The following is a 72,089-nucleotide window of genomic DNA, read 5'->3' as shown; positions in this document are numbered from 1 at the left end:
TAAATGAATAAATCATGAAACCCTAGAAGATGAATTAGAAATGCAAGGATGACAATTAGGCCTTGACAAAAGATAATTGATGCCGATTTGATTTGATCACGACTAACAAAGGACCAATGCTGATAAATGATTTGATTGATAAATGCACCAATTGATGAGGAACGATGACTATTTGCTCCAAATTTACATGATTGAGAAGGACAACGATTGATGACAAATCAATCGCAAGACGATAAGATTGATAAGGACAACGATTGATGACAAATCGATCACAAAATTGACAAGATTGAAAAGAGGACAAAACCCTAATTCTATCATCGATTAGGATTGACGATGTCCAAAATGATGACAAATGAACATGCACATTGATGCGACAGGATAAGATCGACCAAAATCATGACTGAAGATTGTTATCGACAAGACCAAATTCGAAAGTGAGACAAATGAAGAATGCAGAAGAAGGACTCGATGCTCGCAAATGATAAAGACCAAGTGCGCAACATAGAAGAAATGTTAATGCGATGCAAAAACCTAAAATAAGGCAATGCGCCAATGTTAAAATACGACTCCGCAAGCGTTGACCAGTTTAGACGTCTACATTTTGCCCCTCTTTGAGACAATGCGATATTAAGTGTTGTTTCAAAGAACAATAATGAAATTGCCCCAGATAATGACAATGATATATGCATGCCCCCTTGAGGAATTGGCCGGAAACATCCAGAAAAGAGGCCAATTGATCGATAAGAATGATAGAAAATGATAGGATCAAATAGACTGACAATCGGAGATCGGATGCACAAATGACTAGCAATTAAAGGCACAAAAGACCATGACTAGCATGAGATGGATAGAGTGCATGTCCATCTATGCACTGACAAAGATCTATAAATGAGACAAAGAGAGTGAAAAGAGCTCATTTGCACTAGCCAAAGAGGAGAATTTGTTGCTCTGGACAAGGACACTTGCAGAGAGATGGTGAACATGCCAATGGCAGATCACCTCGGAGAACGTGTACGCACCTATAGATGGCCGGACGATGCAGGAGCAGCGGTATGTATCTCAAAAACCCATATTGTCAATTTCATGAATTTGGCTTGCTTGCGGGACATTGCGGGGCCCACAGAGAATGCAAAAAGTGACTTTTGCGCCTGTGTGAGTGCATCTTGCACTTGTGTAGGGTATCCTACACTTGTGTAGGGTACACAGGCACAAGTTGATGCAACACAGGTGCAGGATACAACACACAGGCGCAGTTGTGCATTGGGAGCTCAAATTTGGTCAAAAACATCATGCGAAGGGTCCAAAAAGGGGGATAAGGGTAGGATAGATCAAAATAGATTAGAAACACCCTGATTTGGACATGAAACAAGAAATGCAGCCCGTAGGAGCAAACCCTAAAACTGACAAAATGTGCCCCAATTGTGATGCAAAGTCGACAGTATCCACTGATTATGCGGGAGAATCGACCTGGCTGCTTCATGTTATGACATAGACTCAGAAGCACAGATAGAGATACATTAGCAGGACTTGGAATATACTATACCACATTCATGCTCAAGATTAGGGCAAACACAGGACTACTTACCGCATTGGCAGAGCGATGGCATTCAGAGACTTCCTCATTCCATCTGGCGACTAGAGAGGCGACTGTGACACTAGAGGATGTATGGCATATCCTCCACATTCCAATTCATGGGGAGATGATAGAGTATGAACCAGTGATAGGGAGAGATGCTTTGTGCAGATTATTTGAGTGTGACACAGATGATCTAGATATCGTAGAGAGGGAGATTAGCTAGAAGACCATGGCATCAAAGTATGATCGACGATATGTGGTGATAGCAATGGTGATAGCATGCCTACTAGCAGGGGACAGACGAGGACATGGATTCCCTATTGGATGGGGAAGAGTGCTAGAGTGGATGGCGACAGAGGGGACGGTGTACGCATGGGGACCATGTGTGCTTGCCATGCTATATTTTCAATTGCATCAGATAGCATATCAGGGAGTGCAGACTTTGAGCTATGGGGTCACGCTATTATAGGTATGGGAATTTGAGCACATAGCCATATGTCATCTGATTGCAGAGAGATAGGTATTACCACACTAACCATATGTGTACTACTATGGGGGAGCACTGAGACAGGGTCCTTTCAGATACATATTGTATTGGCGACATGAGCTAGACAGATTGAGAGAGTTCACATGGAGGCCATATCTTGATTGCCCTGGATGGTCAGATGATAGTGATGAGCTACCATATTGTAGATAGGAGAGATACCTGATTGGGTGACCAGTGAATTGCTAGAGAGTGATTGAGATGTACCTGCCAGACAGAGTCAGATGACAGTTCGGAGAGAGGCAAGACGTACCCAGAGGGACTGCACACTTTGCTCAATCTCACAGAGAAATGAGTCAGTGGGGGAGGATGATTCAGCCACACATAGCATATGTTGACTTCACACAGCTACAATAGAGATAGTGGGATTGGAGATCAGATGTGGTGGACGCTAGGACAATAGAGGAGTATGAGTGATGGTTTGCACGATGACGACCAGTGCCATTGACAGATCCTGACATTCCAGTACCGAGGAGACAGGAGGACTTCCCACTTGTAGGAGAGGAGGAGGGAGATGATGAGGATGAGGAGGATGAGGGCGATGATGAGGATGAGGGGGATGATGAGGAGGAAGATGAGGATGAGGAGTATGAGCTAGATTCAGCCGATCAGGAGTCATTGCAGGATATACCCATAGAGCCGGAGACAGCTAGCATAGAGGAGATGGAGATATGTAGGGCCACCATAGCGAGTCAACATGATCACATTGCAACATTAGAGAGATAGAATGCTATCTTGAGGACAGAGTAGGATCAGTTTAGAGCGGAGATAGCCAGACTTACAGTGGTTCGAGATACAGCAATAGCCCAGGCACAATAAGAAGGGCAGAGAGTCACTGAGTATATTGGGTCGATTAGGGATGCCAGTGCACGTGAGATGGCACAGATGTTGGTAGAGAACAGAGAGGAGATACGCCATTGGAGGACACTATATGAGAATGCAGTTCCACCAAAGTAGAGAGCAGCGTCATATCGGGTACGATCGAGGACAGAGAGCAGGACACGTTCTCGGAGGTCAGTGAGCAGCATGGGGGTGAGTGGACCTATGAGACCACCACAGCTAGGACCAGGGACAGGAGGGACATCATCCTTGAGACATGGTAGGGATGAGGAGGACAGAGGGAGCACCCAGTGACAGAGGCATGTGCTCCTTACGACAGACAGTTGACATTATGTAGTCAGCCTGCAGGCCATACTGAGGACAGACAGTCCAATTTTGTACTCCGATATTATTTTGATATATGATATGACATGCATCGATATGATGGGATGCAATGTGGTATGACTTATAGTTGTTTTCCATGTATGGATGACTTATGCACTGTTGATGTACCATTGTGGAACATGTTTGGATATATTTTTTTATGTGTTTTTGATGCATTTATAATATGAAATGGATAAAATGCTTGAATTAATGCAAATGCACTAACCAATGGATGCAGGATGTAGCTTATGTTTTTGGGGAAATCGGAGCACTAGACCGAACTGACTGCTCAACTGATGGAAGAAATGTTAGTAAGAAGAAATGAGACAAAGGACAGTTAGAGACGAAGAAAAAATTGCTTTCACTAATGCACTTTGTAGGTGAGAACCTTTATTTAATGTAGCAAAACGGATGCATATCATTGAAGGCCAGAGCTGAAACGCAACCCTTTTTGCAAAAGACAAACACATCACACACAAGGAATGAGTGAGGCATCCTAGGGTGCATACATCAAGGGTCGAGGTATGTGCGGCATTCACAAAGCAAACGTACTTATCACAGACACCCAATGATATAGTTGCCTCAGTTTGTGACAAACATTCCACAAATAGCAATCGCAACAAAAAAGAAAGGGACCATGAACCATCCCGGTCACTCTAAATCACTCAGTGACATCATTGAGCAACATAGGAACATGATCGAAAATAAATCAATAAATGATAAGATTGGCTAATTCCAACAAGTCAAACAAACATCTTGATCTTCATTGTCAAAAGTTGAAAGTGTTGATAGGACGATCATGTTGTCTGGTTTCAGGACATGCGATACCCCGTCTAAGATAGGACACAGTCTGGTTTCGAGTATACCACACCCTGTATAAGACCCATGACAGTGTGCCAAGGATGAATGATATTGATGTTGATTGATATGACAATTTTGATCAGTTTGAATGTCTGGTTTGATTGAAAAAGTTCATCTGTTAACGCATGATTCTATTAAAGCACAATGTGTGATTGTGTGTCGTTGGAGGAATGCTCAGTGATCTGTCTTATGCACAAAGGGGATATTTTTGTTTTGTTTTTCGAGTTTTACAAGTTTTTTGTTCATTTTTTTCAGGACATTATTTGACTTTTTAGGGGTTTATTTCAGGACATTTTTTTATTTTTAGGGATTATTTCAGGACATTTTTTGAAATTTTTTTGTTTTTTTTCAAGACATTAATTGATTTTTAGAGATTTTTTCAGGACATTTAATGATTTTTAGGGATTTTTTCAGGACATTTTTCAATTTTTTGGATTATTTCAGGACATTTTTCAATTTTTTTGGATTATTTCAGGACACTTTTCAATTTTTTTATGTTTTTTTTCAAGACATTAATTGATTTTTAGAGATTTTTTCAGGACATTTTATGATTTTTAGGGATTATTTCAGGACATTTTATGATTTTTAGGGATTTTTTAAGGACATTTTTCAATTTTTTGGATTATTTCAGGACATTTTTCAATTTTTTTGGTATTGCCCCCAGTGTCTAGCAAGGTAAGGAATATGACAAGTGAATAAATAAGCTTGCTAAAATGATGGTGGATAGAGGGAAGACAAAGGCCTTTTATCATGGAGACAATACAGATGCAATTTTCAAGGGCTATTACGTGATGGGACAACAGACTGGATATGACAATGTAAAGCAGTGACATGGCATGAGGGACATGTCAAGAGGTTTTTGAAACCATGTTTAAATTTTGCGTCCTTATGTCAGATAAAGATCAAGGAATGAAAAAGAGTGTATGGATAGTGATAAGATATGGATAGGATAAGCAAGACCAAGAATGGATAAGGGACATGGACTGAAGATCGGGATTGGCTAAGGGATAGTGGCAGAAAGTTGCAATAAGCTAGGGAATATGGATGAAAGGTTTTAATAAGCAAATGGATAAAGACCAAAAGCTATGATGGACTAAAAGTTGCAAACAAGATGCATGATGCTCATGATGATCCTCAACCTTGTCAAGATCAAAGGTGGAAAGGGAAACTGGACATGAGGGACAATAGGATATGAAGGGTAATGACATGGTATGATAGGATAATGAAGGGTAATAGGATATGAAGGAGGAAACCTACCCCCAAGTGTGGTGTGCAAGAAGTTCATAGATTACACATGACGCATGTTTGCCAGGTTTTCATCACGGTACTTGCCCAAGGCGCCTGTTTGCCAGGTTTTCACCAGTGGATGAATTATTTTTGCTTTATTTTTTTCTTTTCTTTTCTTTTTTTTTTGTATTTTGACTTTTTCAATAGAAGATGGACACATGATAGGGGATGGAAGAAGGACTCAAGCTTCTTTTTGTTTGGATAGTAGCCTTGAAAAAAATGCACCATGACCTTAAAAGTATGCTCAAAGACGTTGGTAGGATAAGGACATGGAAAATAAGATGAAACTAAGGTGACGATTTATGCAAAGGATTGGATTAAAGGGATCGAAGGATGAAAAATATGCATTGGATATTGGATAGGGTATTGGAAGAATTGGGCTTCAGTGGATGGAAATGTAGGCAAGATCAACATTGGCACACACCTTGAGGGGTGATGGACTGATGGAGGAAAAATGTATTTTGGATATTGAGATTTTGATGAAAGAAAGGCTATGGATTTTGGGACATAGGGCCCAAAACGGATGAAGAAGGTGGTGGAGGAATAGACTTGGAAGGTTTGGATGGAGGAATAGCAATTTTGGATGCCAAGTTGGATGTTTCTTTAGGCTTTTGTGCTTCAAGGAGCCGCTTAGGGATCCACATGGTTTTTGATTTTTCATGCTTTTGTGGTTCCTTGGAGTGCATTGCTTGCACAAGGGATTTAGGAACCCATATATATTTTGACTTTGCTTTATTTTGCTTAGTGGGCCTTTGTGGCCTTTTGGATATTTCTTTTTCTTTATAGATCATATTGTTCTTTTTTCTAACATGTTGATTATATTGGACATGTTGATCCTTGAATACATGTGGATTTTTAGACTTATGACGTTTACACTTGGCATCCAAATTGCTTGGAGGGGGAAAGGAATGCATGGATGGATATGAATGAAATGGAGTTCTTTTGGATGGATGAAATTTACTCAAGGATGTGTGCCTTTGCTGACCTTGCATAGAGGACAAAGGGATATAAGGACCTAAGATGGATGGAAGGTATGATGGGGAAGGTGTATGTTTTGATTTTGATGGAGGGATACCAACGTCTTGAGAGTGAGTTGTGTAGACATGACCCTTAACATTTTCTTTCATGTGGAGAGACTCTTGCTTATGGAGATCTACTCCTTTGCCTTTATGAATATCTTGACTTGTAGGATACTCTTTTCTTTGGGAAGAAGACACGAGTCCATTATGAGGTGGATATGATATGAGAGAAATAATGAGATCTTGAAGTGGATCGGATTGCACCAAAGTGGAAGAACCCGTTATGCATGTCGAGGGTTCATGAACATCTTGCACTGACACATTAGAATCATGAGGGGGATTAGGATCATGAGGGGGACTAGGATTGTGTAGTGGATATGGTTCAATGACAGGCTCTTCAAGAGATGGAATGGGAGAAATAATGGGATCATCAAAAGAAATACGATCTTGGAGTGGATATGCTGGATTAAGATAAGGAGATGGAGGAACAAAAGGATCTTGTGGAGGATTTAAAGGAATAATTTGATCTTGACAAGGAGGAAGATCATTGGAATCCTCTTTAAAGGCTCTTTGATCTTGAATTTTAATGGGATCATCAGAAAGGATGGAAGGGATATCTTGATCTTTCTTAGGAAGTGGAATGTCAATGCGATTTGAAAGGACATTTTTTTCATTAAATGGAAGGGGATCGTTTGGGATTGGATGGACTGGGATATCTTGATCTTGCTCAGGGAATGGAGTGTCAATAGGACTTTGGATAAGATGGACAAGAATAGGGGAATCATCATGAGTGTTTGGGAAGATGGGGTCCTGGTCAACAATTGGATGGGATGATAAGGTTTCAGGATCTTGATCTTGATTTTCTTTAGGACTCATTTCTTCATGCTCTAAATTATCCTCTTGACATGGGGTTGGACTTTGGATATGCATGGGGGATTCTAACAAGGGATCAATGTTTTGGCATGAAGGAAATGCACTTTAAACATTTGTGATGGATTCTGGCAGGGAATCAATGCTTGAACATGAGGAAGAGGGCCTTCAAATGGGGTCCTCTTAAATAAGTAATGGCAATAAAGTGCATGGTGGCATTGGGTCTTGTATTTCTGAAACATGACAAGGATGTGCATCATGAATTGGATTATCTTGGCAATCAATGATGGATATACCTTGGATAATTTCATCCTTGGGTGTATTGTTTGATGAGGACAATATGGAAGGTTCTTGTGAAACTTCTAAAGGTGTAGGGATAGATGCCACTGGAGAGTCAATTTGCTTGTGGGGGTATGAGGCATTGCTAGACATAAGTGTATTATCTTGATCTTCCTCAAAGAACTCACTTGGTAATTTCCTGAAGAGCATTGCAATAAAGCCACCTTTCTTTCAAGGTTTTGACATGGTTGTATCTAGAAATTGAATTGTTTTTGGTTTGATGTCATGTTTTAATATTGGAATTGGTTCAATTGTTCCGACATGTTTGAAACTTGGCTTGGTGTGGGCTGCAACCTTTGTTTTTGAATGTTTGGTTGTAGTTGTTGACATTGATATTCCACCATTGGTTGAACTATTTGTGGACATTGTATAGTTGGTTGGACATATTGTTGAAATTGGACGATTGGTTGTGTTGGTTGTATATGTTGGACCATTGGTTGTGTCTGTTGGAAATGTTCAAACTATTGAACAATTGGTTGTGATGGTTGAAAATCTGATTGATAGTAAACACCTTCTTGTTCTTTTTGTCGAGGCACATAATGTTGAAATTGATGTTGTCTCTTTTCTTGAAATTGTTTCATCATCTCTATTTGTGAGAGGAGAGCTAGTATGTCTGATCGTTCAAGAAGATATCTTACATCAATTGGCTCAATCTGTGGATTTTGACCTGGAAATTTTTGAAACATTTTGGACATTTGTGATCTATTCTTCTCAATGTTTTTCACTCTTTGTTCCAAAATCTCATTTTCTTGAGCTAGTTTCTCCTCTAGTTTTTGTATTTGGAGACTTGTTTCATCATAAAAAGTTTGATCCAAGTTCTGAGACATGTAGAGATTGGATTGACATGATTGATTTCTCAATTGTGATGACATGGCTTCGTAAGAAGGTTGAGACCTCATTTCAACAAACATGTCACTATGCAAATGAAATATTTTTGGAATTTTTCAAGGATAATATATGATATGCAACTAAATGCAAATTGAATAGATGAGAATGCAATCTATGGCAAGAATCCAACCTATGTTTTTGTTGTTTTTTCAAGATTTTGACAAACTTTTTGGAATGCAAATCTAAAAAGAGACCCTTAGGAAATTGAAATGATGTCTAGACCTCAAAGGACAAAATGACAATGTCTCCCCTATATGCTTGGATACTAAGCTAGGTTTGACCAAATGACATTGATGACAAAAAGACAAAAGTTTGATAAGGTCTAGACTTCCTAACAATGACTTTAGGGTTTATCAAAGATTTGCAATTACTCAAGTATGACAAAACCTAGTTTTGACACTATATGAAAAGGGACAATTACTATGCAAATGACCCTAATATGATATGATAATGACCTAAGCTTAATGAAGAGACCTAGGGTATGCAAATGTGACCTTAATGTTATGAGGACAAATATGCAAATGCAAATGTATGACAATGTCAACCTAAGGCAAAACCTAAGGTTGAATTATGAAATGGTATTACTCTAATGCAAGAAGGCACATGCAAATGGATGACCCTTATTGATATGCAAAGGAGTATGACCTAGGTGAAACTTAACCTTAGTAATTGACAATGAATTTGCAAAATGCAAACCTAGGATGAACCTAAATCTAAGTGACATGAATGTTGAGACAAGATTTTGAAAAATGTTTGACAACCATGTTTGAAGGTGTTTTGAACTTTGTTGAATGAAATACTCTTGTGTTTAACCTTGTTTTTGAATCAATTTGTCTTGTTTTTGAAATGAGACACAACTGACAAGCAAAGAAGACAAGATATTTTAGCTTAGACTCAGGACAATCATGCTCATTCACACATTTCTTATGGTAGGTAAGGACAGTAGGTACTTGAGAGGTAGACTCGTTATGAGATTCAAGGAGAATACATAGATGCTTGACCCCACGGGATCCCCTCCATGACACTCACTTCTCAGGGCAGCCAAACATCAGTCCCCATGGAAATCTCTCCATGGCGAACTTAGTATCTCTTCCAAGTATTTGAACTTGTCCTTCTCAAGCAACTAGAAGGATTTTTGGCCTCTAAATACAAGTTGTTTAGTAAGGATTTCTGTTAAGCGTTACTCCTTTTGGTCACGCAAGCGTGATTGAGACATTAAGCCCACCAAGATACCAAACAAATGTAGTCGCGCAAGCATGATTTAGACCGTGAGGCCCTACTTAGATGTTGATATGAGAAAGAGTTCAAGGGTCATCACTTCCCAAGTAACTACAATTCCCACGTAACCCTTCCTTCAAAGCTTTCGCCCATCAGGTATTTATTTATAGTGAGTTAGAATGCCAAGGTACTCTGGCTGTGCTCACTTTGGGTTGTTCCCTTCTCATGATTGTCACTTGCTTGTAAAAGAAAGCAAATGGTCGAGAAGGCAGGCCCTCTAAAGGTAACAAACAATCCGAGCCATGAGAATGGTATCGAAGATCAAGTTTTCTGATCACCCTAAGAAGGATGAGAGCATACTCTCCTACTCTAATGTCAAACTCAACAATCAAAGCAAACACACATTCATTCCATCCTACTTAGCAATCATACTAGGTGCCTAATTATGAATCACAAACACAAAAGTTCAGTTGAAATACAAGGCAACCTGCAAAATCACCAAGTTAGAAGTTTGATTTGTTTGGTCTTTGACTAGCGAACCTACATAAAATTTGTTAGTAGTTTCATTTTTGTCTTTTCCATGTGTAATGTCAAGGTGCTGCACAAAGAATCAGTACTAAAGAAAAACCAAAATGCAGAAACAAAATGCAAAACAAAGTAATCTGCAAGTAAAAACACTGCTTTTTACCTCTGTTTCTGGCCTTACACAGGCACAAAATGTCTTACACAGGCGTAGAATGCAGTAACACGGGTGGAGAATGCATTAGCATAGGCACAGATCCCTTTGACATAGGCACAAAATGCAGTAACACAGGCACAAATCCCTTGACACAGGCACAGATCTCTCCTACACAGGCGCAGAAGTGCCCAGAAAGCCCTGAATTACCCTGTTTATTGGGTTTTTCACCTGTAAATCAAATCAAAAGGACTCAAAAGCATGGTTAGGGGGTTAGTTCATGTCGAGTTCACCAATTAATGTAGATAGGAATATGGAAATCATCAAAGCAAATAACAAATTAAGCTAGCTCAATCACGAAAACTAAAATGCAGTGACAAATCCTAATTACATTCAATGAAAACATGACGACAAGACATTCAAAATGAAATCTAAGAAAGCCAAATGCAGATGTCTCCTTCATGTAGCTCCATTGTCCTTCTTTCTCCTTCAAATTGCTTTGTTTGTGGATCTCACCTACAAGTGCATAAGCATGAGATGAAAGCAAGATTGACTAATCAACATAAAGATACTAGAAGCGTGATTGATTCGACCTATTGATTGAAGAAATTCATCCAATTTATAGATAAATCAGAGAAAAGACAAGATTAGCATGAGGAGATTTGAAAGGAAATTTCAAATCAAGAATGACAATTATGACAAATTATGACAAATTGACACTTTCTATGCAAGATTGATTGATTGATAATTATGACAAATTGCTATGTCAAAAATTGATTGATTGTCAATTATGACAAATTATGACAAATTGCTATGTCATTCCCATGAAATTAGGGGAAATATAGGAGAAAATTGAAAATTAGATGAATTAGAAATTAGGAAATTAGAAAATTGATGAAAATTAGAAAATTAGGAATTAGGAGAAATTAGTAAATTGGAAAATTAGGTAAATTAATTAATAATTTTTCATTCATTAATTAATTCACAAAGAGGGAGGAATTAGTTAGCCAATTAAATAAACATTTAATTGTGACAAGATGACCTAGGATAAATAAACTATTTAACCTAGAGGGAGAAATGACAAACAAGGTTAAATGAATAAATCATGAAACCCTAGAAGATGAATTAGAAATGCAAGGATGACAATTAGGCCTTGACAAAAGATAATTGATGCTGATTCAATGATCACGACTAACAAAGGACCAATGCTGATAAATGATTTGATTGATAAATGCGCCAATTGATGAGGAACGATGACTATTTGCTCCAAATTGACATGATTGAGAAGGACAACGATTGATGACAAATCGATCGCAAGACGATAAGATTGATAAGGACAATGATCGATGACAAATCGATCACAAAATTGACAAGATTGAAAAGAGGACAAAACCCTAATTCTATCATCGATTAGGATTGACGATGTCCAAAATGATGACAAATGAACATGCACATTGATGCGACAGGAGAAGATCGACCAAAATCATGACTGAAGATTGTTATCGACAAGACCAAATTTGAAAGCGAGACAAATGAAGAATGCAAAAGAAGGACTTGATGCTTGCAAATGATAAAGACTAGGTGCGCAACATAGAAGAAATGTTAATGCGATGCAAAAACCTAAAATAAGGCAATGCACCAATGTTAAAATATGACTCCGCAAGCATTGACCAGTTTTAGACGTCTACGGTATCTTTATCACTCAGTCCAAGTATGTCAAAGAGGTTTTGAAAACCTTTGGCATGGAAGACAACAATCTAGTTGGTACACCGATGATGACCGGTTGTAAATTTTCAAAAGAAGATGATTCCGCATTGGTGAATGAGAAGGAATACCGGTCAATGATTGGTAAGTTGCACTATGTAGTACACAACAGACCGGATATTGCACATGTAGTGGGCATTGCTACACATTTTCAGAAAAGTCCAAGAGAATCCCACTTGGTAGCAGTCAATTGGATTCTTAGATATCTAAAGGGAACTATATATTATGGATTGTGGTATCCATACAATAATGATTTCAATCTCAAAGTGCTTACCAATGTCGATTGGGCTGGTAATGTGGATGACTGGAAAAGAACAACCGGTGGTGCATTCTTTCTTAGTGGTAGACTAGTCTCATGGATGAGCAAGAAGCAGAGTTGTATCTCCCAGTCCATAGCAGAAGGAGAATATGTAGCAGCATTTATGAACTGTACTTAGGCAATTTGGATGAAGCATGTATTAAGTGGTTTCAAAGTCCCTGTATATGAAACAATGAGTATATTTTGTGATAACACAAGTGCAATTAATATTTCCAAGAATCTAGTATTGCATGCTAGAACCAAGCACTTTGAGCTCAAGTATCATTTCTTGAGGGAGAAAGTTCAGAACAAAGAGGTTGTATTGGAACATGTTTCCAGTAAGGAGCATTTAGCAGATATATTCACCAAGCCTCTACTGAAGGCTACATTTACCTATTTAAGAGGTGAATTAGGGGTGCTGCCCCTTCAAGAGGTGAACTAAAGGTATGTGCTCCACATCAGTCAGGTATTGCATTGCCAAATCTTTTTAGGATTGATGTGTTGAAGGATGCTACTCCATAGGGGGAGCAACATAGTGGAACATGGAAGTTTGTGCCTCCACTTTGGCATTGTTGTCAAAGGGGGAGAAGATGTGAAGCAGAGAAGATATCTGCAGTATTGAAGACATATAATATGAAAGAAGATGAAGAGATATCTTTGTGTATTGCCATCAATGCCAAAGGGGTAGATTGTTGGCATATGTGCAAAGTTTGATGACATGATAATGATGTATATTTTCATTGATGTCAATATACTGAAGTGTGAACCGATATGTTGAAGTAAGTAAACTGGAAAGTGAAATGGTATGATGAAGTGTGAACCAGTATGTTGAAGTAAGTAAACCGGAAAGTGAACCGGTATATGCAAAGTTTGTATCGGGGTTTCACTTGATATGACTATCGGTTGGTAATCTTAGCTTCAGGGTTTCCGGCTGATGCATTCCAAGTTTGTGCGTTTCGACCGAGGAAATCTTATGATGAGTTAGCATTGAAATGGAGATTAGATTGTGTTGCCATGTCAGCCTTGTGTGCGTGAAGAATTTCCTTGAGGATCTTGCATAAGAAGATTGATTCTATCTACCTCGGGAATGTGCAAAGTCTTAGTAAACGATGGAGAGCACGTGATGGGTTATCAACTTCCAAAAGCAGTGAAGGACGGATAATGTAGAATGTCTTGACATTTGTTCAAGATTGTTTTACCCTATGTAATGTGTTTAAATGACCAGGATTGGAACGACTGTATTGTTAACCTAGATGCTTAGGGTTTTAGGTTTTGGCCACCGACCTAATTGTTGTCTATAAGGTCGATGATGATTTTCATTTGAAGTTGTTGGAAAATGAATGTATGTGAGGTGATTCTTGCTAGACCAGAGAAGTGAGTAGATATCTGTAGAGTGTGATTGTAGATGTAAAGGAATTGAAGTGGATCTACCTTGGCATTGAGTGCTGTTATTAGATCAGTGTATTACCTGTTGACTTCTAACCATTTCAGCAGTTGGAAAATCCCTTTACCGGGTAGCTTTAATAGGATTTTTGTAAATCCTTTAATAGGGTGACGCAAAATCATTGACTTCTTCAAATCCTCTTGCAAGGTAACCTTTAACAGAGTTTTTAACCTCTAACCGAGTATTTAGCCATCCCTTAACCAGGTGATCCCTAGCAGGATCGGTTCCTAGCAGAACCTGTTGTAAAGTCTTTAACTGGACTAGGCTCCTAACAGAGCGAACTGTAGAAGAGTTCAAGAACAACTTGTGGGTATTTATCCCCACCATGGTTTTTCCTAGTTGGGTTTCCACGTGAAAAATCAATGTGTTATGTGTGATGCTTTTTCATGTGATGATTTAGTGTTTTCTGTCAAGCGGTAAAGCATGCTGATCTAATGGTCATTGTATTTCTCATGTATTACCTGCTTAAGCATATGGGTGAAGTTGAGATGAGATATTAGGTTTTGAGAAGCTCTAAGTGTTACCAGTTTATGTCTTTTATAGTCTTATTGTGTTTTACCGGTATTGTCCCGATTTAGGTTGATGATGCTATTTGCCAGTCAGTGCAGTCTTTGTAGTTTAAGTTGTTAGAGAAATTTTTGTCTGTACTGATTCACCCCCCCCTCTTAGTACCTATTGCATATTTACTGTTCATCATTATTCATCAGAGGATGAACCGACATGAGACTCTACTAGTGGATCCGATAGTGGAAAAGAATGGGTGTTCTATGCTTTAAAGGAAGATGAACTGGAATTAGTCATCAAGAATGAAGAAAAGGCCCTGACAGCAAAAGTTGAAGACAAGGATGAATGGGTAATTGATAGTGGATGCTCACATAATATGACTAGAGATAAACAAAAAAAATTGTTCCTGCAAGAATACAATGGCGGTCAAGTCAGACTTGGGGATGACAAAGCATGTATGATCAAAGGTAGAGGTATTATTTCTCTGGATGGAAAGCATAATACTGATATTGTCTACTTTGTAGAAGGTTTAAAGCATAATATTTTAAGTGTTGGTCAATTGGTGGATAAGGGATTCCAACTTTAGTTCAAAGATGGAAAATACAAAATCATTAATAGAACTGGTTTGGAGATTGCAACTAGTACTCAGGCTAGAGGTAATATCTTTCACTTGAACACTAGTGATAAGACATTTTTGATTGCTCATATTGATGAGAGTTGGTTATGGCATAAGAGGTTGTGTCATGTGTATTTTGATTGTATTATTATGATTAGTTCAACAAAGGCAGTTAGAGACATGCCTAAGATTATAAAGCCTCATAATCCGGTATGTAAGGAATGTCAATTGGGAAAGCAAGTTAAAACTTCTTTTAAGAGCATACATGATAAATCTAATGATGTTCTTGATTTGATTCATACTGACTTATGTGGTCCAACAAGGACCAGAAGCTTTCAAGGTGATAGATACTTCATGCTAATAATTGATGATTATTCTAGAATGATGTGGGTGACTTTTCTAAGGGAGAAATCTGAAGCTTTTGAGAAATTCAAGATCTTCAAAGCAAAGGTGGAAAAAAAATTGGATTGAAAATCAAATGTCTGAGATCAGATCAAGGCGGTGAGTTCACATCTCATGAATTTAACAGTTATCTGCACCCCAGACTCAACAGAATGGAGTAGTGGAAAGGAAGAATAGAACCATTTTGGATGCAACAAGAACCATGATGATGGAACCCAAATTGCCTCACATCTACTGGAGAGAAGTAGTGAGTACATCAGTCTACACATTCAATAGAGTTCATATCAAAGGTGAAACCGATAAGACTCCTTATGAATTATGATTTGGACATACACCTACTCTTAAATATTTCAGAATTTTAGGAAATAAATGTTATATCAAAAGGGATGATTCAATTGGGAAGTTTGATCCTAGATGTGATGAAGGGATATTTCTCAAATATTCAATTCAAAGAAAAACATATAGATGTTATAACAAAAGATTGCAGAAAAATGTGGAGAGCGCAAATGTGAAAGTGGATGAGCAATACAAAGATCAATCTATATCATATGATAGAGAACCAATAATGGAAGTGATCATAACTGATCTGACAATGCCTCAACCAGTACAAGACACTAAGATATTTATACCGGTACAATCAGAAAATTTAACCATGATTGATGATTAGAACAGAGAACCTGAAGTTCAACAAACACCAAGGTATGTAAGATTAAATCAGTCTGAAGATCAAATCATTGGAGATAGGAACATGGGAGTTATGACAAGAATAAGATTGGAAAATGAAGAGACATGTCTTATTTCTCAAATTGAACTGACATCTGTTATTGAAGCTTGTAAAGATAAACATTGGTTAAAGACTATGGAAGATGAATTAGATCAGATAAAGAAGAATAAGACTTGGACTTTAGTTCCCCGACCTAAAAATAAGAATGTTATTGGAACTAAATGGGTTTTTAGAAATAAAATAAATGAGGATGGTCAAGTTGTAAGAAACAAAGCTAGACTAATTTGTAAAGGATATTCTCAAATGGAAGGAATTGATTATGGTGAGACATTTGCACCAGTAGCTAGAATTGAAGCTGATAGACTATTTCTTGCCTATGCAGCATACAAGAACTATAAGGTCTGTCAAATGTGCATTTTTGAATGGTGAACTTGAGGAAGAAGTATACATTGAGCAACCTGGTGGATTTTCATTGACAAATGAGAAAGATATGGTTTGCAGGTAAGGAAAGTATTATATGGATTGAAACAAGTTCCTAGAGCTTGGTATGCAAGGTTGGATAAATATCTTTTGAAACTTGGTTTTACTAAGGGCAGCGCTGACAGTAATTTATATTACAAGATCACTAATGATGATATATTGATTATTGAAGTATTTGTTGATGATATCATTTTTGGAGGTGAAGATAAATTGTGCATGGAATTCTCTAATAATATGAAGAATGAATTTAAAATGTCTACGATTGGTGAAATGAGATTTTTCTTAGGTTTGCAGATTACTCAAACTGACAAAGGCATCTTTATCTGTCAAACTAAGTATCTAAGGGAATTGTTGAAGAAGTTTGGTATGGATAATTCCAAACCCGTAAGTACTCCTATGGTGACAAGTGAGAAATTATCTATCAAAGACACATCTGCACCGGTAAATTCGACAAGGTATAAGTCTATGATTGGTGGGTTGTTATATCTAACTTAGACTAGACCGGATATTATGAATGCAGTAAGTATTGTTTCAAGATATCAAAGTAATCCTAAAGAAAATCATGAATGTGCGGTAAAGAGGATATTCTAGTATTTGCAAGGAACAACATAATATGGCTAATGGTATTCTAGAGATGATAATTTCACTTTATGTGTATATACATATTCAGATTGGGTAGGAGATATTGATGACTGGAAGAGCACTTCTGGTGGAGCTTTCTTTCTTGGAAAGAAATTGGTTTCATGGATCAACAAAAAACAATCATGCATTTCTTTATCTACTGCAGAAGCTGAATATGTTGCAGCGGCAACTAATTGTACTCAAATCTTGTGGATGAAACAAATGTTGAAGGATATCAAGGTAAATTGCAGTGAACCGGTAGTTATCTATTGTGATAACTCTTCAGCTATTGACATATCTAAGAATCCGATATTTCACTCTAAGACTAAGCACATTTCAATAAAATATAACTTTCTGAAAGAAAAGATGGAGGAAAGGAAGTCAAATTGGTTTATGCGAATACTAAAGAGCAGATTGCAGATATATTCACTAAACTGCTATCTAAGGAATCATTTGAATATTTGAGAGACAGGTTAGGGGTATCTACCCCTCCGACAGAAACTTAATTGATGGAGCAGTGCATCATTCCGGTATACATCATTAGCTTTATCATTTGCTCTGGATTGATGTAGTGGTGCTACTACTTAGGGGGAGTAGTCAACTTTGAGATTCACAGGATTTTGATATCTATGTCATATATTTGGCATTGATGTCAAATGGAGAGAGATACATAATGTGATAGATAATGTCATAATATGTCATATGGGAGAGAGATTCAAATCTCTTTCAAATTAGACTGCACTCCTCAGGGGGAGTTGCTGGGATTTTTTAGTTTTTCATTGTTATATCTTCTATGAGAATTTTTTGGTGTTCCTTGGCACTTAGATGTTTTCTTTTTCACATCTAGTGTTTCCATCAATGCCAAAGGGGAAGACTGTTGGAAATATGAAGAAATTAATTACGTGTTGCATTGATGTTTTTTCATTGATGTCAACACTAGCTGTTATGATTGGTTACCGACAAATAGATTTTGGTTACCAGTAGAAGAACTAGTGTTATCGATAGAAGGGGCTATCAATTGGATACTACCGACATGTTTGGATCAATGGAATATGGTTGGTTTGATGTTTCTAGAGTATGTTTTGGTCAGTTGGTATTGACTTGATGATTGAATGCTACCATATACTCTAGTAAGCCTATATCGGTAAGGGTTTAAGGTTTTACTGAAAGAGCTTTTACTAAGAATCTTTGATAGGATGCATAAGTGGTGTTGGTGCGGCTTATAAATGTAATGCAGGATGTAGAAGGTGATATTTATTCATGCCTCGACTGATTGGAGACATCGCTTTGGCATGGAGAATCTATTTGGGTCCATGTTATGGACCAGTATCATGCTACGTGTTCTATACACATTATTGGGATGGTTTATGGATTGGTTAATGTTATTTTGGTCTAAGCCGACATGGCATATAATTATAATATGGATGTATGTAATGATCTTATTGTAATATCTTTTAGGTGGCTAACCTAATTGGTTTAGGCCTTAGGGTTTGTATAAATTGATGTAAGATTTCATTGTAGATCATGGTCGTGGTCATGGAATGAAATATTATATGCGAAGGAGATTTGGTCAATCATAGGTGATCGAATTGGGTTTATGTAAGAGGTCAAAGGCCTCTGGTATTGAGCTTAAACAAGAATGTAATCAGGCATGGTAGATGTTATCATTAGCAGTTGATTCTTCTGGATTGTTGTCCAGTTATATTGAGGTGGTTATAACCTCTCTATAGTCAGTGAAACTCCTTTCTAATGAGCAGTACACTCTAGGCAGTGTGCCTCCCTACATGTGCAGGCCCCTTATTGTATCACATACTTTTTGCAGTATCATCTGACTATGGGTAGGCTTCCCACCGTAGTTTTTCCCTTTACCAGGTTTTCCACATACAAATCATGGTGTTATGTGGTATGGTTGCATTGCGTTGATTCTTTGTTTCATTCTTAAGTTTTATTGCTGACTGGTATCTATTTCTACTATTCTGGTATTTAATGTTTATGTGCTTCGATTAAAGGTTATAAAGTGGTTTAATTAATATAATCTGTTGACAATTGATTCAGCCCCCCCCTCTCAGTTGTCCACAAGTTATTATAACAAAAGACTCATAGTGGATATGTAGAAGAAGTTTAGATGAGTGCAGATATCATTTTTTATGAAAACGCAAAGCATGAATCCATGACATCTGAGCAAGAGAAAGCCCTTGAATTTGAATAAGTGGACACCACCAAATATTATGCTAGTTAAAAGAAAGGCCATCATGAAAGACATAGTAGTTCCACTAGAGCCAAGGCTTAACCATCTCCCAGGCACGCCAAATAATTTCAAGGCCATAAAAATACCCTCAATAGGAACAACTTCTTTCATAACTAAAAGGGTTTCAAAATGAATCCCCTTCCAAGTAGGGCAATTGACTAGAAAACCAAAAGAAATGGAATACTTGAGAAGAATTTTCTAGGCTTTAGTGTCTAAGATGGCATGAATAATTCGCTTGGAAGAAAGGGCCATACCTTTTCATTAAGTAGAGAGGATCCCAAGAACTTTAGACTCATGACAAAGGAAACAAAATTCATAAGGCACTCTATGAAATCCCTTGTGATCTTTGACAAAGACCTAAATAAAATCACACAAGAGTTTGTCCAGCTTCAAGTACGAGGCTTTATAAGGGGCCCAAAAAGAAGAATATTAAACATGAGTGACCACAAAAATATTGGAACAAACCTAGAATTTACCGACCAAAGAGAGGGGTTTGGTGATCTAGTAGGACAACTTATTCTCAATTCTAGTGAGTACTGCATTCTAAAGATCCATTAGAAATGCTTGGAAAGCAAAGGGTATTGCCTAAAAATAAATTTTTTCCCCCATGATCAAATCCACTTCCACCCATAATGAGAAAGCTAGGAAGGAGTCAAGAGGAAGGATTGCATGTAACACTGAGTTTAATGCCATTTAATGGCATACCCAAAAGCCAAACAAAAGGTGTCGAGGAATTTAAGGGCCTCCTTGACATTATCCCCATCCTTAATAAGAGTGAGTAAGGAGTCATGTGGAAAGTGGCCATTGAAAATCTAGTGTGGTGACTCAAGTAGGGAAATCCTCTAGACACTCCCAAAAGAAATTGGATGAGCCAAAAGATAGCCACATCCTTGAATAGCTAGAATATACAAATAAGGAGCTAGAGGGAATCCTTAACGAATAGACGAATATAACCCAAAAGCTAGGTAAGATTTATAGTCATTGATGGTAATACAAAAAAAAACATCACCAAAAATCATTCTGACATATTGAATGAAATAAGGGCAAAAACCAAGGATACCCAACATAGTAGGAACAAGGGCCATTCAATACGATCATAGGCTTTGGCAAAATCAATTTTAAGGAATAAAGCCTATTTCTTAGAGAAACAAGCCCATTCCATTCCTTCCCAAATAACAATAATGTTATCCAAGATATACCTGTAGTCACATAAATATGTCCAATTTAATTAAATGAATATTTGATATTTATTTGGTTAAAAACCCACTAGCCATCAGTTAATTAAATTAACATTTCATTAATTCATCTTCAAACATTCTCCTATTAATTAAATAAATTATTCAATTTATTTTAATAAATTCATTAAACTAAATTCACAATCAATTAAATGAATAAATTCTATCCCTTTTCCTCTTTTAAATAAATAAATAAAACATTTATTTAAATTATTAAATCCCCCCCCCACTTGCATTCTCCTAAAAATGCAAGTTCTACCTATTTGTTGAAATAAATGAATTTTATTTTAATAAAAATCCTATTTTCCCTCACCCACCAAACCCACTTGCAATCCTAAATCCCCTTCTAGATTCTTCTAACCCCTTCCTAATTAGCCTAATCCATCCCCTAATTATTGTCACATTCCTAAGCAACTTGAAGTCACTTCTCAAAGACTCCAAAGTCTTTGAAAATCATTAAATGCTTTATGGGTTCAACAATTTAACCTCTAAAGTCTTCCAAACCGCTAATGGCTCTTACATAACTATTAATGGCTCTTACATAACCATTTATGGTTAAATCCACTTGCACCCATGGTTAAAGACTTTACCTCTAAACTCAACCCTCATGTAACTCATGGGTCTCTTCAAGCATTTATTGCTTTGACCATGGTTATCCTCACTAACTCTTGCACAAGAGTTTATCCATTGGATAAAAGCATTATTCTTTGGATAATGAATTTATTCACTCAACTCAACCTTAAACTTAGCCTCCCAAGTTAACCCTTAGGTCATGTCAATCATTTAATGCTTATTCCCTCTCCTCTCACCCCTCTCATGTTGACACTTGTCATCCTGGGATTGGGTTGAAAGTCCTCACATGGATCTTAAACTGTTCAATCCCGACCCTTGTTGAGATTACTCAATCTCAACCCTCCATTTCTCCATTTTACCTATAAATAGAGTTCACATTCCTCATTTTCAAACCCTCAAGCATTCTCAAGCACATCTATAATCCTAAAAACTTGTATGCATTTACATTATAGTCAATTTTAGAGAAGAGCATTCAGCATAAATCACTAATATATTGTTATTTTGGACTAAAATAAATCATTTCTATTTCATAGCATCTAATATTAGTTTGTTTTACACTTGCATATCATAGTTGATCATTTTTCAATATTGAACCTCCATAAGGCATCCATAGTGCAAAAAGCTACTGAGAGCTACACTCATTTGAAACTTGGAGAGGTTAGAGGAACAAGGGAGGAGGAGTTACAAGCATGGTGGAGGGCGTTTGGAGATGCCTTGTTGTATTTGCTTTTATTGTCAAATGCTCTATTATGTTTTTAGTGTCTCTCTTGGTATGCCTGCTTAGAATAGTATTTGGTTGATTAACACTAACTCTCTTTGTTTCTTGTGTTTTTCATGTGTGTTGTCTAACCATAGGTTTTTCTAATCCTTTTCGTAGAGCATCAATACCCAAATTTGATAAAACTAGTTTGTTTTGGGCACACAATTCTAGGGATCAAGTGGAAATTTTTTAGAGCCAAGGCTTTTGCAATGATCTTGTAGGAGACATTAAGCAAAGTTATCAATCTCTAGTTGTTGATATCCTCTAGATCCCCAATCTTAGGTATGAACTTGATATTTCCCTTGTTAATTAATTTACCTAAAGATTGATTATGAAAATCCTCAAGGTAGACCTTGTGAAGATTCGACCCAACATTTGGCCAAAGGGCTTTATGAAACTCACAAGGAAACCCATCACAACTAGGTACTTTGTCATCCATCGTGGAACTAACAACATCTTTGAGATCCTCTAGAGTGAGAAATTTCTCATAGAAAGCAAACTAAGCCTCAAAGAGCTTAGCTAGACAACCTATAAGCAATCTTGGAGAGCTTTATCTCACTCATGGGTAACTTCTTGAAGAGTGAAGACCTTCTCATAAAGCGAACAAATGCTTGAAGAATGTCTGTGAGCTTGAAGAGCATTGACTGGCCTTCTTTAATTTTTTAGTGCCTGGAGAGGAATGATGAGCCTGTAAATAAAGGGAAAATTCCTTAGAAGTTTGATCTTCCACTTTTAGCCAATGAACCCAAGCTTTGATTTGAGCTCCTCTGGCGACATGGAAATTTGCAACTTTCTTTTGACAACAAAGCTACAACACCCTAACTTGTAAACTATGAGAAAAAAGATTGGTAATAAGATCCTCTATGGCATGGCGAATCTTCAAGGTGGTAGTCTCATAGGACCACTGGTGGAAGATAGAAATTTGGCAACCATTAATCCAAAGGAAATGAGAAGTGTGTTGGATTGCATGGTTCCACCAAGCAGTCTGTTGGGACTCATAAATTTTGAGGAATTTGAGAGGCCCATTTCAAAATTTTGCATCTGCACTTTCAAATGACCACCTAATGAATCAACCTGATAGGCCTATTTTGGAGCATGTAAAATGGAGCCAATTGATTATCAAGAGGTAAAGCTCTAGAAACTTGTTGTACACCTTTCGTTTGGCCTATGCAGTGTTCTACAACTTTCAAATTTCAATTTAGATCAGTTTGTCAAGTACCTATTTCAAGGGGTGAGCTAAAAGTTGTTCATAAGTGCAAATTCATATTTTACCAAGTGGCCTACTTTGAGGCTTTGCATTTTATGACCAGTAGATTGTCATGTTGAAATTTAAATTGAATTGAATTGTATGAATATAGGTGAGTCCACATGCCAAATTTCAAGTCCCTATGAATCCATTTGCTCAGTTTGGTAATTGCTAGTATGAAAGACAAGCTATGTTTCCAATTTGAAGCCTTTACCAATCCGTTTGATAAGTTTTCCAAGATGATTTCTTGAGCCATTTTATTCAGTTTTCTGCACTTTCATTGTTACATTTGTTAAAGTAGCTATTTTCATGAGATCACCATTTGCAGCCTATCAGCTTCCCTGTCAATTTGAACATTCCATGGTCTTCCCTGTACTTCAAGGTATCTATGCCCTAGATTTGGGGATCTACGAAGATCATTTGATATTTTTAGTAAGGGCATTTTGTGGTCCTTGGACATTGATTTTATTAGGTTCAAATGCTGACAAAGACATTTAATCAACTTCAACAATTAATATCTCACAACCTGAGATTATTCATGAGGAATAGTTTTGTAGAGTTAATTTCAATATATAAGACAGTATGTCTTCCAGTGGGCAAGGTACAGAAAGGTGTTTTGATTAGTTTTTGAAATGCTCCTTGAGGGTTATTTATGTGTTTTGGGCATAGTTGCCAATGAGTTGCAAAACTTAGTTTAATGATCGGATAATGGTGCAAATCAACTCCAGAGGTATATAAAGTTGCTTGGAAGGCATTTTGGGTGCCAGTTGAATGAAGATAAATTTTTTTTAGCTGGACCCACTTTTGGGGCTCGACCTAGCCTATGATTTTGTATTACCACTTTGGAGAAGATGTTGAAGTTTTAGTTAAATCATTCATGATTAAGAAACAAAAATGTCTGTGAGGAACATATCAACATCAATGATAACCTATGAACCTATTATTGAAGAGCCTTCATCTCTGGAGTGTGAGAGCATAGACAGTTCAATAGAAAGTGCACCGCATGATTCATTTGATATGGATTTTGAAGAAATTCTGAGTATCAATTTGAACTGTAATGACAATGCATTATAGATATACAAATCTTTAGACAGTGGAACCCAACACTTAGATGCAACAGACACATCGACAACTACAAGAGGCATTAACAATGACATTGCCAATGGCAGGTGTGAGAGAGAATTCATAAACCTTTTCCAGTCCCCCCAGCCGTGAGATGGAAAGTGGTAGAAAAGGGCTTGAAGCTATCAAGCAACTGCAATCGGCAGGCATAAAGTTACCATCGTGACCTCTCCAAATTCCTATCTACTTGTGCGTGGGAGAGGTGATAGGGTGGAAAAAATTGGAAAGGCATTAGAAATTATCAAGCAAATGATAGCTGGAAACATCCTCCCCTCCCGTGCTAGTGAAACATTGGAAAGGCATTAGAAATTTATCAAGCAAATTCAATTGGTAGCATCCTCCCCTCGCGTGCCAGTGAAAGGCTAGAAAAGTGAAGGTTTTAAGAACTTTCAAGCAACTACATATTGGCAGGTGTAAAGTCTCCTCCCCATCACGACCTTTCCAACATCTTCCCTTGCGTGGAGTATGTTGAGAAGGCCGTAGAAACTTCCAAGCAAATGCAGTTGCTTGGCTTAAAGACAACATTTCCCTGCATGGCGTAAAGGCTTTAGAAACCTTTAGCAAATGTTTTTTCACAAGCCTAAAGGCCATCGTCTTCACGCTGGGGTATGCACCAATGTACTTGTTGAACATGCTATGCAACTCAAATATCCCACATTTCTGGTAGGGAGTTGTTTTGTATTGTTTAAATACAAAGCCACACACATATCAAGTGTCAATAGCACAAAGGTTTTTGACAAGAGACAAGGTGTAGTGACCAGGTGGACCCTCACACACACACGCAATCCCAGGTGAACACACATCCCAAGGCAACCAAATTTTGCAGCAAAGAGGCAGATTAATGAGAGTGCAGGTTGAAGATGATCCAACAGTGGTCACTGATCCGTGATGGGAAACTGCTTGCTAGTTACTCATCACGACTTGGTGACAAGGCAGGCAAAGTCTAGTGGTAGGTCTGGCCTAAGGTGAGGTGGAGGATAGGTGGTAGGTTAGGTGGTGCCTAGGTGTACTCATGAGTGAACCAGGAGGTGCCACGTGGCAGAGCTCAGTCCTAAAAAATCAACACTATTGTGCAAAGAGAGATTAATGGTTGAGGGGTTATTTTTTACCCAAATATAGGCATACTATATGTCGTTGGAAAGCTCTCGAAGTGAGGAGTTTGTTTTTGTAATTAGTTTCAATACATGTCAAATATTTTGAGAGAAGTTTCCAGGGGAATGATGCAAAGAATTTTTTCAGTTGGGGAAAGAGGACACTTGGCAATTTGTGATGAAAATCTGGTCTTCTCCCTCTTCTTCATATTCTCAGTTCTTCTTTTTTGTAGGGGTTCCAATTTTTGGAGAATTTCTTTAAAGGATATTTCCAAGAGGGGTTCCAATCTTATGCATTTAATTTTGTTGTTTGTAATTGTTGATGTTCCCATTCTTATGTCATTGAATGGAAGCATTTAGTTGTAAATTCTTAGTTGTAGGTCATATATATGTAAGGCATATATAAAGTTCCATTGGATTGTCTTCAGGCATTTTTCAATTTCAATAAATCCAGTCTTCAAGGGAGTTTGAATTTATCCTCTCCAAGGGAGAGTGTAATTCTTGTTCTTATGCATCTTTTATAGAAGGGATTTAAATTCTATGAGCAAAAATTGGGAAACTGAATTAATGTTTGGATTTGTATGATCTTTTGATTTGAACTTTAGAATGTATTAATGTCAGGCATCAATACATGGATATCTTTTAGTAAATCTGATGTGCAACTTGGATTCCATTTGTGGCTATTTGTATTGACTCTATGCCCAGATTGAGGCATTGATCTATTACAACTAGAAGTTACTTGCAACATTTTAAAATCAAATCAGAATATCTTTCTTTTTCTGTTTTGTGGTAATGTTCCACCTATCTCATGCTCCAATTTAGTTGAGATGTCAATGTAAATCTATCCCATCTGTAGTAACTTCCTTGTTGTTGAGCCTTTTGAGATTCATCTTCATTTTTTTGATGTTGTCTTGTGTGTAATGGGTCTAATTCAATGCATCAAAGGTATACCCACCTAGGTTTTGTAGAGCCTGAAGAGTAGAAGGATTTAGATCCTTGTCATGTTGTCCAAGTCCTGAAGTATTTCATAGATTGAAATTGGCTATTTCATAGAATAAATTACAAGTGAACTTGGGTTACTCATTTTTGAGAACAACACAGTCCAACTGAACTGTTGAGTAGGACAACACTCTAAATTCCAAACCTGCAAAAAGTGGGCAACCGTAGGCTTATGACTTAGCAAAGAAGTATTGAAAAAAATGCAAGTCTTGGAGGGTTGAGTTGGGCCCACTTACCATCAAATGCTAAATTTGATGGGAAAGTGGTTTGACAAGGTGATCTCAGAGAGAGGCAAAATTGATAGCATTTGAGAAGAAAAAAAGGTAAAAAAGGAATGACCCATTAGTATGTGAGAACAAGCTTTTTAATAACTTTGTTAGTACCCATCCAAAAGTTGCTCCACATGTGCCACACAACATGTTGGTGGTGGTGGAAGGAATTGGGATCATCAGAATGCCTAATTTATGGGCATGTAAGACCACACCTCTCTTTCTCCAACAATCTAGCGAAAAAGAACTAATCCTTTTTTATCAAATGCCACTTCAACCATATTAAAATTGTCGCACAACACCCAAATGGCTAGAGATATTGAATTTACAATCCAACACCAAAGAGATCTCTCAACAACATCATTGGGAGCATAAACATTAATTATCTCAATGTATGATTTATGATTGGCAGGATGATCCACACAAGTCACTGAGTAGGATCAGACCCTTGATCAATCATGCAAGAATAATGAATACACCTTGAGGACTAGCTTCATGAGAGGAGGCAAAAAAAAGGTCACCTAGCCAAATAACCTGATATGCAGTAGAAAGCATGAAACCAACAATTTTAACTTCTTGAAGATAAAAAATATCAATATTAGGATAATTCTATCGAGTATCCCACATGGAATACTTTTTGGCAAGGTCAGTAATATCTCAGACATTCCATGACAAAAAATCATGAATCAACATCATGCATATCATCTCCATCCTCAAGAGAGGAGAAATGATTATGAAAACAAATATTAGTGAATTAGAAGCTAGGAAGACCACCTCATCATTTTTCTAGAACAAACTCTCTTTCCTCCATGTACCTAGGCGGGTTGCAAGAGCGGTGAAGCTTATGTGGATGAGACGAAAGCACCAACACAAGATGAGGAGTCCATACAAAATTTAGACGCATTGAAGCCTCAATGGCAGTGGGAGAAATAAATTCCTTCCCCTTATCAAAAGGGTTTGAAATAGGCACCGAGGGTGGAAGCTTCATCACTTGGTTTAGCCAAGCTATTACTGAATTACCAAAGGGTTTACCCTTGTGGGTAATTGTAGTTCATTTTCGCTCTAGCTTGAAACTCTCTAGCTTAGAAACCTTGGGAGAATTATAAGAATTGGCTCCCTTAGGAGGTGACTTATCTCATAGAGTAGCCAAAGGACATGTTGGAATCAATGAACACTGAGAGGGGGGGGGGGGTGAATCAGTGTTTTGCAACCTTTAAATTTCTTGAACTGATTCTTAAAGTGCAGAAACTCAATATGAACAAGCACAAAACCATAACACTAGACTTTTTACATAGAAACCCAAAAAGAGACAAGCCACCGTGGGATTGTGACGTACAATATTAAAATAATGTGATTAGGAGTATAATAATATTACAAGGGTAATGCACATGCATTCAGACACAATACCTAGAGCTCATTTCTCAATTACAAGAGAGGGCTACAACCCCCGAATGACTCACTGTCCTATAAATGTTTGCAAATAACAACTTGAATGCTTGAACTGATGAATAACATCTACAAATGCCAAAGTGCAATTCTGGTTAAGCACAAAGTATCTTACTTCCACTGTTTTGGCACATTGCTCTATTATGTTGTTCTATCATACATCAGAGCATAAATCTAAAGATAGTGCACGTGAAACTATGCACAAATGCTCATACAATATTTGCACAAAAAAATTGATCACAAAAATGATCATATAGATCAGTCTTATATATCCACATCACTTGTTTTAGGTCACCAACATGTCGGCTCCAAAAACATTTGCAAAACATGAAACATATACAAAAAGAGTCAGCTCAATCCAATTACAAATGTACATGCAGACCAAAACAAATTGATTATATTCTTCACATATTTCAGCTTGACAACCTCGAACTTAGAATCAATCAAAAAAATTATCCCAAAGATTCCGCATAACATGCTACACCACTAATCACCCTAATAACCCTATTCTTCCTGAAATGTCAAATACTTGATCATCAATCTTGCATGAGAATCAATACCGAAGGCTAGGATTATGGACTAAGATATTCCAATAATCCAATTGACTACCTCTTCCATCGCAAAGAAAAATGTGCACCCAAAATTGAGTCCTACTCAATGTACTCTTACTCTGACGAACACTATGTTCCACCTTCAAGACTTAAACAAAGTAGAATTCGAACTTCCAGTAAAATTATTCTACATATTCCGGATGGAGATTCTGATCTAAGTTGCCATAAATGAAAATACCCAAACAATCCTCAAGCACTTATTTCTTTTGGTACAATGTCTCTTGCCAAGAGGACAATCCTTAATTTTGTGCTCTAAAGACTGACAATAAAAACAAGTATTGGGCAAATTTAGATAGACCACATGTTGGGTGTGGTAAAGACCTCCTATATGAATATCAATTGTCTCTTTGAGGTCACCGGATAAATCAACTTCAACACATGCCCTTTTATAGGGTCAAGCATGATAAAATTGGTCGGGTTTGACACAAACAACTTTACCTAGGGATTGGACAATGATAGGCAAAAATGATTAACAAGGCAATTACAACCAAGGGAATTCAATCCAAAGTTGGACATGAGTCCTTTTCTCATTAGAGAATGTAAAGTCTCAAGACCAAGGTTGAAAAACCAACAGAGAAGACCTAACATACCAAGGTCCATGCTATAAAATAGCTTGAACATGGTTAACTTGATCAAAATGAAAAAGAAAAAAAACCCTTGGTCAAGTTTTGGATGCCATCTAAGAAAACCTCATGATGGGTCCATGCCTTGGACACCCAATAATGAACCATTATTTCAGGGGGGACCCTCCCAACAAAATATCTTATCAAATTATGTTGTTCTAACTATTGACATGCATTATTATAATCTTGGATGGGAAAAATGGCATCCACAGGTTTATCAAAAGATGTACCTTGTGAAATACTTTGGGCTCAAATTTTTGGGGATGTTTCTTCACAGGATACATTATTGCCAATCACCAAAGTATCAACCCTAGCAGAAACTAGTATGTTGAGGCTAGCTAAGGCCATTATTAACCCAAAGGACTCTCGCAGTTAAAGCGATATGACATAAGGATGAGGAAAACATACATAGTATGCAAGGAAGACACAAAACCCTAACAGAGCACAAAACATCCACTGAGGACTTATCATAACTAGATACAATTAATTTTATTTTAAAATGTGTTTGACAATAAATTTGAAATTAGAAGAAGTGAGTCTAGTTTCATAAGTTGTTTTGTTAAAAGTGTGACATGATTTAGATTATATTTTTTATTGTTTATAAATTTATAACATGATAATGTAGACATTTTAAATACACACATGCACGTGTGCGTGCACACACACACATACAAACATACACACACTTATATGTGTATATGTATATACACACACATATATTTGTATATATTTATGTATATATATGTGTGCATATATATACATACATACATATGTACATATATATATGTATATATATGCATACATATACATATACATATGCACATATATATGTATATGTATATGTATATGTATATGTGTTTCAGGTTTTTAACAACACCATCCGAGACAAAAATTCCCATTCCATGCTACCGGGGCTAATGCAATGATCTCCAACCTCATTGTCTTACATAGCTTGCAAGTACCTATCAACATCCATACCGGTAACATCATGTTCATACCGGTTTCCTGTACTGATCCATCATCACTACCGGAGCACCTTGTTCTTACAAGTGCCCTTCTTCACTGAGGGGGTGAATGATCTCGTTCAATATACTACTCCCCCTGAGGTCCTGCATCTCCTTTAGGCCTTAGGAGATATCACCTGTACATTGAATGGATAGTGCCGGTCCATGGTATTCTTCCTCCATACTTGCTTGGTCTCATTCTTCTTCCCATTTTTAGTCATGGGAGCATGTCTTACCACCTTCTGTTGATGGGTCCTTTCATTTCCAGACTTTGCATCACAACTGGATGTGGTGCTATAGTAGCACACAATATTCATCCCAACTTCATGATTGGGGAATCTCTTGACATACCAGTTTGACCACCTTCTTTTTGTCATGTTGTTGTGACAGGCAACAAAAACTAGTGGACCTCTTGATCCTACAAATAAATTTATCCTTTGGTTCTGTTTTTCATAAAAAATGATTAACCCAAGTTCACCCGCAATCCTTCTATGAAATGGCCTATTTCAGTCTATGAAACAAATCAGGGCTTGGACAACATAACATAGGACCCTAATTGATCCTCCTGCACTTCAGGTTCTGCTAGACCTAGGGGGGACACCCTTTTGATGCATTAAATACAACAATCATAGACATATGACTGCATCAACAATAAGTAGATAGATCATTCCACAAACTCACCCAATTTAGAAACACACTACAGATTGGCTAAATCTGTATAAATGAAAAATGAAAACAAAGCTTGGAATGAAAAGAACATAAACCCCTAAACATAAAGGGAAATATATTTGTCTTTAATTTTTAAATCTAAAACTATCCCCAAATCTGCAAGACCAGTGCCTTGTTCATTGGGCAACAGAGTCACACACAGAACTGCAAAAGTGTATCCTAGTCACAAATTGGTTCTCCTTAAACAATATTCCTGCACTAATACCTTATACTAATGCATTACTCAATTTATTCACAAAATTATCATATTTGGGTCACATTCCATTATTCATGACTGATTACAGAGTTTTAAACCTTCATTCAAGGATACCTATGAATAATCACACAATCTCCTTGAAATTGACAAACTCACCGAATTTAGAAACACACTACAGATTGGCTAAATCTGTATAAACCATAAATGAAAATAGAGCTTGGAATTAAAAGAACACAAACCCCTAAACATAAAGGGACATAGATTTGTCTTTAATTTGTAAATCTGAAACTATCCCCAAATCTGCAAGACCAATGCCTTGTTCATAGGGCAATAGAGTCACACACAGAACTACAAAAGTGTATCCTAGTCACAAATTGGTTCTCCTTAAACAATATTCCTGCACTAATACCTTATACTAATGCATTACTCAATTTATTCACAAAATTATCAGATCTGGGTCACATTCCATTATTCATGACTGATTACAGAGTTTAAAACCTCCATTCAAGGATACCTATGAACAATCACACAATCTCCTTGAAATTGACAAATTTCATCCTCCTTAAGGATTCAATTCATAATAATGAAATACGTACATAGAGACAATAATGTGGGAAATTTACTCATTCCTGACACAAGTAAGATCTGCAACTAGAAAAACAATATGTCATCTTGCAATGTAATCTTTGTACCCTGAAACAAACCAAAGAATTTTACAAATTTGGGTCAATAAGTTCAGAACTGGAAGCCATGAAAACTGGAGCCACTCTCACAGAATTTTGGAACCCTTACAATTGAGAAGAAATTGGAATAAGAAGGAGAGGGAAAAAGATTAGGTCTGCAACCGAATTTGCCAAGTATCTCTTTTTCCAACTGAATTTCAATTCCTTCATATTTCCTATGGAAACTACTCTCAAAATATCCCAAATTGGTTAAAATTAACTCCAAAATTGCATTCCTCATCCTGAGAGCTTTCCGATGATATATGATAATTGGTATTTTGGGCCAAAATGGACCTCTGAGTGAATTAATCCTTTTTATGCCTCCATTTAAATTTTTGAATTTTCTATATAGTTGAAACTATATATTTAATTTTAATTCTGCATCCATTTTTTGTCGTGATGTCCTGCCACGTGGCAACCTCTAATTCATTAATAGGGTCCACTGGGCACCACCTCAGATGACACCTCATCAATCTACCACGTGTCCTCCTTGTCACTGCCATTGGGCTGCTTGCTTGTCGCCATGTCATCACCACCTGTACGCCACCTGTCTGCCATATCATCAGGACCTACGAGCTGGGCCTCCACCTGTGCACCATGTCATTTTTCATTGTTTCACAGTGGGTAACAAACATTCATCTTTCCTTCACAAATTCATGCGCATCGTTGGATCTTGCCGAACATGCTCGATCTTTAACTCGCCCTTTCCTGAGATTTTCGCCATTTCGTAGGGTTTAACTGACGAGCATCTTTGGCTTGTGAATCAACGCTAACCGTCGATCTTCATGGAACCTACAGGCTTTTTAACACTTCACCATTTCGCAAAGCTTAACCAGCGATAATCTCCGCTTCGCGAAATCGTGCCAACCGTGGGATCTCTTGAACTTGCTCACTGGTTAAGCCATTCGTTCTCTGCAAAGCTTGTCTGCCTCAGGATCCGTGCCTGTGTGGGTCCACCTGATCACCACTTGACCTCCTTGGTCACCTTGAGAAGCATGCCCATGCGCGTGGGGTCTATTTGGGGATAGCCAACACCATCCGTCAAAAGGCTCTTGAGACTTTGACATTATAGATGGGTGGAGTTTTATTTATAAATACCAAAAAATTACATCACCCAGCCAATGTGGGATAATGTATTTTGCCTGGCATTGTGCATTTTCTGAGAGTTTTAATGGCCATGCATTGCACTTGCAAAAAAATTTCTAATGCCCCTCCTCAGTCTTCTACACTACCACTCCATTCGCTTGACCATGCACAAGAAATTGGCTTCAAATCTACCAATTGCATTACTTGGAAGTTTCATTGGTTTTTTTTTTATTTCACTCACCTCACGTGAAGTAGGGGGGACTGGTAAAGGGCATGAGAGATAGACTTTACACAAAGTAATTTCATTTTTTGCTTTAAACGTCCTCACCATACATGCAGAGGCTTCATTGATTTCCACGTGGGGAGAGGAGTATGCTGAAAGGTTGCAAAATCTGGGCTTTACACTAGCCAAAGGCATTTGCTGAATTTGCTGTTGTTTGCATTTCCTCAAGACTTCAACGCTGCTCCTTCACCATCCACACAGAGGGGGACTCTACCAAGGCTGCTCCACACCATACTCCATACACCACGCAGGGCTCCCATTTTGCATTTATATGAAAATTTCTGCATTCTTTTAAAATATGCGTGGGAGGAGGTTTGCTGATTTTACACCATCAGTAGTTACATTTGCTATAAAATTTCTAATGTCTCTACAACATTGACTTCTACCTTTCATCTCACGGCATGGGGAGAAATTGGGTCTGCAGCTGACCATTATCTCATTTTTACGTGCTTGTGGAGGACATTGGCTTTGGCAGCCATGGTCTTTGTTGAAGTTTAAAATGCCCACTCCAGCTCATACATGGAGGATACTAGCAATTGAAACTTGCTATCACATTTTCTTTGTTTGGAGTTGGTCACACATGGAGGGAGTATTCTCATTGAACTCTAGCAAATGGATCCATTAATGATGGTGTGACAACAATTGTGTATGCTCCATCTCCATAGTGCTATAGCCATGAAGGTGTGCATTGTTCTTGATAAGATAATACGAATGCCTTTGATAGCCTTTATGATTGATATGCATGCCAATACCATGCAAAAGAACTATAGATTCCATCAATTAAGTATCACTCTCATTTAAATGTTATAAAATTCTCACAGTAAACAAAGTCGCCAATAAAATCAATGTACGGGCATGAGCCAGGTCGGGCCCCAAAGTGGGTCGGACTAAATTTTTTTTCGTTTTCATGCAACTGATCATAGAAATACCTCAGGAACCTTGAACATGCCTCTGAAATCAATCGGTGCCATTTTTGGATGATCAGATTAAGTTTTGCAACTTTCAAGCACTTGTGCCACATTTTTGCATTTAATCGCGAAGACGTAATTTTCAAATTGGTCAAAACACCTTTCTGGACCATGCCATCTGACAGGCATGTACTCTGATATACAAGCATGAATTCTACCAAACGGGTTTTCAAGAAGAATCCTGAGTGAAGAGATATTAATCATCAAAAATGACCAACTGGCTTTGTCGCCACTGCAGACCTGATGAAGTCAATGCTCAGGCAACTCATGATGCCTTTCTTAAAAATATCAAACGACCTTCGTAGACCCTCAAATCTGAGACATACGTACCTTGAAGTATATATCAAATCTTTGAATACTCATTTTGACCAAAAGTCTAACTGGGTGCAAATGGTGCGCTCATGAAAATGGCTACTTTAATTGATGTGGCAATGAAAGTGCGGATCACTGAAACAGGTGGCTCAAGAAACCCTTATGAAAACCAATCAAACGGATTGGCAGGAGCTTGAAAATGGAAACGTAGCTTTTCATTCATACCAAAAATATCCCAGAACAAACATTCTGGCATGACATTGACCAAGGAAAATTTTACACTTATGCAAAACAGGGCTCCGACTAGCTGTCGAAATAGGGACTTGTCAAACAACACAAACTGCCAACAGATTGAGCTTTCTAAACTGAGCAAATGAATTGCTACAGACTTGAATTTTTGCATAGAGGCACACTTTTATGCATAGAATTCAATCCATTTTGAATTTTAACATGACGATCAATAGGGAAAACGATATAGGAGCACAAAGTAGGCCACTTAATAAAATATGCATTTGCACCTAACATGCACTTTTAGCTCACCCCTTGAAATGGGTACCTGATAAATGGATCCAAACTGAAATCTAAAAGTTAAAGAACACATCATAGGCCAAATGAAAGGTATAGGACACATTTCCCAAGCCTTATCCTTTGAAAATCAATTGGCTCCATTTTACCCTCTCTCTAACTAGGCCACCTGAATGAGATTAGGTGCCTTTCTGAAAATGCAAATGCAAAATTTCAAAATGGGCCTCAAAACTTGACTCAAATTTAATGAGTCCCAACAGTGGCTCTGACTGGGGATGGTTGATTGCAAGATCAACACAAGAATCTAGAATCTATGGTTAAGCAGACCACCCAAAAATGGATTGTTCTCTCACCTCTTCTAAAAAAAAAGGGCTCCTTATTTAACCCAAACAATAGGGCACTTTATTGAAAACCACACAACTGAAGCAAAGCAACTATACAAAATATACAACTTATAAATGGCCCTGGGCCATTAAAACTGAAATCAATTCTTACCTCTGTCAAACACATGACTTTCATTTCCACAAACTAGAGGTAAACTAGAAGTATCATTCACATCTGCCTGATCAATCACACTTCCATTTCTAATCAGTTGATCACATAAAACATAATCAACAGCATGTTCATAATCATAAAATCTTTGAAAACCAAACAAATGCTGAAAGGATTGATCACTAGGTGACATAAGAGTGCCATACTCTTTACCATTCTTTCCCAGCTGAAATAAAAAGTGGCCTAACTTATTTTGAACACTTGGAATATCAGGCTGTAGATAGGAAATCTGGAAATCATCAAAGAAAATCGATATTAATCTAGCTCAATCATGAAAACTAAAATGCATTGACAAGAATCCTAAAAACACTCAATAGAGATGGGGAAATAAAACATTCAAATGAAATGCAAACCATCACAAACGTGAATGTCTCTTCCATGATTCTCCATTGACCTTCTTTCTCCTTCGAATAGATTTGTTTGTGGATCTCACCTACTAGTGCATAAGCATGATGTGAAAGCAAGTAGACAAGATTGTAGCACAAGAATACTCGAAGCGTGATTGATTCGACCAGGTGATTATTAGATCAATAATCTGATTAGCTGGGATTGAAGAAATTCATCCAATTTATAGACAAATTGGAGAAAAGATCAAATTAGCATGAAGAGATTCAAATGGAAATTGCAAATAAAAAATGTCAATTATGACAAATTATGACAAATTTGCACTTTCTATGCAAAATTGATTGATTGATAATTTATGACAAAATTATGACAAATTTCTATGTCAAAATTGATTGATTGTCAATTATGACAAATTATGACAAATTGAAATGTCATTCCCATGAAATTAGGAGAAAAATAGGAGGAAATTGAATTAGAAATTAGGAAAATTAGAAAATGAGGAAATTAGGAATTAAGTGAATGGAAGGGGATCATTTGGGATTGGATGGACTGGGATATCCTGATCTTGCTCGGGGAATGGAGTGTCAATAGGACTTTGGATAGGATGGACAAGAATAGGGGAATTGTCATGAGTGTCTAGGAATATGGGGGCCTGGTCAACAATTGGATGGGATGATAAGGTTTCAAGATCTTGATCTTTATCTATTTTAACACGCGTTTCTTCATGCTCTAAATTATCCTCTTGACATGGGGTTGGACTTTGGATATGCATGCGGGATTCTGACAAGGAATCAATGTTTTGGCATGAAGGAAATGCACTTTGAACATTTGGGATGGATTCTGGCAAGGAATCAATGCTTGAACATGAGGAAGAGGGACTTCGAATGGGGTCCTCTAAAACAGGTAATGGCAATAAAGTGCATGGTTGCATTGGGTCTAGTATTTCTGAAACATGACAAGGATGTGCATCATGAATTGGATTATCTTGGCAATCAATTATGGATGGCCCTTGGGTAATTGCATCCTTGGGTGTATTATTTGATGAGGACAATATGGAAGGTTCTTGTGAAACTTTGAAAGGTGTAGGGATAGATGCCACTGGAGAGTCAATTTGTTTGCGGGGGGATGAGGCATTGCTAGACAGAATTGTATTATCTTGATCTTCTTCAAAGAACTCACTTGGTAGGTTCCTTGAGAGCTTTGCAATAAAGCCACCTTTCTTTCGAGGTTTTGACATAGTTGTATCTGGAATTTGAACTAGTTTGGCAAGGAGTTGGTTCTGATCTGATGTCATGTTTTGATATTGGACTTGGTTCAATTGTTCTGACATGTTTGAAACTTGGGTTGGTGTGTGCTACAACCTTTGTTTTTGAATGTTTGGTTGTGGTTGTTGACATTGATATTCCACCATTGGTTGAACCATTTGTGGACATTGTATAGTTGGTTGGACATATTGTTGAAATTGGACCATTGGTTATGTTGGTTGTATATGTTGGACCATTGGTTGTGATGGTTGAAAATTTGATTGATAGTAAACACCTTCTTGTTCTTGTTGTGGAGGCACATAATGTTGAAATTGATGTTGTCTCCTTTCTTGAAATTGTTTCATCATCTCTATTTGTGAGAGGAGAGCTGTTATGTCTGATTGGTCGATAAGAGATCTTACATCAATTGGCTCAATCTTTGGATTTCGACTTGGAAATTTTTGAAACATTTTGGACATTTGTGATCTATTCTTCTCAATGTTTTTCACTCTTTGTTCCAATATCTCCTCTTCTTGAGCTAGTTTCTCCTCTAGTTTTTGTATTTGGAGACTTGTTTCATCATAAAAAGTTTGATCCAAGTTTTGAGACATGTAGAGATTGGATTGACATGATTGATTGCTCAATTGTGATGACATGGCTTTGTAAGAAGGTTGAGACCTCATTTCAACAAACATGTCACTATGCAAATGCAATATTTTTGGAATTTTTCAAGGATAATGTATGATATGCAACTAAATGCAAACTAAATAAATGAAGATGCAATCTATGGCAAGAATGCAATCTATGTTTTTGGTTGTTTTTCAAAATTTTGACAAACTTTCTGGAATGCAAATCTAAAAGAGACCCTTAGGAAATTGAAATGATGTCTAGACCTCAAAGGACAAAATGACAATGTCTCCCCTATATGCTTGGATACTAAGCTAGGTTTGACCAAATGACAATAATGACAAAAAGAGAAAAGGTTTGATAAGGTCAAGACTTCCTAACAATAACTTAGGGTTTATCAAAGATTTGGATTACTCAAGTATGACAAAACCTAGTTTTGACACTATATGGAAAGGGACAATTACTATGTAAATGATCCTAATATGATATGATAATAACCTAAGCTTAATGAAGAGACCTAGGGTATGCAAATATGAATGTATGACAATGGTATTACTCTAATGCAAGAGGACACATGTAAATAGATGACTTTTATTGATATGCAAAGGAGTATGACCTAGGTGAAACTTAACCTTGGTAATTGACAATGAATTTGCAAAATGCAAACCTAGGATGAACCTAAATCTAAGTGACATGAATGTTGAGACAAGATTTTGAACAATGTTTGACAACCATGTTTGAAGGTGCTTTGAACTTTGTTGAATGAAATGTTCTTATGTTTTAACCTTGTTTTGAATCAATTTGTCTTGGTTTTGAAATGATATGCAATTCAACTTTTGACAAGCAAAGAAGACAAGATATTTTAACTTAGACTCAAGACAATCATGCTCATTCACACATTTCTTATGGTAGGTAAGGACAGTAGGTACTTGAGAGGTAGACTCGTTATGAGATTCAAGGAGAATACATAGATGCTTGACCCCACAGGCTCCCCTCCACGACACTCGGTTCTTAGGGCAGCCAAGCATCAGTCCCCATGGAAATCTCCCCATGGCGAACTTAGTATCTCTTCCAAGTATCTGAACTTGTCCTTCTCAAGCAACTAGAAGGATTTTTGGCCTCTAAATACAAGATGTTTAGTAAGGATTTCTGTTAAGTGTTACTCCTTGGTGTCATGCAAGCGTGATTGAGACATTAAGCCCACCAAGATACCAAACAAATGTAGTCGTGCAAGCATGATTTAGACTGTGAGGTCCTACTTAGATGTTGATATGAGAAAGAGTTCAAGGGTCATCACTTCCCAAGTAACTACAATTCCCACGTAACCCTTCCTTCAAAGCTTTCTGTGATCAGGTATTTATTTATATTGAGTTAGAATGCCAAGGTATTCTAGTCGTACTCACTTTGGGTCGTTCCCTTCTCACGATTGTCACTTGCTTGCAAAAGCAAATGGTCGGGAAGGCAGGCCCTCTAAAGGTGACATACAATCAAAACATGAGCATGGTATCGAAGATCTGGATTTCCGATCACCCTAAGAAGGATGAGAGCATACTCTCCTACTCCAATGTCAAACTCAACAATCAAAGAAAACATACGTTCATTCCATCCTATTTAGAAATCATACTAGGTGCCTAAATATTAATTACAAACACAAAGTTTAGTTCTAGTCCAAGGCAACCCGCAAAACCACCAAGTTAGAAGTTTGATATGTTTGATCTTTGACTAGCGAACTTGCATAAAATTTGTTAGTAGTTTCATCTTTGTCTTTTCAATGCGTAATGCCAGGGTATTGCACAAAGAATCAGTACCAAAAAACCAAAAAGTAGAAATAGAATGCAAAACAAAATAATTTGCAAGTAAGAAACACTGCTTTTTACCTTTGTTTCTGGCCTTACACAGGCACAGAATGTCTTTCTTACACAGGCGCAGGATTACTCACATAGGTGCAAGATTAGTCACACAGGCGCATGATTTCTTACACAGGCGCAAGATTACTCACACAGGTGCAAGATTGCTCACACAGGCACAAGATTACTCACACAGGCGCAGGATTACTCACACAGGCACATAATTACTGACACAAGCACAGAATTACTCACACAGGCGCAGGATTGCTTACACAGGTGCAAGATTACTCACATAGGTGCAAGATTACTCACACAGGTGCAGGATTTCTTACACAGGTGCAGGATTACTCACATAGGCGCAGGATTGCTTTTACAGGCGCAAGATTACTCACATAGGCGCAGAAGTTCTCAGAAAGCCCTGCATTACCCCGTTTCTTGGGTTTTTGACCTGCAAATCATCTCAAAAGCACTCAAAAGAATGGTTAGGGGGTTAGTTCACGTCGGGTTCACCAATTAATGTAGCATAGGAAATCGGAAATCATCAAAGCAAATATCAATATTAGTCATCGCTCAATCATGAAAACTAAAATGCAATGATCAATCCTAACACACTCAATAAAGACATGAAAACAAAACATTCAAGATTAAAAATTAAGCAAACCAAATGTGGATTTGAATATCTCCTTCATGCGGCTCCATTGTCCTTCTTTCTCCTTCAAATAGATTTGTTTGTGGATCTCACCTACTAGTGCATAAGCATGATGTGAAAGCAAGTAGACAAGATTGTAGTGCAAGAATACTTGAAGCGTGATTGATTTGACCAGGTGATTATTAGATCGATAATCTGATTAGCTGGGATTGAAGAAATTCATCCAATTTATAGACAAATTGGAGAAAAGATCAAATTAGCATGAAGAGATTCAAATGGAAATTGCAAATAAAAAATGTCAATTATGACAAATTATGACAAATTTGCACTTTCTATGTAAAATTGATTGATTGATAATTTATGACAAAATTATGACAAATTTCTATGTCAAAATTGATTGATTGATAATTTATGACAAAATTATGACAAATTTCTATGTCAAAATTGATTGATTGTCAATTATGACAAATTATGACAAATTATGACAAATTGAAATGTCATTCCCATGAAATTAGGAGAAAAATAGGAGGAAATTGAATTAGAAATTAGGAAAATTAGAAAATGAGGAAATTAGGAATTAAGTGAATTAATTAACAATTTTTCATTTATTAATTTATTCACAAAAAAGGGAGGAATTAGTTAGCCAATTAAATAAACATTTAATTGTGACAAGAAGACTTAGGATAAATAAATAAATTATTTAACCTAGAGGGAAAATGGAGAGAAAATGACAAACAAGGTTAATGAATAAATCATGAAACCCTAGAAGATAAATTAGAAATGCAAGGATGACAATTAGGTCATGATAAAAGATAATTGATATCGATTCGATCATGATTTTGAATTGATAAATGACCAATGTTGATAAGCGATTTGATTGATAAATGCGCCAATTGACGAGGAGCAATGACTAATTGATCCAAATTGATATGATTGAGAAGGATGATGATCGATGACAAATCAATCGCAAAATGACAAGATTGACAAGTTGATAAGGATCGACCAAAATCATGACTAAAAATTGTTATCAACAAGACCTAATTCGAAAGCGAGAAAAATGAGGAATGCAGAAGAAGGACTCTATGCTCGCAAATGATAAAGACCAAGTGCGAATCATAGGAGAAATGTTAATGCGATGCAAAAACCCTTAAATAAGGCAATGCACAAATGTTAAAGTATGATTCCGCAAGCGTTGACCATTTTTAGATGTCTACACAGGCATATCTCTATTGATAGTTTTCTCAAATGATAAACACTCCTCCACAATGATGGCTTGCAAACTAGAGAGGAAAAATTCCTCATAAACTGACTGCACCTCATCTTGCTGATCACAATTTCTATCAACACTTTGCATAATTAAAAACACATGATCATTACTTGTCAATGGTTCACTTCCCACTTGCAAATCAGGGAAAATTATTTTAGATTTGTCATTCCTTTTAAAAGAAATATCCACACAATGCATATCAAAATCTGATTTCATATAAACATATGAATCTACATTATCACACCTATCAAGCGTATATGAATCTTCATCTTGTCCATCACTCAAATCAAATATAGGGAAACAAATCAACAACATGTGTATTATACTTCACACCCTCAAAAACATCATCAATATCATAACATGTATTGGTTGGGTGTGAGAGATTGGGCACATTTTTGGATGCATACCTCTAAAAATCAGCAACTAAGAGTTCTGAAATTTGTTCACTACTTAGTGAACCTTCTTCTTCATTTTCATTTTCCTTGGCTTCATCCTCTGAGCTGTAAACATTGTCCCAATCTGATAAAGGTATTAAATCAACAGTGTTCATGTCTCTATGCACATTTGTTTCATCATTACAACAACTCACATTCGCATCATAGCCTTTATCATGTTGCTCATAAAGTGCTGCTATATGTTGCAACATAGTTTCATAACTTTGATTGCAAATATTTTGTGGATTGAACTTAACAACAAGGTGATCCATATCATTAAAATCTGAAACCTCAATGGGCTCATGATTATTTGAACAATTACTTATGTTCTCACAAGTTTCTTCTTGCTTTGAATACACATCTAAACTGTCATGATGAGAATAATAACCACCTTCAGCATCATAGGAGGCATATCCACCCATGGATTCATCTCCTTCACTGTACTCTATCTTGTGTACATTTTTTAGATCTAATTACTTTAATCTCATCTATCCATTCTTTAATACATGCAACACTATCTTCTCTCAAGGTTGTAGACCAATTAACCAAGTCAAGCTCATCAAGCTCTAAGAATAACTCAATCAAAATAGACTCATGGGGTCTAGCATCAGCTGAAATCTCATTCAATGCAGCTATAAATCTTTCATAAAAAACATATGATGACTCTTCTTTTCTTTTCCCTACTTTCCTTCTTAAAAACTAGACAAACTTCTCTTGGATCCTTTTAAGACATGTTTCAATTTCCCTATCAATTTCTTTTAGATCTGATAGAGAATTTTTAGATCTAGGAACTACATCTAGATCCATCAATTTTAAAACATCTACTGAACCATTATCATGACCATGCATCTTACTGTTTCATAAATTCTTTTCAAAGCACGCGTAGTCATTAATTTTTAGAATTATACACACTTCTCCCATCACTTATGACTGAAATTTATTTCAAAACATGAAGTAGGCATACTATAAATTCCTTTTCCTTTCTATGGTGACTGTTTCACCTTATAAGTAACATAATTATTTCATGAATACCTTGAGGAATACCTGGAGAAAAAATTACTGCTGCTGTTCACTTCACTTCTGACTGGAAATTTGAAGAACTCCTCCAAATCTCAGGTTCGTTCTTACCAAGTCGCCACCTCCATGAAGAATAAATTTTAAAAATACTGATCTTCACTATGAAACACTTTCAGATTTTTGGGTCATACCACACACAACAGAGTCACATAATACTTTCAAATTTCTTAGCAACAAAATTTCCAGGACACACTTTCAAATCTGAAAATGACTTTCAGATTTGTACACTTCTAAGACTCCTCCCCAAATTAATTTTGGCTAGACTCATAGGTTTCACTTGATAGAAAATTTTCACATCATTTTCCATAGTAGAGTCGCCATTTTTGTTGTTCATAAAAAATGATTAACCCAAGTTCACCTGCAATCCTTCTATGAAATGGCCAATTTCAGTCTATGAAACACATCAGGGCTTGGACAACATAACATAGGACCCTAACTGATCCTCCTGCACTTCAGGTTCTGCTAGACGTAGGGGGGGACACCCTTTTGATGCATTAAATACAACAATCACATACATATGACTGCATCAACAATAAGCAGATAGATCATCCCACAAACTCACCGAATTTAGAAACACACTACAGATTGGCTAAATCTGTATAAACCATAAATGAAAATAGAGCTTGGAATTAAAAGAACACAAACCCCTAAACATAAAGGGACATAGATTTGTCTTTAATTTGTAAATCTGAAACTATCCCCAAATCTGCAAGACCAATGCCTTGTTCATAGGGCAATAGAGTCACACACAGAACTACAAAAGTGTATCCTAGTCACAAATTGGTTCTCCTTAAACAATATTCCTGCACTAATACCTTATACTAATGCATTACTCAATTTATTCACAAAATTATCAGATCTGGGTCACATTCCATTATTCATGACTGATTACAGAGTTTAAAACCTCCATTCAAGGATACCTATGAACAATCACACAATCTCCTTGAAATTGACAAATTTCATCCTCCTTAAGGATTCAATTCATAATAATGAAATACATACATAGAGACAATAATGTGGGAAATTTACTCATGCCTGACACAAGTAAGATCTGCAACTAGAAAAACAATCTGTCATCCTGCAATGTAATCTTTGTACTCTGAAACAAACCAAAGAATTTTACAAATTTGGGTCAAGAAGTTCAGAACTGGAAGCCATGAAAACTAGAGCCACTCTCACAGAATTCCGGAACCCTTACAATTGAGAAGAAATTGGAATAGGAAGGAGAGGGAAAAAGATTAGGTCTGCAGCTGAATTTGCCAAGTGTCTCTTTTTCCAACTGAATTTCATTTCCTTCATGTTTCCCATGGAAATTGTTCTCAAAATATCCCAAATTGGTTAAAATTAACTCCATAATTGCATTTCTCATCCCGAGAGATTTCCGGTGATATATGATACTTGGTATTTTGGGCAAAAATGGACCTCTGAGCGAATTAATCCTTTTTATGCCTCCATCATTTAAATTTTTGAATTTTCTATATAGTTGAAACTATATATTTAATTTTAATTTTTCATCCATTTTTTGCCTTGACGTCTTGCCATGTGGCAACCTCTGATTCGCTGATAGGGTCCATTGGGCACCACCTCAGATGACACCTCATCAATCTACCACGTGTCCGCCTCGTCACTGCCACTGGACTGCTTGCTTGTTGCCATGTCATCGCCACCTGTACGCCACTTGTCTGCCACATCACTGGGACCCGCGAGCTGGACCTCCACCTATGCACCATGTCATTTTTTTCTATTTTGCAATGGGTAACAAACATGCATATTTCCTTCACGAATCCACGCGCACCATTGGATATCGCCGAACATGCTCGATCTTTAACTCGCCCTTTCCTGAGATTTTCACCATTTCGCAGGGTTTAACCGGCAAGCATCTTTGGCTTGCAAATCAACGCCGACTGTCAATCTTCATGGAACCTGCAGGCTCTTTAACACTTTACCATTTCGTGAAGCTTAACTGATGGGCATCTCCACTTCGCGAAATCGTGTCGGCCATGGGATCTTCTGAACTTGCTCACTGGTTAAGCAGTTCCTTCTCTGCAAAACTCATCTACCTCGAGATCCGTGCCTATGTGGGTCCACCTGATAGCCACTTGGCCTCCTTGGTCACCTCGAGAAGCACACCCATGCGCGTGGGGTCTGTTTGGGGCCAACCAACACCATCCGTCAAAAGCCTCTTGAGGCTTTGACATTATAGATGGGTGGAGTTTTACTTATAAATACAAAAAAATTACATCACCCAGCCAATGTGGGATAATGTATTTTGCCTGACACTGTGCATTTTTTGAGAGTTTTAATGGCCACGCATTGCACTTGTAGAAAAATTTCTAATTCCCCTCCTCAGTCTTCTACACTTGGACTTGATTCGCTTGACCATGCACAAGAAATTGGCTTCAAATCTACCAATTGCATTACTTGGAAGTTTCATTGATTTTTTTTATTTCACTCACCTCACATGAAGCAGGAAGGACTGGCAAAGGGCATGAGAGAGGGGTTTACACTAGGCAATTGCATTTTGTGTTTTAAACCTCCCCACCATACATGCAGAGGCTTCATTGATTTCCACGTGGGGAGAGGAGTATGCTGAAAGGTTGCAAAATCTGGGCTTTAAACCAGCCAAAGGCATTTGCTGAATTTGCTAATGTTTACATTTCCTCAAGACTTCAACGTTGCTCCTTCACAATCCACATAGAGGGGGACTCTGCCAAGGTTTCTCCACACCATACTCCATACACCACACAGGGCTCCCATTTTGCATTTATATGAAAGTTTCTGCATTCTTTTAAAATATGTGTGGGAGGAGGTTTGCTGATTTCACACAATCAATAGTTACATTTGCTATAAATTTCTAATGTCTCTACAACATTGCCTTCTACCTTTCAGCTCATGGCATGGGGAGAAATTGGGTCTGCAGCTACCCATTATCTGATTTTTACGTGCCTGTGGAGGACATTGGCTTTGGTAGCCATGGTTTTTGTTGAAGTTTAAAATGCCCACTCCAACTCATACGTGGAGGATACTAGCAATTGAAACTTGCTATCACATTTGCTTTGTTTGGAGCTTCTCACACATGGAGGGAGGATTCTCATTGAACTCCAGCAAATGGATCCATTAATGATGGTGTGATAACAACTATGTATGCTCCATCTCCACAGTGCTGTAGCCATGAAGGTGTCCATTGTTCTTGATAAGATAATACGAACGCCTTTGATAGCCTTTATGATTGATATGCATGCCAATACCATGAAAAAAAACTATAGATTCCATCAATTAAATATCACTCTCCTTTAAATGTTCTAAAATTCTCCCAGTAAACAAAGTCGCCAATAAAATCAATGTACGGGCATGAGCCAGGTCGGGCCCCAAAGTGGGTCAGACTAAATTTTTTTTTGTTTTCATGCAACTGACCTTAGAAATACCTTAGGCACCTTGAACATGCCTCTGAAATCGATCGACACCATTTTCGAATCATCAGACTGAGTTTTGCAACTTTCAGGCACTTGCGCCACATTTTCGCATTTAATCACGAAGGCGTAATTTTCAAACCTTTCAAAACACATTTCTGGACCACGCCATCTAACAGGTGTGTACTCTGATATACAAGCATGAATTCTACCAAATGGTTTTTCAAGACAAATCCTGAGTGAAGAGATATTAATCATCAAAAATGACCAACTGGCTTTGTAGGCACTGTGGACCTGATGAAGTCAATGCTTAGGCAACTCATGATCCCTTTCTTAAAAATATCAAATGACCTCCATAGACCCTCAAATCTGAGACATAGATCCCTTGAAGTATATATCAAATATTTGGATACTCATTTTGAGAAAAATTCTGACTGGGTGCAAATGGTGCGCTCATGAAAACAACTACTTTAACTGACACAGCAATGAAAGTACGGATCACTGAAACAGATGGCTCAAGAAACCCTTTTGAAAACCAATCAAACGGATTGGCAGGAGCTTGAAACTAGAAATGTAGCTTGTCGTTCATACCAAAAATATCCTGGAACAAACGTTCTGGCATGACATTCACTGGGGTAACTTTTACACTTATGCAAAACAGGGCTCCGACTAGCTATCGAAACAGGGACTTGTCAAACAACACAAACTGCTAATAGATTGAGCTTGCTAAACTAAGCAAATAAATTGCTAGAGACTTGAAATTTTGAATGGAGGCACACTTTTATGCATAGAATTCAGTCCATTTTGAATTTTAACATGACGATCAATAGGATAAAAGATATAGGAGCACAAAGTAGGCCACTTAATAAAATATGCATTTACACCTAACATGCACTTTCAGCTCACCCCTTGAAATGGGTACCTGATAAACTGATCCAGAATGAAATCTAAAAGTTGAAGAACACATGATAGGCCAAATGAAAGGTATAGGACACATTTCCCAAGCCTTACCCTTTGAAAATCATTGGGCTCCATTTTACCCTCTCTCTAACTAGGCCACCTAAATGAGATTAGGTGCCTTTTTGAAAATGCAAATGCAAAATTTCGAAATGGGCCTCAAAACTTGACTCAAATTTAATGATTCCTAACTAGTTCCATGCAGGTCACTGACTTCCATATTCTCTAGATCCATTTCTAAGTGGAGCATAGTTGCCATACCGACTTCCATGTGACTCCAAGTTCCTTTTCCTGCATTCAAACTCTCTATGGCCAATTTCATTGCAGTTATAACAAAAAATATTTGCATAATTTGGAGAGGGGACATGCATGTATCTACTCATGGATACACTTTTATCATATGCATGATGTCTATGAGATCCTAGATTATTCCTTCTAGATCTCTTTCTACATTCTTCTGCCCTATGGCCATAGCGATTACATGCAAAGCAATAACTAGTAAAGGATGACATATGACTTACAAATTTATTCTGCAACATATGGGGATATTTTATCGGTTTAGAATCTCCATATCTCCTTCTTTGAGGATGGATCCCGGGTTGTTCATTCTTTGCATTTCCTCCATTTGATCTTTTCTTCTCCCACATTTGTCCTAACATGTGGGCAGTAGCATATCTTTGTATTCTACCAGTAGGAGGTCTTCTTTGTTGTCTTCTCATGTTTCTTCTTTTTGTGAAGTTGTCTTCTCCCATTTTCCCTTTTCCTTTGGGACCCACATTGTTCCTCCTTCTTGCAACACCAGTCTTTATTCTTGTCTGCAAGTCCTCACCGGTTGTATTTATATCTGTTAGGTCCTAGAGACAACTGAGAGGGGGGGGGGGTGAATTAGTTGTCCAAAAAATTCAAACCAAAATTAATCAAAAATTAATGCTTAATGCCGATAAACCAAACTTTATGCCGGTAGACAGTTTTATCAGTTAATTGCAGTACCAGTAAACATTAATGCATGAATCAGAAAGACAATAACATCCACAACACATAACATAAATATTTGTACGTGGAAACCCTGTAAGGGGAAAAACCACGGTGGGAAACCTTACCCAAAATCAGATGATACTACTACAGATAGTATGTGTGTACAATATGGAGTCTGCACATGCAGAAAGGCCAGCTACCTAGAGCTCACTACTCAAACACAAAATGAGAGTCACACTGAGTACAATTGGATGGTTAAATCCAATGATAATGTACTGCTCAAAATAGCATCTTCATATGCTGGATTCAGTACCAGTTAAGCTCTGATATGCATTCTTCAAACCTTCCTTCAATCTTCAAATGATGTCTATGTGTATAGCTCTGCTTATTTTCCCATATACCTTATTCAAACTTACTTACATTCCCCTTTCAATCCTATATCAATCTCACAAATGAGATCTTACATTTATACCATAACCTAAGACCAATTGAGTAGGTCGACTCACTAAGAATATTACAATAAAATCAATTACAAATAAATCAATATGCGATGCATCATGTCGACTCAATGCATTTACAATAATAATAAATCATCTCCATAACGTGTCATGGTGATTTTGAATAGATATGCTTGTCGGTGCATAACTTGGACCTATTTGCCGGTAACAACAAATATGCAAACCCGAATAGATCAATAACCAGATCGCCAAAACCAAGTGATCAGATAATGTCTTTGACATAACCAGGTAGTCTCCAAGTCATTCCAAGTTCTGGTGAACAATATAACCTGCCAATGAACCAAATACCGGTGACTGTGCATAAGTCACTGACATGCTGGTGGACAAAACCAAAGATCTCCAAGTGCTGATAAGTGTTGACAAGTGTTGACAAGTATTGACATCAATGACAAAACCATATCAACATATCCAAAATACCAAGAATCTCCCCCTTTGGCATTGATGGCAACACAAGATGGAAAAACCATCAAAGTGCCAAAACATAAATGCCAAAAACCAAAAACCAACAATCTTCCAAAGAGATTATTAACCAGAAATAAAAATACATAATGTCTCTCCCCCTAGGAATAATCTCTCCCAAAAGATAATGTGCTTTTCCATAATAACTCTCCCCCTTTGACATCAAATGCCAAAGCAATACAAAATCAAAATACAAAATACAAAATACCAAGTCATTACAAAATACCAACTACTCCCCCTGAGAAGTAGCTCTCCTCATCAAAGCCGGAATAAAAGATTTCTCTGTTAATTCTGTCGGTTGATGACAAACATCAACTATCTAAGTCTCTACCAATGGGGGTAGAACTCCAAGATGTTCTCTGAGATATTCAAAAGTCTCCTTAGGCAAAGGCTTAGTAAAAATATCTGCAATCTGCTCTTTAGTATTCACATAAACCAATTTCACTTCTTTTGCTTCAACATTCTCTTTCAAAAAATTGAATTTGATATAAACATGTTTAGTCTTTGAGTGAAATACCAGATTCTTTGATATATCAATTGCTGCCATATTATCACAGTAAATAGTTATAGGTTTCTTGCATTTTACCTTTATGTCCTTCAACATTTGCTTAATCCAATATACCCGTGTGCAATTAGTTGCTACTGCAACATATTCTGATTCTGCTGTTGATAGTGATGTACAACTCTATTTCTTGCTTAACCAAGAAATTAGTCTACTACCAAGAAAAAATGCTCCGCCAGTGGTGCTTTTTTTGTCATCTACATCTCTTGCCCAATTAGCATCTGTGTATGCACATAAATCAAAATTTTCATCTCTAGGATACCATAAACCAAGATTTGTAGTGCCTTGTAGGTACCGAAAAATCCTTTTTACTGCTGATTCATGATTTTCTTTAGGATTACTCTGAAATCTTGAGACAATACATACTGCATTGCTAATATCAGGTCTTGTTTGTGTCAAATATAGTAAACCTCCTATCATAGACTTGTATCTAGTCGGATTAATAGGTGTTGATTCATCCTTCAAAGATAGTTTATTAGTTGTAGTCATAGGTGTGCCTACCAGTTTAGAGTTTTCCATGCCAAATTTATTTAGTAATTCCTTCAAGTACTTATATTGACATAGGAATATACCTTTATTAGTCTGTGAAATCTGCAATCCTAAAAAGAATTTTATCTCCCCAATCATATACATTTCAAATTCTTGCTGCATTTTGTTAGAAAAGTCTTTACACAATCCATCTTATCCTCCAAAGATTATATCATCAACAAAAACTTCAATAACCAAGATGTCATCATTAGTCCCTTTGTAGTATAGATTGTTGTCTGCATTACCTTTAGTGTAACCGAGCTTCAAAAGATATTTGTCCAATCTAGCATACCAAGCTCTAGGAGCTTGCTTTAGTCCATACAAAACTTTCCTTAACCTGCAAACCATATCTTTGTCATCTATCAAAGAAAATCCATCAAGTTGTTCAATATAAACTTCTTCTTCAAGATCTCCATTCAGAAATGCACATTTAACATCCATTTGATATACTTTATAGTTCTTGTTAGCTGCAAAAGCCAATAAAAGTATGACTGCCTCAATTCTAGCTACCGGTGCAAAGGTTTCATTGTAATCAATTCCTTCTTTCTGTGAATATCCCTTACACACTAATCTTTCTTTATTTCTGATTACCTTGCCATCTTCATTAAGTTTATTTCTGAAAACCCATTTAGTTCCAATTACATTTTTGTTTTTAGGCCAGGGAACTAATGACCAAGTGTTATTCTTTTCAATTTGTTCCAATTCATCTTCCGTAGCTTTAATCCAATATTTATCTTCACATTCCTCATTAATAGTTGTAGGTTCTGTAGTCACATAAATCTGTCCATTTTAATTAAATGAATATTTTCTATTTATTTGATTAAAAACCCACTAGCCATGAGTTAATTAAATTAATATTTAATTAATTCATCTTCAAAACATTCTCCTATTAATTAAATAAATTATTCAATTTATTTTAATTAATTCATTAAACCAAATTCACAATCAATTAAATGAATAAATCTTGTTTATTTAATTTAATCCCCTTTCTTCTTTTAAATAAATAATTAAAAACATTTATTTAAAATCATTTATTCCCCCCCCCTTGCATTTTCCTACAAATGCAAGTTGCAACCACAAGTTGAAATAAATTAATTTTATTTTAATTAAAATCCTATTTTCCCTCACCCACCAAACCCACTTGCAATCCTAACCCCCTTTTAGATTCTTCTAAACCCTTCCTAATTAGCCTAATCCATCCCTTAATTATTGTCACATTCCTAAGCAACTTGGAGTCACTTCTCAAAGACTTCAAAGTCTTTGAAAAACATTAAATGCTTTGTGTGTTCAACAATTTAACCTCTAAAGTCTTCCAAACCACTTATGGCTCTTACATGACCATTTATGGTTAACCCCTAACTGAACCCTCATGTGACTCATGTGTCTCCTCAAGCATTTATTACTTTGACCATGGTTATCCCTTTAACCTTTGCACAAGAGTTTATCCATTGGATAAAAGCATTATTCTTTGAATAATAAATTTATTCACTTAACCCAACCTTGATCTTAGCTCCCAAGTTAACCCTCTGGTCATGTCAAGCATTTAATGCTTATTCCCTCTCCTCTCAACCCCTCTCATGTTGACACTTGTCATCCTAGGATTGGGTTGAAATTCCTCACATGGATTGAATATCATTCAATCCTGACCCTTGTTGAGATTACTCAATCTCAACCATCCATTTCTCCATTTTTCCTATAAATAGAGCCCATTTCTTCATAATCTAGATCCTAAAAACTTGTATTCATCTAAGTTATAGAGAATTTTAGAGAGAATTTTAGCATAATTAGTCATATTCACTCTTTTGGTTAAAATTAACAAATAGCATTTAGATAACTCATCTTTCTTTGGTTATTAAGCTTGCATTTGCATACTTTTCATAATTATCTACAATCTTGAACCTCCATAAGGCATCCATAGTGCAAAAAGCTGTTGAGAGCTACACTAATTTGGAACTTGGAGAGGAGAGGAACAAGGGAGAATGAGCTAAGAGCATGGTAGAAGGCATTTGGAGATGCCTTGTTGTATTTTCTTCCATAGTTAAATATTTTATCATGTTTTTAGTGTCTCTTTTGGTATGCCTTCTTAGACTAGTTTTTGGTTGATTAACACTAACGTTTGTCTTTGTTTCTTGTGTTTTTGTGTGTTATATGACCACAGGATTTTGTCTAACATTGTCCATTTTGTAGAGCATCAGGTTCAATTTGAGAAATAAGACATACCTCTTCATTTGCCAATCTTCCTCTAGTCATAATTCCTTGAAACTTATTTCCAATTATCTGATCTTTAGAGTGGTTCAATCTTACATACCGTGGTGTTTTTACTTGCTGCTATTCTTCAGTGACTGTTGAATCCTTAGATGATGCTAGTGTAACTGGATCAACATTCTATACTAGTGTACTCATAGTAGGTTCATTTGTGATTATCTCTATTGCCAGTTCAGAGTCCATGTATCTTGAATTTCCTCTAAACTGTTCATCAATATTCACATTTGCACTTTCAACAATTTTATGCAATCTCTTGTTAAAACATCTATATGGCTTTCTCTTAGATGAATAACCAAGAAATATTTCTTCATCACTTCTAGGATCAAATTTCCCAATATACTCATCTCTTCTAATATATCATTTACTTCCAAATATTCTGAAATATTTAAGAGTAGGAGTATTACCAAACCATAGTTAATGAGGGGTCTTACTAGTTTCACCTTTGATGTGAACTCTATTGACTGTATAAACTATTGTATTGACTACTTCTCTCCAACATATATGAGGTAGATTTGCTTTTGATATCATACTTCTAGTTGCATCTAAAATAGTTCTATTTTTTTCTTTCTACAACTCCATTCTACTGGGTTGTTCGAGATGCTGATAACTATGTTTTAATCCCAATCACTTCATAGAATGTATTAAATTCCTTAGATGTGAATTCACCTCCTTGATCTGATCTCAAACATTTGATTTTCTTGCCGGTTTCATTCTCTACCATCACCTTGAATAGTTTGAAACTTCTAGTTCTTGCTAGACCACATAAATCAGTATGAATTAAATCAAGAACATTGTTAGATTTCTCTGGAATACTCTTGAAAGTTTTTCTAACTTGCTTTCCAAATTGACATTCCTTACATACCGGATTGTGAGGTTTAACAATCTTAGGTAAATCTCTTACTACTTGTATTGATTTTCACAATGCAATCAAAATTTACATGACAAGGTCCCTTATGCCATAACCAACTTTCATCAATATGAGCAATCAAACATGCTTTCTCATTGTTATTCAAATGAAAGATATTACCTCTAGTCTGATTACCGGTTGCAATTTCTAAACCAGTTCTATTTAGGATTTTGCATTTACCATTCTTGAATTGTAACTGAAATCCTTTCTCAACTAATTGACCAACACTCAAAATATTATGCTTCAAACCTTCAACATAGTAAACATTATCAGTATTGTGCTTACCATCAAAAGATATAGTTCCTTTTCCTTTGATAAAACAAGCTTTATCATCTCCAAATCTCATTAGAACTCCATTATTTTCCTCAAAGGTTAAGAATTTACTCTTATCACTAGTCATGTGATGTGAACATCCAGAATCAATAATCCATTCATCCTTATCTTCAATTTTAGCTGCCAAGGCTTGCTCTACTGGTTGAACAGTAGGTACCAGTTGATCTTCCGTTATAGCAACAAAAACCCATCCATTGTTTGTCGGATCCTCATCAGAATCTTCAGTGACTCCTTCATCATCATAATAACAAGATTTGTCTCTATTCTTCTTAAACTTGTATCTCTGATAATCAGGGTTAGGCTTATATGTTCTTTTAGCTTCTTCTTTTTATCTTGCATGTCTATCATGACACCTAGAAGCCATATGACCAATTTTATTGCAGTTGAAACATTTAAAGGGTGCTTTACCTTCATACTTACTTCCAACTGGACATTTAGTCATTTTCCTTGCAAATAGTGCTTCAAGTTCTTCCAGTTCTTCATTCTCCTTCCTGATTTCTTCAAGTTCTCTTGCATAAAAGGCTTTCCAATCAGATTTCTCAGATGATGATGATGCTGCAGATGACGATGATGCCTTGAAAGCTAGATCTGTCTTAATAGTAGCAACATGACCAAACTACTCGAGTTCAAAAGCTAAAAGTTTTTCAACCAGAGTGTCTCTAGATACTGATGCATTATACATTGTTCTCAATTCATTTATAGAAGTAACTTTCATTTTATATGCTGGTGGAAATGCTCTTAAGACTTTAGAAACAATTTCATCTTCACTTAAGGTTTCTCCACAACATTGTATACCCAAAACAATTTCATTTACTCTTTCCATAAAAGCATAAATTCTTTCATCTTCTTGCATTTTCAGATTTTCATACTTGACCCAGAAGCATTCAAGTTTTACAATTTTTACTGTGGATTCTCCTTCATTCAATGTTTTTAATTTGTCCCAAATAGCTTTAGTAGTAGATCTATCTGATAATCCCATGATTTTCTGATCTGACAATGTGCTCAAAAGTGCTTCTCTTGCTTTGCAATCATTTTCCTCATCTTTAGCCAAGTTTGGTGGATTAGGTTGACCTTGAGTAGGAGTAGTATAACCATTCTTTGTAACATCCCATATGTCCTTTCCAATGCAATTCAAATGTGTCTCCATACTGATCTTCCATATGCCATAGTTGGTTCCATCAAGTTTAGGACTATCCTTCCTGAAATAGTTAGAAGACATTGGATCTCCTCAAGCTATTAAACTTTTGCAAAAAAGAGGACTATGCTCTTGTACCAATTGTTAAGTCCCAAAGACAACTGAGAGGGGGGGGGGGGTGAATCATTTGTCCAAAAAATTCAAACCAAAATTAACTTAACCAAAAATTAATGCTTAATGCTAGTAAACCAAACTTTATGTTGGTAGACAGTTTTATTAGTTAATTGTAGTACAAGTAAAGATTAATGCATGAAACAAAAAGACAATAACATCCACAACACATAACACAAATATTTGTACGTGGAAACCCTGTAAGGGGAAAAACCACGATGGAAAACCTTACCCACAATCAAATGATACTACTGCAGATAGTATGTGTGTACAATATGGAGTCTGCACATGCAGAAAGGCCAGTTGTCTAGAGCTCACTGCTCAAACACAAAATGAGAGTCACACTAGCTACAATTGGATTGTTAAATCCAATGATAATGTACTGCTCAAAATATCATCTTCATATGCTGGATTTAGTACCAGTTAAGCTCTGATATGCATTCTTCAAACCTTCCTTCAATCTTCAAATGATGTCTGCATGTATAGCTCTTCTTATTTTCGCATATACCTTATTCACACTTACTTACATTCCCCTTTCAATCCTATATCAATCTCACAAATGAGATCTTACCTTTATACCATAACCTAAGACCAATTGAGTAGGTCGACTCACTAAGAGTATTACAATAAAATCAATTACAAATAAATCAATATGCGATGCATCATGTCGAGTCAATACATTTACAATAATAATAAATCACCTCCATAACATGTCATGCTGATCTAGAATAGATATGCTTGCCGGTGCATAACCTAGACCTATTTGCTGGTAAGAGAAAATATGCAAACCCAAATAGATCAATAACTGGATCGCCAAAACCAAGTGATCAAATAATGTCTTTGACATAACTAGGTAGTCTCCAAGTCATTCCAAGTGCCGGTGAACAATATAACCTGTCGGTGAACCAAATATTGGTGACTGTGCATAAGTCACTGACATGCCGGTGGACAAAACCAAAGATCTCCAAGTGCTGATAATTGTTTACAAGTGTTGACAAGTGTTGACATCAATGAAAAAACCATATCAGCATATCCAAAATACCAACAAGATCAACCTTCTTCCGAGGAGCATTTTTAACAATGAAGGTTTGTCCCTTGTTTTCTCCATTTGACGAGACAAACATAATGTCATTGTGGGGGACATTCTTGCTGGTGGAGCATTCACTGACACTACTTCCTAGTCCTTCAATGTCCTTGGCATGATTTTTCTTCTTCAACATGTTTTCCAAGGCATCACTACTGCCATCAAACTGGACTCTTACCTTGAGCTCATCTTGACATTTCTCAGGGTCATTTCGAAGAACCTCCATTTCTCTGAGCAACTTCTAATATTCTTTATCTTTAAATTCTAGCTTAGAGGCTAGATCACTGAACCAACACTCCTTGGTGTCTCCTTCTTGGGACTTCAACTCTGAGCTACATTTCTCAGACTCTTCAAGGCATTTCATCAACTGGTTCTTCTCTACAATAGAAGAATTCTTGAATAGCTTGTATTTATTTCTTACTCTTCTGAGTTCTTCAAGTGCATTCACAAGCTCATCTTCAAGATCAACTTCTACTACATCTTCTTCTTCACCTTCACTATCACTGTCAAAAACATCTCGTAGGTAGGAGTGATCTACATGATCATTCTCAAATGTGTGCCTCTCATCTTCTGATTCTTGAGCCAAGAAGAGGTGGGTTCCTTCTTCATCAATGCTGCAATTCCTAGTAGATCTGCTTTCAACATCTGCAAATACATGAGATGCATTTCTCACCTTATCATCACAGGCTGATTATGCAGGAGTGGGCTCATTTCGATAGAGCTTCTTCAACCTATCCCATAAGATTTTTACTGATCTAAATCTGTCCAACTGTGAAGAGACATCATTTGTTAGCCCACCAAGTATAGCCTTCATTGCTCCTTCATTGCACTAGTTTCTTCTTTCTGCATCTGAATTGGTGGGAGGACTGACTTTACTAGGGAATGCATTTACAACAAACATCTAGACATAAAACCCTAGAGAGGATAGGTAGACTTCCATTCTACAACTCCAAATTGAATAGTTTGAACCATCAAAAACAAAAGTAGGGATTGACACTAAACAAACCATTGTGTCGTTAACCCAGAATCCACCCAAGCTGGAGAAAGCTCGTCTTACTAGGAACTTAGGCTCTGATACCAATTGTTAGACACAATGAACCACTTTCCCTTTAACTATCCTATGTGTGTATATCCTTTAACAGACCTATCTAATTGTAGACTTACCAGTTAGAGGGGAGGCCAACACAAATGCAATCACACACAAAGGGACATCCCATAACACCAACATATACGAGGAAAACCCAAGATGGGAAAAACCTTGATGAGAAATGTTGCTAGAGACTACTGCTCCAATCCAGCCTCACAATGAATCTCTGATCACAATATTTAGGGCACCAACCTCTGATTTAGGGTACCAACCCAAGGAGCTACAACTCAGTGAGTACAAAAACATATTTTGATACCAAAGTTATCTTCTTGATACAAAATTTTGTAACACTTCTTCAAATCTCTCTGTTGGATCTCTTGTCCAATTCTCTTCCTCTTCTCTCTCTGCTGGTTGTCTCTTCTCTACGCTGCTTTTTACCAGTACTATACTTTGTTGGTTCTTTACCCACCTTCTCTGTAGTTACCTTCACTTCTTCTTTGTTGGTATGTATACTATTGGTTATGCACTTCTTCCAGTTGAAAACTTCAACCTAGTTCTCCCTCACACTCAATCTCTTTTCTTTCTCCTTGATGAGAACTTGACTGATTTCACCTTACATGTAGCAAGATTCTCCTTTAGTAGCAACCTTCAATGATTTTGGCTTCCTTATTTATAACCTTGTTTTCCAACCAAAACCCAATTCAAATCTTAGGTGGTTAGGGTTTCCTCATAAACCTCAAGGAAAACCAAATCCAATCAGATCTCTTTTGATCTGATCACCTAGATTGATGAATGCCAACTCATCAATCAATCCCACCATTATCGTGCCTTTCTGATCATGCCTTCTATTTTTGGCAATCTCCTTTTTACCTGTCAGCTGACTTCTTGGTCGATCACCAAGATTGATTTTTTGGTTTCCTTCACCTATCTTGATTATTCTCAATCAGTCTAAGCTAGATCTATGTTGTCCTCCTGACCTCGAGCCGCAAACTTCTACAGTGTATCCCATGAATCTCATAGTCAACATAAATTTCGACCTGTCACCATCTACCTCGCTGCCTGACACTTCACTGACTTAACACATCAACCTATGCATGCATGCCACTTCATCTCTACGTGGAAATTATATTAGCATCCACCTTTGTTTGAACATCAGTTTCGGTATTGGATTGCCGAACAACTTCATTACCGGGTTCATCTACCGACTTACTAACCCTATCGGTTAAACCCTCAAACCTGTCTGTCATCAACCTTGCACCTCTCTTCTCTTTCGATGGAACACTCAATCGGTCAACACTCTTGCTAACCTACCTTATGCACATCTTCATCAGATGGGAGTCTTCTACATCCGAACCTTGTCTGCATTACCGATGGACATACATACCGATAAACACTCTTGATGACACCATGTCATCAACTTTCCATTGACTCCATCTTAAATCTAGCCTCTATCTTCTGCCTACATCCACTCAGCCTTTCCTTCTTCTTGATCAGCCTGGACCATGTCTCAACCAGTTTGTCAGAGTGACAAACTCATCATACTTCATCTGTTCCAAAAACTCAACAAGCCTTCTCTATCGGTCCATTACATATCCCTGATTCTTATGCACTTGAGGCATTCCTTTGATTTGCCGATAGATCCAGTGTGAGCCTTCAAACACCTACCTTTACCTCTTCTTCCTTATCTCACAGAACTATGATGCACACTTATGCATAATAGGAGATAAGTTCCACTTACCAGAGGCAGTGGATCCTTGTCATCTACATCCTACAATTCACTCATGTGACTTCCCTATTTGTGTAGAATATCATCAAACATGCACATATGATTTGGTGTGGGCACATTCATTGTCATCATCTCTTCACTTGGTGACTGCATCTTTATCTGGTGGGAGTCCTATTGTTCTGCAACCACATAACATACCAGTGACCTGTACATCCTTCATCTCCTCTATTGATGTGATTTAGGTAGCATTCCACCTCTTCATCACAAACAACAGCTGAATCACCTTACTCATCATGTTTGTACACTGGTCATAAGCTTGCCAATTGGCAACTACTCACTATCATCATAACTCTTACCAGTTGACATCTTTTTCTTACCAGTGATAGACTGTACTAGTATCTTATCCATTTCATCCACACAAGTCAAACACTCACTTGTGTACCAATGACTCCAGTGAACATTCCTCTGAATGACATTCTTCTTCTTTACCTTAATGGTTCTCTACAACACAAGGTGATATGAAAGATATCTGATCCTATACTCCTCCATGACAGTGTTGTACATACATCTCTGATAACAGTAGTCATCCTATACCGATTGCAATCAATGAAAAAACAATGCCATCACATGCATGTTTTGATTTGAAATATGTTAATCCTTAGTGTTAGTGATTCTTAAGATATGGAAATGAATGAGTAGTTGTAGAATTATATGGTTGAGTTATGAATCTTATTTCTATGTATCAGAGATAATATTGTATTATGCTGACTTGTTAAATGAGGAAGAAGATCATGTACTCTTGTACCTTATATTTGTTGGAATCAATGAAAACTAAGAGGAGGGGGGGGGGGGGTAAATTAGTGTTCTACAATTAACAACTTTCTTAACCTGGTTCTTTAACCACTAGATGCAAATGAATAAAAGTAAAGTGTAGAAACTGAATGCAAACAAGAACAAAATCATAACACTATAATTTTTATGTGGAAACCCGAAAAGGGAAAAACCATGGTGGGATTGTAACCCACAATATTATAATATTGTGATCAGGAGTATGATAATAATACAAGAGGGGAATGCACATGCATTAGGCACATTGCCTAGAGCTCACTGCTCAATTACAAAAGAGGGCTAAAACCAAGAGGAAGGCTCACTACCTTACAAGTGATTACAAATGATAATTGATTGAATTAACTAAAGAGTAGCATCTACAAATGCCAAAAATTAGTTCAGGTTAAGCGCAAGCTATTCTTCTTCTAGATTGTTTTATTTGTCTAATCTATCATATACCGGAGCACAAAAACCTTCAATCACACACATAAAACTTTGCAAAATCGCTCATAGAATCTTTACACACTCACATCTAATCACAACATATATTAAAATGCTCAAATGAATCATTCTTATACATCCACATCAACAAATTAAATCAATTTCCATGTCGGCTCAAAAGAAGTCACATAACACGCAACATGAAATGTGTAACAACAAGTCATCTCAATTTGATTACAAATCCATATGAGGAACAAAACAAATTGATAAAAAAATTTCCACATGTTGGCTTAATCACCTTGAACTCAAAACAAATCACCAGAATCATCCTAAAGATTTTGCACAACACGTTACACCAAAATAACTTTATTCTTCCAGAATTACCAGTTACCGAATCTTCTATCTTGCACAAGAATCGATATCAAAGACTAGGATTGCAAAACAAGTTGCCCCTAACATCCAATCAACTAACTCTTTCACCGCAACCAAAACTATGCAACCAAAATGGAGATCTGCACAATGTACTCATGCTCTGTCGCATACTGTATTCCACCTTCTAGGCTTAAGCATAAATAAATATCAAACTTCTCAAACTTCTGATATATCACTTATACATATATCAGATAGGATTTCTGAGCTGAGTTTCCATCAATGACAACCCCAAATTATTTCTCATGCACAAATCTCTACTAGTGCAGTGTCTCTTGCCAACAATCTCCCCCTTTGGAATTGATGGCAACACTTGATGAATAATGACATTGTAAAAATTGTCTGCAAAAATTTAAAACTATAACAACTCAACAATTCAACAACTCAATAAGCTCAACAAGCTCATCCTGACAATATACATCATTTTTCATTCTTCTCTCTCCCCCTTTGACAAGAATGCCAAAGATAGGTATCCACGAAAATTTATGTACAAGGGTACACTCAATAACTTACATGAATTTAAAGATGTCTATAAAAAAGATTTTCAGGGACTGTAGGTGACCATCCCAACCTTTCTTCAAGTTCTCCAAAATCTTGATCAGAGCACTAAAAAGATAAGCATGCATCTCTACTCCTTTAAGATACATGAGAACACTCTTATTCAGAGCATTCATAGCATCCCGCTGACTGCTCAACAAGGTGTCTAATCGGGGAGTTATTAAATTTTGGAGTTCTCCCACTCTGCCAACTATTCTATCTCTCCTGATTATGGCTCTTGATTTTCTCAAGTAAAGCCATCACCTAAGATTCTAGATTACTAGCAAAAACTGATTGGGGGGCAAAGGACTGAGAAATACCGGCTAACTTCCCTTCGCATTCTTTGATCTGCTTGTCAATTTTAATAGTAAACTTAGGAAAAATAAGACATGACTTATATATCTTACCACCTTCGTCCAATGCTTCCTGAATAGCCTTTAAACCAATAGTGAAACTAACCCTATCTCCTTCAACCATCTTCAAAATTGTTCTTAGCTACATAGCATTAAGTTGACTAAGTACCTTTCCTTCTTCTCCTTTCTCTAAAGACACAAAATGAGAATCAATTGCTTTTAGCATGCTCCTCAGCTTATTGGAGGGAGTATCAACTGTATCTTTCTTAAAAGATGGCATCATTTTCTCCAACTCACTTGTTGCCATGGATATCAATTCTTTATCCTCAAAATGATATTTCAATAAATCTTCACTTTCTTTGGCTTGTGCAAGAGTTGCAAGTTTGAGGGCTTGAATGGGAGACAATGAGCTAAGATCTATAGGTCCTTGGGTGAGATCAACTGTGTTAGTGATTATTTGCTTTCCTTTGTTTGCCATAGTGTCTCTTGTCACTGGAACCTATTCAATCTTATCTCCATCTTTCTCCTTCTCTACCTTCTTTGCATCTTCACCTTTTCCTACATCCTCTCCCTTTTCATCTCCAACATCCTCAGTTGTCTTCTCAGATTCAACATTTATCACTGAGGATTCTGATCAGCTTCACCAGAGTCAATAACCTTCTGATTATCCACAATATCATCTCCAACTATATCTTTTACATTTGTTTGCACATCCAAAGTGGAGGCATCATCTTGTACATGTACTTTCAGAGGGGTGTCAACTTTTGCTGAATTCACTTCATACCTGTTTCTTCCAAAAAATGTTTCAAATTGTTTCCCATCTCCTTAGAAACTTCATCTATTTGTCTAAGCATGATCTTGTTAACTCTTGTTTTTCTTCTAAATATTCTCTTCACAAGCTTAAGGAGTCATTCTGCTTTACTCTCAGAAATTTGAGAACACAAGTTAACTAATACATACTCTTTTATTCTCTCATCTTCTAAACTAGTCATATGCCTTCTGGCATCCAAAATTTCATATTAACTCTTCAGAATCATAGATGATAATTCTATCAGGACTTTTCTATATACATTCATGTACTATACAATGACTTCCTCAAGAGTTCTTTGATCATTTTCATCATAATTCTCATAATATTCAGACATGTTCTTCAAATTTCCTTCCTTTACAACTAAATCGACTATCTCACTTAATGACATTGGGGGCACAATAGTGTAGGTACCTTCTATTTTTCCAGACCTTAGAGCTTCATCAAGCTCAAACTTGGGCTTCTTGCTTAGTTGAGGTTTACCAAATTGTTCAACTCCAACTTTCTGATTGTTTCTTGGCTGGCCTTCACCGGATGGTGGCTTCTATTGGCATTCTGATACTGTTTTGTATGATCGATATATGGTATGGTTGTCATTGTTGGCAACATCATCTCCTTAGTCTTCATAGTTCATCGACAGTAAGTAGACCAACAAGAACTGAGTAGACCGACAAGCAGTGAGTAGACCAACAAATAGAAAGAAGATCAGGTAGCGGTGAGTAGATTGGCACATAAGAGGTTCAATGTCTAAGCAAAGAACAGACCGGTATACAAGAGGAAATTGGCTAGATAGGTTTTGATCAATACACCGAAAGAGTCGGTAACCAATAGATTGGTAACGTTTAGTTACATCCAGCTAAATCAGGAGTCTTCTACAGTCAACTGGCAGATTTATTAACATGTTCGTCTACATTGACAGAGATTCCTGCATGATTTCAGAGGCGTAATTTAAGGCTTGTCAATAGAATTTTGAAAGTTATGTTTTGGAGGGAAAGTTGGCAACAGATTAAAGGGTCTATAAATACACATATCTCATTCTTGAGATGGTTGTTTTCAAGGTGAATGAAGATAATGTGAAAGTGGACATAGGGGGAGTTTAAGAGACTGCAGAGCCGAATGATAGAAGACCCAGTAGAGTGGAGGTTCATAGAGTGGTGACTCAAGTGATAGAGGACTAGCAGTATGATATTCAAGGATCAACAAACCGGAAAAAGGCAGAGTTGATAGTGGATTCAAGAAATCAGAGTTGTGTAGAACAGACACAACCGATGTAGATCTAGTGTGATTCTTCAGTATGATTTGACCAGATTAATGAGTAGAAATTTTAGCAGATCATCCATCTATTTCTTTCTAACAACTGCAACATAAATCCTTTAACTAGGTGGACTTTAATAGGTCCCATTGTAAAAATCCCTTAATTGGGTGAAATCTTGATTGATTTTCTAAGTCCTTTAACCAGGCTACCTTTAACAGGGTAAAGGCACTAACCATCCCTGTTCAAAATCCCTTAACCGAGTGGCACCTAACAGTGTCTTTTTAATCTCCTAACAGGGATGGCTCTTAACCTACGTACTCTAGAAGAGTACAAATTTTGTGAGTTCCTACTCACACTGTAGTTTTCTCCCTATTGGGCTTTCATGAGATAAATCTATGTCTTTGTGTATGTTTTCATGTATGCTTAATCTTCTGCAGTAAATGTTTACATTGGTGAATGGTAAATTAGTTCAAGCTTAAAGTAAAAGTTTTAATTTTTTAAAACTGGTAATGTATTGATTCACCCCTCCCCTCTCAGTATCGGTTGGGACTAACAATTGGTATCAGAGCACAGTTCCTTTGAAGTGAAGCTTGACAACTTGAGGATAAAGATCATGGAAGAGTATTGGTATCAAAAGAAGATTGATGAAGCCAATAAAATCATTGCTCAAATGAAAGAGAGACTGAGAAAATCTCTTGTAAAAAGGAAGGAATTAGCTCAACAACTAAATGAGAGTCAAGATATCATAGATAAACTCTTTGAATAGAGTGGATTTGAAGAAGCCTTCTCAGAACTCATGGAAAATAACAAGAATATGACTCAAGAAATTACTCATCTCAAAAGAGAACAAGAAGGTCAAGCCCTAAGAATGACTAAGATAATACTAGAAGCTAGTAGAAGTGCTGATGAAAGAAAAAGGGAGGCAGAAGAAGAACTGTCAAAATGGAAAGAGCCAAGAGGCTTGCTAAAGATGCCCTGAGAGAAAATGATACAATCATGATTGAGAAAGATGAAGAAATCCGAGTTCTAACTCAGGAGAATGAATATATATACAAACATCTGAATGACAATGTAGAAGAAAAGGAGAAGTTGATGAAAGAGATTGAACAACTCAAGAGTGAGTTGAAAACTAAGAATGAGAGAAATGAGAAGCTGAGAAAGTTTAATGAAAACTTTGAGAAGGTAGATAAACAGTTGAAAGCTCAAAGAAGAAAAAAGGATACAATTGACCTTGGTTACCACGGTTTAGGTCCTATAGAAGTTGGAGAATCATCTAAATCCAAAATGATGAAGGATGATAAAAGAAACCATCTAGAAGAAAAAGGTATGAAGTCTTCCAAATTCTCTTGTAATCATTGTGGTAAGTTGGGTCAAAAGACCAATGACTGTAGAAACAAACTGGTTAGTCAAAATAAGACTTTCACCTTTGATGGTTATTATCATAATTGTCATAAGTATGGCCACACTGTTTATGAGTGTAGATCTCAATCTAACAGTATGTCAAATGGAAGAAGATTTACTAGACATTGCTTCACATGCAATAAGTTTGGACACAGATATAAAGAATGCAAGTTCAAGAAAAATGTATCAAGATAATCGTTCAAACCGGTCAGTCCTAACAAAAAGAGTAATCAATTGAATGCCACCTATTTCACCTGTGGTAATCTTTGACATGTTGCAGGAAACTGTAGAATGAGAATGGGTCAGAGAAACAATTCAGGACCATGGAGGACAACTGGTATGGCATGCTATAACTGCCATAAGATCGACCACTTAGCTAGAGAATGCAGGAGCCGATCTTACAACCGATCTATAGACAAAAACCTGTTTAGCAAGAAGAAAGAGAAAAATGACCTGAAAGGAAAGAAGACAACTGAAGAAATAAGAAATGAAATGAAAAAGATATGGATAAAGAAGGATGAAGGAAAAGAAGGACAAGGACATTCTGAAACCAAGTCATCATCCATCAGTGATGACAATTCCTCTTCTAACTAGGCATATTGATGCCCAAGGGGAGCACATATGATAATATTATTCTTGAATCCCCTCAACAAATATAAGGATGTGTTTATCTACATATATAGTTGTGATGCATAAAATTTGGTCTAAAAGTTCTTAATTGAAGTTTGTCCTTTGAGTTATTTATTTGGGTATCGCTATCAACAACAAATAACCAATAAAGTCAAATCAGACCGTTGGATCCTAGCATGGGTAAATCTCCATGGATAAATAAGGAAATGTTATCACATTTTCATTTACATTAACTTCTTGTGAACTTTCTTGAGCTCCTCTATGATCAAAGGCGATTTGAAATTTGCCAAGGTTTGTTTGTGCGGAAAATTAAAGTAGAGCGATAGTGGTGTTTGGTATTCCCTAGGAAAGGGTTTTCAATCATGTTTGAGAAAAGATTTTTTGAAGGTCATCATGGCAGCACCGATATCGACTCCTGAGTTGTTGAAGCTATCAAGGAACCCCAACCCAAGTTCAAGCTGCACCTGATGAAAGTTGGTGAAATCGACAAGACAAGTGCTTTATCATCTATGCCCTTTGGTGTATTGTTGGTAGAAGATATTCACTCCTACATTCATTGCAAGATTGTATAACTTGGAGATAAGTTCATTCAAAATGTGTTTGATGGGTTCTATGACAATGATAAATTGAAAGCAGAATTTCTACCTCTGAAGACAAAGAGTTTGGCTAATGCTATTGACTTTCTTGATCAGTTTCATGGTGACTGGGTTAGATACGTAATGAGAAGGGTTCATGATCAATTTTTGTGGCTGGAAGGTCATGCACCGATCAAGATTACAAAGGAGGTGATTTGAACAGTGATAGGGTTCAGTGCAACCGGTGAGGCATTAACCCTAAGAATGATTTCATCAACTGAAGTTACCTAGTTAACCAAATCCTAATGTGATAGTAGAGAAATGAAAATCAACCATATCAAGGATGCCAAAGTAAGATTTGCCTTTGCGGTATTGGGATATAGGGAGTATCAATCAAGCCAGATGAATAGTGTGGCAAGCAGTGCCATCAATGCTGGATACCGAATTATCAAAGAAGATGCAACATATTATATATGTGAGATGATTCAAAGTCAATTCATGGTGAACGTGGAAAGAATAAAGAAGGATAAGAAGTAGTCTTTCAAATATGGCTCACTACTGGTATGTATATTTTTCTATGTGCAAAAATATTTTCCCGGCAAGGGTAGTATAGTATGGTCACATGAGAAGCCTATCATGGTTCAGATAGGTGAAATGATTAGGGATCTGGGAAATAAATTTGGGGAAGCAATGTGGGGATATTTTAAGGAATTCCAAATTAGGATGCACAAGAGCCAAAGAATTCCAACCGGAATAGTGCAGAAATACAAAGACAACATCTGTTTTCTTCTAGACACAGATTGTTGTACTATTCAAATAGTTCAACCCAGAACTTTTTGGGTTACACCTGTGGGTTATGAGGTTGCAGCAGATCTTGTTAAAATTCATATCTATATGCTTCTATCTAATCCAGTAGACTCGAAGGAAAATAGGTTTGGAACATATGAGGAGGAAACCTCAAAAATTAAACATGAACTTCAAGTGCTTATCATAAAAAGAAAAGTAAGGAAAATGATTCATACCCTCAATAAGAAATATGGAGGTGAAGCATTTGGTGCCACTACCTCCACCGGTGTGAGTGTGAAAATAGAGGTCACACCTGATAAAGATGAAGAATCAACAGGTGGAAAGAAGAAAGTGACAAAGACAAAATCTAAGGGGATTGCAGCAACCAAGCCTACAACATACTCAAAGGAAAAGGATCTAAGTACTCCAGTATCTTCACCAAGTAAGGATAGACCAGTAGGAGTGACTTACACCAGAAAGAAAAAGAGTGATCCAAAACCTAAAAAAGATGAGAAAGAAGGTGATATCACTGACACCTTATCAGATATGGAAATAAAGGAGGTTAAAAGAAGTGGGAGGAACAAAGCTCCAATAATTGATGAGTTGGTGCATGGGATCAAAGAGTTTGGAGCTGTGGGTAGTATTGGAAGGAGATATTCCATCAGTTTTAAAGAACACAAAAGGAAAATTGAGGATGTCCTGATTTGGAACTTGCACAATTTTTGTAGGACTCCTAGTAAATTATACAGGATTATCCCATCAGACCTGCTAGATCACATTAAAGGGAGATGGAAGAAAGCTCTAGCTGCTGAAAAGGAACTCAGAATAAAAGCACTCATGGAAGTGCAGCATGACTTAGACCTTGAACAAGCTTCACTGGTGGCTAAAGCATGCATTCATCTTTTCAAAATAAGGAATAGAACTAGGAGAGTGGTAGTAGGAGAAGTGGGAGAAGTACATGTTGAAGGTGTTGCCTTGTGGAAGGAAATTATGAACTAGTAAAAGAAAACTAAAGAAGAAATTAAAAAAGAAATAAAACAGGACAAAGGTGCAGTTGTCCTTGTCAAAGGAAAAGCTAAGGAAAAAGAATCCACTAAAGAATTTGATACTTTCATAGTTGAGGACATAATAGGAAATTTTGTGTCATACATCCCCAATCTAACAAAGGGTATCAAACAATCGGTTCATACTTCACCGATGAAGGAATCTGATAAAACTAAGCTTTTCAATCAAGATGAAGTGTTAGTTGAAGATATTCCTTATGAGGATACACCTCACCAAACCTTATTGACACCAAATCCTATTCTCTCTCAAGAAGGAAAAGAGGAAGAGAAGAAAACAAAGGAAGGAAAAGAGGAAGAAAAGAAAGTAGAGGAAGGAAAAGATGAAGAGAAGAAAGTAGAGGAAGGAAAAGATGAAGAGAAGAAAGAAAAGGAAGGAAAAGAGGAAGAGAAGAAAGACGAGGAAGGAAAAGAGGAAGGGAAGAAAGAAGAGGAAGGAAAAGAGGAAGAGAAGAAAATAAAGGATAACACAGTAGTGATGAATACCCCTCTGACAAAGAGGAAATTAGACTTAGACAATGAAAGTGAAAAGGAAAAGGTAAGAATCATCACAACAACTAGCTCAGAAGTTGAGACTATAGAAAAGGAAGAAGGAACATAGGAGGAAGAAGAAGGTGAATCCGGTCATTGATATAAAGAAAATGACTCCGAAGAAGCTGATGAAAGTCTCAAAAAAATTGAGAATTCAAGTTGAAAAGGTAAAACTGAGAGAACAGAAAAAGAAGGCAAGAATCCTCAATTCTCTTTGATCTCATCCTGGACATTGCAGTTGATGATACTGCACCCATTATTGATCAGTTGGATAGTCTTGCTAAAGCACTCAGTTTAGAGGAAACCAATCTAGAGAAGGTTGCATTAAGGAAATATGAAACAAAGTGAGGAGATAACCTAATGGAGAAGATAACAGTTGGAAAAGTTGCTCTTTCCACCAGAATAGAAGAATTTAAAACCATATTGCAACAAGTTGGTCAACTATTGATGAAATCTTTAAATTTTTCTTCTTTAATCAAAGACTTAGAAGATAAAAAAAATCAGATTCAAAAGGAGATTCAATATTTGGTAAGCTTGTTTGATCCTCTTAGCAATTCAACATCAACCTTTATTGGAAAAGTCAAAATTCTCAATCATAAAATCAGAAGGTTGAAAGATGAAGAAGACAAAAGAAGTCTTAGCTTGTTAGAGCTCCAGTGTTATTTAGCACCAATTATTGATTTCATGCAACTGAACATTAATGAAGAAGACCGCATAATACATGCACCTGACTGTAAGACAGTTGATGATATGGAGGTCTTCATTGCAGTCTTACATGGCCACTTCACCACCATGAAACAAATTCAATCTTCATGGGAATCTTCCTTGAAAGTGGCTAACGAAAACTTTAAAGAGATTTTTGCTTTATTTTGACAAAAAAATTTTGGATAGTCTTTGCCATTGATGGCAAAAGGGGGAATTTTGGAATCTTGTCAGGAACAAGGGCCAGAGCTGGCACAATTTTGTAGCGGTTTGTAGTATTTTCCACCAATGCCAAAGGGGGAGTTTGTTGTCATTCTGATACTTTTTTTTATGACTGGTAAATGGTATGGTTGTCATTGTTGGAAACATCATCTCCTTAGTCTTCACAGTTCATCAATAGTAAGTAGATCAACAAGTAGTGAGTAGACCGACAAGTAGTGAGTAGACCGGAAAATAGTAAGAAGATCGAGTAGCTATGAGTAGATCGGCACATAAGAGGTTCATCGACTAAGAAAAGAATAGATCAGTATACAAAAGGAAATAGGCTAGAAAGGTTTTGATCGGTACAACAGAAGATTCGGTAGCTGACAGACTGGTAACATTCAGTTACATCTAGCTAAATCAAGAGTCTTCTCCAGTCAACCGACGGATTTATCACATGTTCGTCTACATTGACAAAGATTCCTGCATGATTTCAGAGTCGTAATTTAAGGTCTGACAATGAAATTTTGAAAGATGTGTTTTGGAGGGAAAGTTGGCGATAGACTAAAGGGTCTATAAATACACATATCTCATTCTTGAGATGGTTGTTGTCAGGGTAAATGAAGATAATGTGAAAGTGGACACAGGGGGAGTTTAAGAGACTGTAGAGCCGAATGACAAAAGATCGGTAGAGTGGAGTTTCACAGAGTGGTGACTCAAGTGATAGAGGATCGACACTATGATATTCAAGGATCAACAAATTGGCAGAAGGTAGAGTTGATAGTGGATTCAAGAAAGCAGAGTTTTGTAAAACAGACACAACTGATGCAAATCTAGTGTGATTCTTCAGTGTGATCTGACTAGGCTAATGAGTAGCAGTGTTAGCAGAGCATCCATCTATTGCTTTCTAACAACTGCAACATAAATCCCTTAACTGGGTGGACTTTAACAGGTCCCATTGTAAAAATCCGTTAACTGGGTGACATCTTAATTGATGTTCTAACTCCTTTAACCAGGCTACCTCTAACTGGGTAAAGGCACTAACCAACCTTGTTCAAAATCCCTTAACCGGGTGGCACCTAATAGTGTCTTTGTAATCTCCTAACAGGGATGGCTCTTAACCGAGCGTACTCTAGAAGAGTACAAATTTTGTGAGTTCCTACTCACACCATGGTTTTCTCCGTATTGGGTTTCGATGAGATAAATATGTGTGTCTTTGTGTATCTTTTCATGTATGCTTAATCTTCGGTAGTAAATATTTACATTAGTGAATGGTAAATTAGTTCAAACTTAAAGTAAAAGTTTCAATTGGTTAAAACTAGTAATGTACTGATTCACCCCTCCCCTCTCAGTACTGGCTGGGACTAATAGCTTCTTGACTACCCTGACAAAGGTAGCAATCTTCTTCACTTCCCTCACTGCTTCATCAGATTCTATCTCTTCCTCAACAATGGTTGCCACATAGACTCTTTCAGGCTTCCCTTTCCTCCTCTTCTCTAGTCCACTAGATGATTTGGTTTGAGGCTTAGGTGGAGGGACAAGCTTTTGAATACTGAAGGAGGGTGCTGGGGTAGGAGAACCTAGGATTGAAGATATTTGGATCCAAAGGGATCTATTCATGGTTCTTATTTTAGAATTGTAATAAGGTCTTATGACCATTTCATAGCATTTTGTAAGGTCTTGAGGCCTACTTGTAAGGCTACAAGCCACTAAGTCTTTTTTTTTGTTGCTTTGGTCAATAAGGGTCTATAGTATTAGGATACCAGGTGAACAACTAAGAGGGGGGGGGGGTTGTGAATCAGTTGTTAACGGATTATAACTTTTAATCTACAATACAACCTTAAACAGATCAAGTACTGGTAAAGCACAAATAGATGCCGATAGAAAGAAATATCGGTAAACAATACTGTAGACACCTAAAATTGTCATGTCTAATTAAATAAATATTTTATTTATTTAATTACTTTAGCCTAATTCTTCTATTAATTAAATAAATCCTTATTTATTTAA

This window comes from Cryptomeria japonica, chromosome 1 (genome assembly GCF_030272615.1).
Source record: "Cryptomeria japonica chromosome 1, Sugi_1.0, whole genome shotgun sequence".
In the NCBI taxonomy this organism is placed as follows: domain Eukaryota; kingdom Viridiplantae; phylum Streptophyta; class Pinopsida; order Cupressales; family Cupressaceae; genus Cryptomeria; species Cryptomeria japonica.
The sequence above is the reverse complement of the archived record's forward strand: the minus strand, read 5'-3'. Positions refer to the sequence as shown.